This window comes from Chiloscyllium plagiosum, unplaced genomic scaffold, assembly GCF_037043375.1.
Source record: "Chiloscyllium plagiosum isolate Xiang-an unplaced genomic scaffold, Cpla_swu_hap1 HiC_scaffold_49, whole genome shotgun sequence".
Taxonomy (NCBI): Eukaryota; Metazoa; Chordata; class Chondrichthyes; order Orectolobiformes; family Hemiscylliidae; genus Chiloscyllium; species Chiloscyllium plagiosum.
Genome location: NW_028270187.1, coordinates 1,669,575 through 1,741,663, shown reverse-complemented (window position 1 = coordinate 1,741,663; position 72,089 = coordinate 1,669,575). Strand labels below are relative to the sequence as shown.

At 40.7% G+C, this 72,089-nt stretch overlaps 2 protein-coding genes across 2 annotated transcripts; both read left to right on the top strand.

Moving 5' to 3' along the window:
* Window positions 1-47,411: 47,411 nt before the first annotated feature.
* Window positions 47,412-52,704, top strand: LOC148135370 (putative G protein-coupled receptor 139). The gene is made up of 2 exons (XM_087984593.1): window positions 47,412-47,481; window positions 51,800-52,704. Exons 1-2 carry the CDS (start codon window positions 47,412-47,414, stop codon window positions 52,702-52,704), a joined length of 975 nt encoding a protein of 324 aa, XP_087840719.1.
* A 13,468-nt stretch (window positions 52,705-66,172) lies between these two features.
* On the top strand, window positions 66,173-70,190 carry LOC148135369 (putative G protein-coupled receptor 139). The gene is made up of 2 exons (XM_087984592.1): window positions 66,173-66,249; window positions 69,248-70,190. Exons 1-2 carry the CDS (start codon window positions 66,173-66,175, stop codon window positions 70,188-70,190), a joined length of 1,020 nt encoding a protein of 339 aa, XP_087840718.1.
* Window positions 70,191-72,089: the final 1,899 nt, after the last annotated feature.

Genomic DNA, 72,089 nt, shown 5'->3' with positions numbered 1-72,089 from the left:
AATTACCAGTGTTCTATACTCTTTGTTTTGTATTGTAGGATTGCCCCTTCTCCCAATTTCTGTTCCTCAAAGGATAAAATTCTTGCCTTAATTTCAACTTTGTCTCATGCACCGTTGCAAATTCGTCTGCCATCTCTGCCACTCGGCTCTCTTCTTGAATTTTCTGTGCATCCTCATGAATTCTTATCATCTCTGGAAGTGAGCTTTTAAAAGCCCAGGACAATATTTTTTGAGCGCCTCATATGCCTTATCTACGTTTAAGGCCCGCACTCATCTCTCAAAATTAATTTGTTGAGTTCTTTCGAACATATTATCAGTCTGACCTGGTTCCTTCTTTATGTTTCTGAACCGCTATCTATACGCTTCTGGTACCAATCCATAACCACACAAAATAGCCTGTTTGACATCTGCATAATCTCTTCAACCCTTATCTAACAGTGGTGGAAGTAATTCACTCTCTGTGACTACCAGCGTAGACTGAACTATCATTCCCCCCAACTTGCCTGGCCACTCCATCTGCCGAGACAATTTGCAAATGAAATAAAGAAGACTTCGACACCTTTCTCATTAAAATGGGCAATGTTTTAACATATTTGCATATCTCACTGACTTCTGTCTTCATTTTCATTGTGCTAACCTGATTTTCCTGACTAATTTCTAACTTCTGAAATTCAACTACTCTCTCCCTCTCTCTTTCTATTTCTTCTCTCTCTCTTTAATTAGCTAAGAACCTCCTCTCTCTTTCGTTTCCCCCTCTTTCTCTTCCTTCTCTCTCTTCTTCTCTTCTCTCTCTCTGTCATTTTCTTCTCTCAAGGCACTTCTTTCTTTACTTTATAACTCCATTTTCTTCAATTGTAATTTCAGGTTTTCTAACTCTACTGTCCTAGTCTCTTTCTCTGATACGCCGAGTGCCAGACTAATTGCCTCACAATTTCAGCGTTACTTTAGTCCCTGGTTAGATCCAATTCTAACCTATTTACTAATTAAAGAAATGTGGTCTTCTTCAGGTTTTATTAACTTTCTTGGCAAATTTGGGAATCATCTTCAAACCCCCGACCTCCTTCACAATCTTAAAGAGCCATTTCCTCCAATTTGAATTTCATGAACCACAAGTAACCGAAATTAAACAAATTGTCACACTTCCATTTTATTTGAAGATCCAAGACACTAATTGGCAAGTGGCTAAATCTGCTCGGAATTATTTGCACCCCAAATCTGTTCAAATCTGTCCAAACCTCAGACGGGATCTGTGTCAACTTGCCCAGAACACGGCCCCTTCTGCCACTTTAATCAAACACCCAGAAAAAACTCATCTCGCCTCGTAATCTGTTGAAGTATGAGTACCAGAGAACACCCAAATTCCACTATTTCAACAAAAATTATATTAATAACTTCATTAACTCTAAAAGTGAGAATTAAAAATAATAATTCACAACTCTAAATCACCCTTTTTCTTAACTACTTGTTATCTGCTTCCAATTATATAACAATCTACTGTTTCAATTTCAAAAAAAACTATATTGAAATTCCCTCAAGTTAATTTCAAAAGCACACAGAAGATGTTATCTCCGGTGTTCTGCTTTCAGCTGAAAATCTTTCTGAGTCTTTTTCTGTCTTTTACTGTAAGTATGTTTAATATGAAAAAAAAGTATCGTTGACAGAAAGTGTTTTCTGAACTGCAGTCTTTCTCAATGGCAGTTACACTATGTCAATGACAGCTGCAGATTGACTAGCTTTCAAAATGTCTCTTTTACTAATACCGCAAACATTAGTTCGTCTCATTGGTTCGAGGTTGGCAAAAATAATAAATTGAAACCTCTATTGGATTTTGTAATTCTTGGATATGGTTTAAGTTGATTGGCTAAACTCGAAATATTCTCAAAACAGAAACCATCTCAGGTATCTATTTCACAGCCAGATGTTAGATATTTTCAATGTTCCAGCACACTCTGAGATTGCTATCTAGTCATACGCAGGTGCCTGTGAGTCTTCAATGCAAAACAGCAATCCGTCTCTCTTAATGGCAGACTACACGCTTTCAAATTCATAACGAATCAAATTCATTGAATTAATCAAACACCAACAATCGGTGTGTAATAGAACACCCCGTCCCTATTTTGCATGAAAGTATAAGATATAAGTGTTTGTGTTACTATTCCAGCTCATGCATTAAATGCTTTGATTGAGTAACAAGTACGTCTTGTTCATTATGTTATTTGGCTGGAAGAAAGCCAAATAACACAGCCTGTTTTGCCGCTTCGAGAACTGGAAAGCGCTTAACTCTTCCAGTGGACGTCACAGCTAATCCCGATGCTGAGCAATGAGGTCGACAAAGGTGAAAATACCACTATTCACTCTGGGCGTCCTGGTGGTGACGCAATCTATATCTGCTGAACGTCAATTAATTTTTTCAATTGACAGGAAAGCATGTCGCGAAATTAATGTTACTTTTAACTAATTCCTTCTCTATTTGGTCCTGACATTGTTTGAAGAAGATGATATATTAACAGTAATAAGATTTATTCCTTTAAATTGTTTAACCAGATATTGCTAATGTGTGGGATTTATCACCGTTGAAAGTGTGGTTTGTTCGGCAACTGCATGAAGTGGATTCGAGTCATCCATATTGCTTTGTGTATTAACTGACAAGTAAGGTCGTGGATTTCCTTCACTGACGGATATTAGACAATCAGTGATCTGACGACAGTCAATGTAAATTGTTGGGGCCACCATTACTGAGATCGCATTTGAATTGCTGATTTATCAATCGAATGCGATTTTAATGAATTGTTGTGATCTGTATTTAAACCGTGCACCGAGACTGTTAGGTTGGACTATAGATCCAGATATGACTTCCTACCTAATTCCCTGTTTACAACTCATGATTGTTTTCATGGTGTCTGGAAGCTTTTTGTGATTTGTTGTCAAACTACGGCAAGACAATGCAACAAAAACAAATGATAACTTTGCTATTCAGCGCAGGATTCAAGAATCTCAAGTAGTCTTACTGATCCAGACAATTTCATTGACTGCTGACGAAGATACTGAGTTTGATTATTCTGCGTATTTAAATTTGTTTTTGTAGATAGAGAGCATGCAGGGGATGCGTGTGAAAAGAGAATAGAACGGTCGAAGTGCATTTCTTGAAATCTCACAGATGAAGAATCATATGCTGACATGATTATTTACAATGGCAGAAGGATGTGGGATGCGGGCAGATTCGGGAAAAATGCAAAAGTAACAGGGTTTTTGTTATGGGTGATTTCAACTTTCCCAATATCGACTGGAACCTCCTAAGTGCAGATGATTTGGTTGGAGCCATTTTTGTCAGGTGTGTTCAGGAGAGTTTCCTTACTCAGCATGTAGACAGACCGACGAGGGGAGAGACCACTTTGGATTTGGTGATCGGCAACGACCCAGTACAGGTGTCAGATCTCGCGCTGGGAAAGCACTTTGGTTAAAGTGATCACAACTGCCTCACATTTAGCACAGCCTTGGAGAGTGAAACGTGCAGTTACCGAGGGAAGATATTTAACGGCGGATAAAGGAAATTATGACGCTATCAGACAGGAGTTGGGAAGTACAGACTGGGAGCAATTGATCCACAGAAAGGACACAGCAGACATGTGGAGACTATTTAAGGAGCAGTTGTTGCGAGTGATGCACAAATTTGTTCCTATGAGACAGGTTAAAACGGGTAAGATTAAGGAACCTTGAATGACGAGGACATAGGAGCTTCTCGCCAAAAGGGAAAAGCCAGCTTACATAAGGTGCAGGAAGGAAGGATTACACAGCTTTGGAGGATTACAGGCTTTCCAGAAAGAAGTTCAGAAATGGACTGAGGAGAACCCGGAGGGGGCACGAAAAAGGTTTGGCAAGAAGGATTAAGGAGAAACCAAGGGCGTTTTACTCATACGTAATGAATAAGAGAATGATCAGGAAGAAGGTAAGGCCGATCAGGGATAGCGGAGGGACCTTGTGCGTGGATTCTGAGCAGATACGGGAAGCCCTAAATGAGTTTTTTGCTTCAGTTTTCACCAAGGAAAGGGAACTTGTTGTAAATGAAAACTTAGAGGAGCTGGGATTGAGTCATGAGAAGATCAAGATTGATGAAGTTAATATGCTAGAAATTTTGGAAAACATTAAGATTGATAAGTCTCCAGGGGCAGACCAGATTTACCCTAGGCTGCTCCGAGAAGGGAGAAAGGAGGTTACTAAGCTGCTGGCAAGAATATTTGCCTCCTCACTCTCCATGGGAGTCGTACCGGAGGATTGGAAGGAGGCGAATGTTGTTCCATTTTTCAAGAAGGGTAATAGGTAAATCGCTGGCAATTACAGACCAGTCAGTCAAACGTCTGTGGTCAACAAAGTTGTGGAAAGAATTCTGAGGGATTGGATTTATGACTATTTGGCAAAGCATAGTTTGCTTAAAGGCAGTCAGCATGGATTTGTGAGGGGTAGGTCATGCCTCACAAATCTTGTTGAGTTCTTTGAAGAGGTGTCAAGGCAGGTCGAAGACGGTTGAGCAGAGGATGTGGTGTATATGGATTTCAGCAAGGATTTGATAGGGTTCACCATGGTAAGCGCATTCATAAAGTCAGGAAGTATGGGAAACAGGGAGATTTGGCTATCTAATTCAGAATTGGCTGGCTGACAAAGGGCAGAGATGGAAACTATTTTTCCTGGAGGTGAGTGGAGTCCCACACGGCTCTGTTCTTAGGCCTCTACTCTTTGTAGTTTTTATAAATGATTTGGATGAGAAGGTTGAGGGTGGGTTAGTAAATTTGCAAATGACACACAGGTTGGAGGTGTCGTCGATAGTATAAAGGGCTACTGCAGGCTGCAGCGTGACATAGACAGGATGCAGAGTTGGGCTGAGAAATGGCAGATGGAGTTCAACCCATAAATGCGAAGTGATGCATTTTGGAAGGTCGAACTCGAATGCTGAATACAGGATTAAATACAGGATTCTTGACAGTGTGGAGGAACAGAGGGTTCTAGTTATGCAAGTACATTGAGCCTTCAAAGTTGCCACCCAAGTGGATGGGATTGCTAAGAAAGCATATGGTGTTTTGGCATTCATTAACAGGGGTATCGAGTTTAAGAGCCACGCGGTTTTGCTGCAGCTCTACAAGTCCCTGGTGAGACCATACTTGGAATATTGTGTCCAATCTGGCCGCCCTACTAGAGGAAAGATAAGGAGGCTTTGGAGAGGGTGAATAGAAGATTTACCAAGATGCTGCCTGGACTGGAGGGCTTGCTTTATGAAAAAAGTTTGAATAAGCTTGGACTTTTCTCTCTGGCGAGAAGGAGGAAGAAAAGAGACCTGATGAAGGTGTGCAAAATTGTGAGAGGAATAGATAGAGTCAATAGCCAGAGAGTTTTCCCCAGGGCAGGATTGGCAGGTACGAGAAGTCATAGTTTGAAGATATTAGGAGGAATGGCTAAAGGAGACAACAGAGGTAAGTTCTTTATGCAGAAAGTTGTGAATTTTATGAATGTGGTGCCAGCTGAGGTGATGGAAGCAAAGTCATTGGTGCATTTAAGTGACTGCTGGACATGACATGGATGTCAGTGAGTTGAGGGGTGCGTAGGTTAAGTTTCTATCGTTTACATTAGGATAAAGTCTCGGCACAACATCGTGGGCCTAAGGGCCTGTTCTGTGCTCTACTCTTCTATGTTCTATGTTCTTAAAATCCTGATGGGAAATCAATTCATGAGGGTTATACACAGAGTCTAAAAGATGGTTTATAGATGTTAAAACGTGGGAAAAATGAACATTGGCACAAGGAATGCAATGCAGTGAAAGCACTTTGGCAAGAAGATTAAGGATGATGAATCCGATTTTCAAGGAGAAACGCTGTGCAAAGAAGAAAAATTATAGATTTGGAGCACTTTATGGATATTTCAAAAGAAATGAGGTGTAAAACTTTAGCAAGTAATCAGGAAGGAAAATGCATTGCTGGTGCTGATTTCAAGGAGAATAGAGGGTACAAACAGAAAATACTAGTTATCTTATAGATGGCATTCTATAGGACAGATATGGACTACGTTGAGCATTACTGGTCCTCCTATTATTTGAGCTGTCCCGAGAATGAATATTAAGAGCAACCTTGGAGACATTGAATAGGCTAAAGCCTGTATGCACCGTGCTTTGAAGGCGAGAATATAACATACTGAAACGTACATGTGCTGTATGGGATTTGTCACGACATATGCAGAGGCGAATTTACTTGCATAGGAGGGTCTCGGCCGAGAATATCCTTACAGTTATCTAGAAGGCAAAGAAGGTCGTCTCGTTCGAACAGAGTTGAGAAAGAATATTTTCTGTCAGAATGCACGCATTTCGTGGAATCCTTTACCACAAAGGACTGTGGAGATTGTGTCATTAAATATGTTCAGTTAAATAGACAGTTTTGAAATCAGTAAGGTAATCAAGGTATAAGGAAAATGACAGATAGTAGACGTGATGATTATTGGATCAGTAGCAATATCATTGAATAGAACAGCTGATTTTATGAGATGACTTGTTAACTTCTTGTCCGACTTGTCTGATGGTGTAGTCAGCTAAATTACTCATCAGACATTTTAAAAAGTATCGAAAACAACTGTGGTTTGTTTCCCCCATTCACCGGTTTCAGCACGGACCAGCTTGAAGGTGCAAATGGACAATTGGGTCAATTTTCAGCTGACAATAAAAGACATGTTCTTTTCGGATTTCAAATAGAAGATTGGAGGTTGGTTTGCTATTTAGAGTCATAAAGATTTAGAGGGCAGAACAATAAGCCCATCGTGACAGTGTTTCCCACAAGTCAATATCTATATATTCAAAAACGAAATCAGGTATTGCTGGTGCAATTCAACAGGTCTGACAGCATCTCTGAAGAGAAAAAAACAAACTTAATGATTGAGTCTGGTCAAACCGCTTCATCGTTTTATCTCAAGTAATTGCAATCTTATTTTACAGAATCCTGAACATGCTTCAGATTAAAAATACCTTCTCTAAACCTCCCACCCCTTAGCTTAACTCTACGTCCCCGGTCATTGGATATTTCACCAATAGGAAAAGTTCCTTGTTGGCTATACTATTTATGCCGTTCGTGACTTCATACTTTCGACTTCTGCGGATGCAATCTCATACTGACGCAGGGCTGAAATATGCTGGTTTTGCTTGTTTCTTGGACCGATTTGCCTTGTTGTTTTCCAACATGCGGTATCAATATTTGAAATTAAAGTAAAACTATACTCATCAATTCTGCTCACAGGGAATCTTCTTTGAAGTCAAAGATTTCTTTGATTTATCTCTGGTATGAGAAAAACAACCTTGGCTGTACTTCAGGACAAGAAAAGCATATATACATGTTGGGTGAGTGGAGCCTTTTGAGACGACGCTCAATGCACTGGACAATGATGAATGTTTATTGGCTGGATCGCAGTAATCCTGTTAAATTCAAATTCCGACATGTGACTTACTTTATATCTTTTCATTCGATTTCTGATTTCAGAAATTTTCGGTTGGTGCAGCTGGTCCACAACAACCTGTCGTTCAAAAACTTGTCACAGCGATGAGTCAATTATTTCCCTCAGATGCCCTCGGGTATTGTTCTGCTGCAGAACGGTTGAGTGGAAGGTTCTACGTTGAGTATTGATGGAATTCTGTGAATAATTCCCAGTTGCTCAAAAACTTCAAATCTGGTAGATTTATGTCCTGACAAGCAGTGTCAGTTTTCGTCAGAAAGTGCAACAAGCGACTATTTAGATTCATGCATTGTGATTCTCGTTTTATTTTCTGAAACAAACATAAAGCTGCAAACTTCTTACAAATGTCTTTTGTTGTTTGTATGTAATGTGGATATCTGGAGAGGAGCTGTTTTTGTCTGGGATTTTACTGTGAATAGAGATGGGAAATGAATCCATGCTTTTAGAAAATCGTCATTTCCAAAATTAAATTGATTTCTGCAAATATCTCAAGGAATAATTGATTGGTGTCTCACATTTCTCATCAATTTTTGCTCTGGTATTTTACTATTTAGCAAACATTGTGTCAAATATGTTCAAACACAGCGCAGAAACATCCATTGCATGCATACAGTCGCCAACACATCCACAAATCCCTCTCTTTTAAGGTAGTACAGTGTTATTTCCAACACCCCTGAACCAGGAGGCGCAATTAGCAGAAAGTGAGGACTGCAGATGCTGGAGATCAGAGCTGAAAAATATGTTGCTGGAAAAGCGCAGCAGGTCAGGCAGCATCAAAGGAGCAGGAGAATCGACGTTTCAGGCCTAAGCCCTTCTTCAGGAATGTGTGGGGTGTGTCAAGCAGGCTAAGGTAAAAGGTAGGGAGGAGGGACTTGGGGGAGGGGCGTTGAGAATGCGATAGGTGGAAGGAGGTTAAGGTGAGGGTGATAGGCCAGAGAGGGGTTGGGGGCGGAGAGGTCGGGAAGAAGATTGCAGGTCAAGAAGGCGGTGCTGTGTCCGAGGGTTGGGACTGAGAAAAGGTGGGGGGAGGGGAAGGAGGAAGGTGGAGAAATCTGCATTCATCCCTTGTGGTTGGAGGGTTCCTAAGTGGAAGATGAGGCGCTCTTCCTCCAGTCGTCGTGTTGCCATGGTATGGCGATGGAGGAGGCCAAGAACCTGCGACTCCTTGGCGGAGTGGGAGGGGGAGTTAAAGTTTTCAGCCACGGGGTGGTTGGGTTGGCTGGTGCGGGTGTCCCAGAGGTGTTCTCTGAAACATTTCGCAAGTAGGCAGCCTGTCTCCCCAATGTATAGGAGGCCACATCGGGTGCAGCGGTTGCAGTAATTGACGTGTGTGGAGGTGCAGGTGAATTTGTGACGAAATGGAAGAATCCCTTGGAGCCTTAGAGGGAAGTGAGGGGGGAGAAGTGGGCGCAAGGTTTGCATTTCTTGCGGTTGCAGGGGAAGGTGCCATGATTGGAGGTTGGGTTGGTGGGGGGTGTGAACCTGACGAGGGGGTCATGGAGGGAGTGATCTTTCCGGAACGCTGATAGGGGAGGGGAGGGACATATATCCTTGGTGGTGGGGTCTGTTTAGAGGTGGTGGAAATGACCAAGGATAATACGATGTATCTGGTAGTTGGTGGGGTGATAGGTGAGGACCAGTGGGGTTCTGTCCTGATGGCGATTGGAGGGGCGGGGTTCAAGGGCACAGGAGCGGGAAGTGGAGGAGATCTGGTGGATAGCATCGTCAACCACGTCTGAGGGGAAATTGCGGTCTTTGAAGAAGGAGGCCATCTGGATTGTTCGGTATTGTAATTGGTCATCCTGGGAGCAGACACGGCTGAGGCGAAGGAATTGGGAATATGGGATGGCGTTTTTACAGGGGACAGGGTGGGAGGAGGTGTAATCTCGGTGGCTGTGGGAGTCGGTCGGTTTATATTAAACGTCCGTGTTGAGTCAGTTGTCCGACATAGAAATGGAGAGGTCTCGGAAGGGGAAGGAGGAGTCTGAGACGGTACAGGTAAATTTGAGGTCGGGGTGGAAGGTGTTAGTAAAGTGGATGAACTGTTCAATCTCCTCGTGAGAGCACGAGGTAGCGCCGATACAGTCATCGATGTAGCGGAGGAAAAGGTGGCACCACCCCCCATCCAGGCCTGGAGGAAGACCGCCTCATCTTCCGCTTAGGAACCTTCCAACCACAAGGGATGAATGCAGATTTCTCCACCTTCCTCATGGGTGATGGGTGTGGACAGGGATCTGCAGGGCATGAGGTGTGGGCGGTGTTGGATGGTGTTTGGGAAGCAGGCGGGGGGCGGTGTTGGTTGAGATTGAAGGTGGAATAGGGGCATTGTCGGATGCGATTGGGGCCAGTGAGGTGCAGTGTTGTGAGCGGACGGGGGCTCATGCGCGCTGTGCTGCTGCCTTGTCTCCTGAACGGGCTGCCGACTTAACAGAAAAGTTCCAAACCCCAGAGGAAAGTTATTGAATGGATTCACTGAATAATCAGTTATCCAAACGAAATAGTGCCCGCCCATCTCTTTCGGATAATCGAGGTTCCGCTGTATATACTATTATCTTCTCTAGTTCACCTTCCCGCAATTATCCCATAAACCTGCATGTTATGACGTTTCAAGTGTTCTCGCGAGTTCTTAATGTTTCCTACCTCAACTACCTTACCAAGTATTGCACCATACTCTGAATGAAAATGCTTTCCATAAAATTGCCTCCAAAGCTCCTGCCTTTCTCTTTCAAAAAAAAAAGTTCGATCGCTTTTTACTGACATTCAACGAAGGGGAATAAATAGTTTCTGTTTTTGCTGGCCATGCTTCTTGCATTATAATTGTGTTATCTCGATCAGCAACACAACTCCCCTCACACCAGCTTCTCTGCGCCACCGAAAATAACCAGACCTTATCCAATCTTTCTTCATGCTGAAAGGCTCCAGGTTAGATGGCATCGTTGTGAATTTCCTTTGCTTCCCTCCAGAATAATCACGTTCTTCAATCTTGTAGTGCACACAGTATTCCAGCTAAAGCATAAATAAAAGTCCTGTACAGCTCCACCATGACTTACCTGTTCTTATAATCTATGCCTCGACTGATGAAAGCAAACCTGCCATATTGTTTCTTAGGAAATCATTAACTTGCCCTGCACTTTCAGACATCTCTGGATAATCACACAGTCTCCCTATTCCGCTGAACTTCTTAATGTCTTACCGTACTTTGAGTTCTCCCTTGTCATTTCTTTTTTCCAAAATGCAGTATTAGGCCTTTTGTAAGTATGAATTCCACCTGTCATTATGCTGCCCACGTTCATTTTTGATTTTTGTATGGACAACTGCATAGACGATTTCTTTGAAATGAGAGAGTCATCATGGTTTTGTCTGAAGGCGGATATGTCTACCTAAATCACGCGAATGTTTCAAGAAGGCTACCTTAATTTTGGCCGATCTTTGAGTGATGAGTAATCTTTCTTATCATCCAGTCAATTTCTCATCTCCCCTTTTGTGCGCATCAGAAGCAATCAATGGTGTGTGAAATATCGAAGTCATGTCGTGTTTGTGCAAATATCAAGAATGTGAATGGCAATATCATAGATACACAGTCGACGAAAATCATTTAAATCGAATTGCCAGTTTCAGATTTTTTACTCTTTGTGTTTCATTTCAACCTTCCCCCGCCTATCCCCAACAGCATTTACTTATTCCCATATCACCTTTCAATTAATCATTTCCTATCTTGCAGTAAAGGTAGAAATGAAAAGGAGTAAGAATCCTTGTGTGAACAAGGCTTATTATGTTCTAATTGAGTTGTTTGCAGTCAGAGCAAACATAGCCACATCGTTATATCTGTTCATGAGAAAGTTCTGCGCATTCACTGGAATGTGAAACTGTTTTATAATTTATTATATTCCTCTTAATACTAAAATGAAAGGATACATATTGACAGACTTTAGTCTCACTGTTCAGCTGTACGTTTTGTTGAATAATGTAGTCAATAAATTAAAATCCTAAGCAAGGCCAAACACACTAGAAGCAAAACCCTGGATAAAATTAGATAATCTGCTCAGTTCAAGAAAAATCTAAGAACGAGAGAATCTAAATAGTTAATTCGATTAATGCACAGCAAAGGTAAGGAGAACTCTCTCCATCTTGTGCCCCCGGATTCCTGTCTATTTCTATTACCGCTAATATCCACAGCAAAATATGAGCTTTTGTCTCCTCCCTGTGTTTGCAAACTCGTCCACAGCAAGAGGGTGGGGATTACTGGACGTGGATGGATTCAGAGAGGAGAATGAACATTCTAAGGTTTTGGGAAACTTCCAGAAATAGGAAAAAATCAAATACCTACATTTACAGATGACAAGATCTGGCTAAGGATATCTGGTATGAAAAGGATATAAGAAGACTGCGAGGTAATGTGAACAGGTTAAGCAAAGCTAAACAATGGCAAAGATCTTTCAAATGGAGAAAAGTGAAATTATCCATTTGCGAATATACAAAAAAAATCAAAGAAATAAATATCTCATGGGTGACACCTTGGAGGACTCTGAGATGCAGTAAGATCAGAGTCCCTTCATTCCCGAATCAAAGAATGTTAATAGGCACATACAGCAAGTAACCGAGAAAGCTGATAGGAAATTGTGATTTAATTTATTGTAAAATAGATGCAAGAGTTGGGAAGCTGTGCTTTACGTGTAAGTGGTATTGGGAAGAATTAGTGTGTCATGTCCAATACTGGTCACCAAATTTCAGGAAAAGTATCATATCATTCGAAGTAGTACAGTGAAGGCTTACTAGATTAATGGCTTGAAATAATAACAAATTGCCGTACGAATATCTTCTCTGGAGGCGAGACCTGTATGATCTGGAGATTAAAAGAATCTGAAGTGACATACTGAAACGTGTAAAATCTGAATGGTATTGACCTTCGAATGTGGAAATGATGGATGGTCTTATGGAACACAGTCTTTCTGTCGCGGTGATTTGTGTTTGGAATTATATTTCTTGAAAGGTAATTGAGCCAGTGCTTTTACTTATTAAGGTAGATGTAGACAGATAATAAGGTTAACGATAGAATGAAAAGTTATTGAGGATATTCAGAAATATAAAGTTGACTTGGCAATTATGTCATCTACGATCTTACTGAAATGCAAATCAAAACGTATGAGCCAAGCGACCAAGTGCTCTTGTTGATACGTTTGTAATCACCATCATTAGTTCTTTTTCATTTTTGATGGAATATAAGAAGACTAATTTGAATAATATATTTAGGTGCAGACTAAAGGGGCGTTGGGAGGCGATGCAAAATACAAACACTTGAATGGTAGACTTTACAGTCGTGAGATGATTCTTTAGAGTTTCACAGGTGTGAAGCATCATGCAAGGATTAGAACATATCGTGCCAAACTACAAAGACTATCAAGGTATAAAATAGGACAGAAGAATTTGTCAATGGGGAAACACTAACATTTCAGGTGCTAAAGGATGCAACAACGAAAGATAAGAATGAACGGCTATGAGGGACTTGAATTATCGTTTAAGGCCTATTTTGGGGCAATGTACAGTTCTCTTTCTTCAAAGGAGCAAGTAAGCTTTAGTAACACGATTCCGGTCAATAGAGAGACATTTTAGATAATCAGTCAGACGCAAGTATGTGATGGTGTATAAATACATTTTTCTTCAGAATTGCAAATTTTAGTATGTGATGTACTGTGCTTATTAGAGAACATTCGTCATGGGCATCAGACCGTGAAACATTGCAAGGGTCAATTACAGGCAGAACATAAATGCATTAATGCGATCTCAGCAGCTGCACAACAAAACAAGGACAGAGTCGGGTAATGTTTCGTGTGTGAATAAATGAATTGGGAAGAGGGTCAGTACATGATCAGGTCAGATCTCTGCGTGAAAATGTAAGGGTGCAAAGCCTTAAACATCAGGCAGAACGCCAAAGCATTCACTGACTTGCAAATTGAGTTGGGAGGATGATTCTGGTTTTACATTTTAAAATGAAGGGATGTTTCGACAAACACAACTGAAATTTTCAAGCTACAGCAAAATGTGATGATGAAGACAGATTAGAAGTGGAGCTGTTCTGTTCGAAATGGGGGTTTTGGAGACCTCTGTATTACACGGAGTACATATGAAAATTAACTCGTATATCTCAAACGATGATACTGAGAATAAATAGTTGTCATCCATATCTCAAAGTTATCTAATTCAGGTTAATTCGGAGAAAATGATTTGAGAAGTGCCCTAACATGCTCTCCTACTCGCAGGTGAGTTTCCATGTCTAAACTCTGCTCATATCATAGCTGCATAGAGGCTAATTAAGCAGACTCCAGCAGATAGTGCAACTCAAACTGCCTGCTATTTTTGGTCGAATTAAAATTGACGAAAAGAGGACAAATTTGCAGTTAAATGAATGAGCTTCTAATTGGGAAATACTCCATTTTGGCGTGTCTTCTTTCTTTCAGGTGAGGAAATCATCCATATATGGCCTGGGCGAATTGTGACTTCAGGTGTACAGAAATGTCGTTCACACCTTTCTTGCTGTTGAGATGGCGGTGTTACGAACTCCATAGAGTTGGACGTTCACTTAAAGGTAATAAATTTTAAAAAGAAACTTCAGGAAATATAAAATGCAGCCTCAGCTGCCAGAACAGAACAGTTAAGTTACAGGCTGTATAAAAATAAATACACATAACCATTAACTGGATATCTGAACTTTGGTTGCTGATTGGAGGATAAAACAAATTGAATCAATTAATTGTAATTATACCCTGGATAATATAACCCAATTGAGTTTGAATTTCTTGTATTGACAACATCAGACCAATAAGAGTGAACGATGTTGCGGGTGTATAAAATGAGAGCATTTTGAAAATTTGTCAGAACATCTGCCACTGAGCAGCACAGCAACGACCGTCGAGCCAGAGAGCTAACTGCCCATCCAATATGAAAAGCTCTCAAAGACATCAGAAGGCATTATCTATCAAAAGTTATCTATTCCTATAAAAGGTAATCGAAGAAAAATGAAATAAGATGACTCGAGGAGAAGACAACAGAATCGAAAGACCAGAAGGAAGGCAGCATTTGAGACTGAGTAGACTTGTGATTAAGTTAATGTACTTTTTAAAAAGTAATTGCGTTATTGGAACAGCATATAGATAGAATTGTGTTAGTTAAAGGACAATGGTTATTTGGGGAAAGAGTTTTCGGTTTGTTAATAATTTTGTTTACTGTTCACAATTACAGCGAGGAAACTAATTTTTTATCTTTCTTAAATAGTGGAAATTCTGAGTTTTCTTTGTTATGGTCAAGGCCAGACCATTCAAAATATTCTTAAACAGACAGCCCCAGAACATAGCTTTGTAATTTGCTTCAGAAAGTGCACAGTCAAATTTACCCGGAGTAAGATAGTAAGGTTAACTGTTAGATTTTAAAACAGACCAAAAAAAATCACAAAATTACACTATGAAACACAACGAACAGAATAGAAATCCCTGTAGAAGTCAACCTATCCAAGTAGACTTAATTATGTTGTTCAGAAGATACACAACAGTCCCAATAAGCAAACTCCCTTTAAAACGAGTATAAACGGAACCCATGTTTGCAGGTTGAAGTTGAAGGGCAGAAAAGAGAGAGAGAGGGTTCCCACACAGCTCCTTGTTGAACTTCCCACTTCAAGGCTGAACTAAAACTGTTCAGTTCAGTTCAGCTAAAACTCTGACCACACCCCTTTCATTATACAGGTCACTTCTTAAACATGACCACTTTGGCTTGAAGTCTCATCTGTTTACATATAAACACAAGGCCTCTCAATTTTTTTTCACCCCAATACCAAACCAGACTGATCGGAGCCCGGCCTGGGTTATGGCCCCGATGAAAAATAAAACTTAAGTCCAGAGTCTCCTTGAGCCAAGGAAGAGATTTTAGAAAAACCGAAGGAACTAGCTTTGAGACATCTTCCAGTCACTCGCTCATTTAACAGATTGCGAGACGAGGTGAGCGTGCTGGGTATTTGGTTTTAATGAGCAGAGGAGTTCGATCACCGTCTCATAACCCTGTCAAACTGGTCATGTGACTTCGTTTCTTGTAAAGGAACTTATCTGAATGGAGCACCTGGCATAAACCCTGAACAACAAACAACAGAAGTGAGCACAAGTTTGTGAGCATCTCAATGTACCCCCTGAACCTGACATAAATGCACTGAGGCTGTTATCCCGTCACCAATTCATTCTTTATATTCTTATGCACAGTACATTGGTTGTGGCCAGCTAGATCGGAGTCACAGAGTCATCGAGATGTATTAAGCATAAATATTTCCTTTGGTCCAATTCGTTCATTCCGACCAGATATCCGTACCCAATCTTGTCCCGTGAGTGTGTGTTTGCGTTTATTAGTGCAAAATAAAAACAAACAGTTAACATGAACTTAATGCAAGAAACAACCATTATCAGGGGAAAGGGGCACGAAAGCCCAGATCCCAAATCTTGTTCAACCAGTTTTCTGAGAAATGAAAACTGAACTCAAATCTCACATCTAGTCATCGCAAAATTAACAGTAACAGATACTAACATGACAGTCCAATACATTGATAAACAGTGCATAGAATACAGACCACTCACACCACACAACGTCCCCCCCTCCCCCTCAGCAACCCAGCAAGCCACCAGTCCCTCCAAGCTTCTGAACACTCTAAGGCAGCCTGCCCCGAAGCCCTTCCAACTCTCGGTCCACCCCATGCCCTCTCTGGCTCTCGGCCTACGCTGGCACAGCTTCTGGCCACTTCTTATTCAGCTTGGCCTGTTTCCCCAACATACCAGGACGGCAGCGGACAGGACGACCTACCCTCCTTTCGGCTTCCCTAACTGTCCTTCCGCACCTTCCAGCCCCGTCTCAAACAACCTGCCTTTGTACATTCCCGGCCAGACAGCGCTGAGGATGGTCTACTCACCATCTGGTTCTTGTTCTGCCCCTACATAGAATTTGGTTCTCGCCCACCACGATGCACCAACCAGCCTGGGGACTGGCCTGTCTGACGTCTGGACCACCCTCGAACACCGTCCCCCTTTCCCTGGAACGATTGTGCACAGGGCAGCCCAGAAGCCTTCTGGATCTTTCCACCCCTAAGTAACTTCTGGTTCTCGGCCACTCTGAAACACCTTCCAACCACATTTACGACAGTCCATCCTGGTAATGCCTTCTCAGGGCGACAGCCTTCAGAACAACCTACCCACTTGCCGACTCTCAGGCCAGCCTACCCACCTTCCAGTTCTCAGAACGGCCGAAGGAACGCCCGGCTCACGAATGGACAGCTTTTGCGAAGACCTATGTGCCTCCCAACTCAGAGTAAGACATGCCAGAAACGGGAACACACAAGACAGTGCAGGTAATAAATCCGAAAAGCAACAAGATAGAGTCAATTACCAACAGCAGAATTCCTTCTGGTACGCAGAGTCTATTACAAAAGCACATAAATAAGCTGCAGAGCTGTGCTGAGAGGTGCCACACGTAGTTTAATGCTGAAAAGTGTGAGGTGATTCACTTTGGAAGAGGAGCAGGAATACAGGGTACTGGGCTAATGGTAAGATTCTTGGTAGTGCAGATGAGCAGATTGTGCTGTCCATGTACATAGATGCATGAAAGCTGCCAACCAATTCGATATTTTTGTTATGAAGATATACGATATTTTGGCTTTCATTGGTAGAGGGATTGTTTTGGGGAGTCACGTGGTCAAGCTGCAGTTGTACAAACCTCTGCTGCGGACACACTTGAGTATTGTGTACAGTTCTGTTCACCGCATTCTCGGAAGGATGTGTAAATTTTGGAAAGTGTGCTGAGGAGATTTACAAGAATATTGCTCGGTACGAAGGGAAGGTCTTATTAGGAATGGTTGAAGATTCGTGGCTGTTTTCGTTCGAGAGAAGAAGGTTGAAAGGTGACTTAATTGAGACATGTAACATAATCAGAATTAGGTAGGGTGGACAGTGAGAGTCTTTTTCCTCGGATAGTGAGACACCTTCTGGTGAACTCGAGGACAGCCTGTCCCCTTCACTGGGATGACAGCTTCCAGGGCTGCCCACAAGCCTTTTGGATCTCAACCTTCCCAGCACACATTCTGGCCCTCGGCCGCTTCAATGCATCTTCCTGCTACCTCTAGGATAGACCATTCTGATTGTCCCTTCTCAGGACGACAGTGCTCAGAACGGCCTACCCACCTTCCAGCTCCCGGAGTGACTGACATTGGGGCGGCCCACATATTTTCCGGCCATCGGCGTGGCCTACCAACTGTCCAGTTCTCAAGATAACAGCTTTCGGGACGATCTATGAACGCCCTGGCTCACAGTGAGACCTGCCAGACCCAGGAACACACAACACAGTTCAGGTGATAAACCCAACAAGTAACACGACAGAGTCAATTATCGACAAGACAGAGTCGCTTCTGGTACGCAGAGTCCACTGCAATGAACAGTTGTCTTCAGATTGCAGAATGCATTCCCAGGAACAGAGTCCACCCCAGTATGCAGAATGCATTATCACGGATAGACTCCACAACCACAGGCAGAATCCACTCCGGTATGCGGAGTCTACTCCTGAAGGCAGCAAAAGCAAACACAACAGCACACACACAGATGTTCAATCTCCATAGAGGCCTTATCTATCCACAGAAAACCAGGTGCACTCACAGGAATATGGTTCATTGTAAAAGGTCCAGTTAACTTATAGGGGATGGTCAACTGCAACAGGCAGGGTCCACTCCAGATGCAACAAACACTCAATTCCCATCACACACAAATATACCTGTTCAGTTTTTACAGAGACCTGGCTTACCCACAAAGGGCTAGACCTACCCATAGAGGAACAGTTCAGCTAGGAAGAGCCATCGTCTCACAGGGCCTCAGTTCAAGCACCAGAAAAGTGAAAACACAAGCAAGAGAAAAGCCAAAGTGCAAGGGCTAGGCCCTGGTGCAAAAACAGCATCGTCCTTTTCCCAAAATAAGAGAAACGAGTTGTATACAGGCTGTAACCAGCCAGCGAAAAAAAATCAGTTTCCTAATGTGACTGAAATACACCTGTAACACATTGAGTATGTAACTCAGCCAGTTTAGAAATCTGTCCGCAACAAAAAATAGAATACCGATTAACAAACTATTTGCGTCGACCAGCCAGCTCAGGAATCAGGTTTTCACCAAAAAATCACAGGAAACAAAAGCAGCAGGACACATTGACTGTGGGCAGTCAGCTCAGAGTAATTTTCCTGAATTGAGGAATTCCCTATACACACATTTTTTTTCAACCAAACAGTACAGTTTACAAACAATTAACATTAACATGTGTATACAGAGAAACAGCAATTGATAAGAGAGATGAGCAGCAAAGCCAGGCCTCAAATCAACCGTTTCATGAAAATGAGGACAGGCCTCAAATCACACTTTCAATTATCATAGACGTAGTAGTATCAAATACATACAAGATAGGCCAATTCGATAGGAAACATTGCACAGAACACAGAAACAGCCAGCAACCCACCAAGCCACCCTTCCTTCCCAATCTTCTGCCCATTCAAAGGTTCTGACATCTTCCAGCCCCTGCTAGGACAGCGCATCCTATTTCCCAAAAACCCCGCCCAGGGCGATAGTGATCACGACTGCTTACCCACCTTCTAGCTTCCCAAGCTACCCTCTCGCACCTTCCTGCCAAATCTAGGACAGTCCGCCTAGGTACCTACCCGAGGTGACAATGCTGAGGATAGCCTGCCCGTTTCCACCTCCCAGTCTGCCCCTACATACCGTCTGGCTCCTGCTCACATTGACGCGCCATTCGGTCTGTGGGACTGCCTTGATACACCTTTCAGCCACCTCTAGGAGAGCCCGTCCCTCTTCCTGGGACGACGGTGCACAGGGCAGCCACCAGCCTGCTGGATCTCAGCCGGCCTCTATGGAAAATCTGGTGCTCGGCCTGTCTGGCACATCTCTGGTCACTTCTAGGACAACCCGTCCAGATTACCTCTTCTCACAATGACAGCACTCAGCACAGCCTAACCACCTTCTGCAAATCCGGGCGATCGGCATTGGGGTGGCCTACCAACCTTCTAGCCTTCAGAGAGGGCTATCCAACTTAACGTTTTCAGTGTGGCCTACCACCGTCCGGCTCTTTGGGTGAAACCTTTTGGGAAGAACTATGAACCTCCCAGCTCACAGTGAGCCTTGCCACACCCAGGGACATATAAGACACTGTAGGTGATAAACCTAACAAGCAATAGGACAGTGTCAAATAGGAATGAACAGACTTCTTTCAGGTGCACATAATCTATTACAGTAAACAGTCCTCGTAAAAAAGAAGAACCCATTATTAGGAATAGAGTTCACACCAGTACGCAGAATGGCAGAGTCCACCCCTGAAGGCAGCGAATACACATTCCACAAACACACACCAGTGTTCAGTCTCCATTGAGGCCCGGTTTATCCACAAAAAACTAGGCCCACTCAAGGAACATAGTACATTGTGAAGGTGGAGTTAACTCATAAGGGTTTGGTCGACGCACAAAGACAGAGTCCACTCCCGAAGGCTGAGTCCACTCCCGAACTGCAGGACACAGCAAATGCTTACCTCCCCGAACACACGGAGGTGTTCAGTTTTTACGGAGGCTGAGTCCACTGACAAAGGACAAGGCCTACCTACAGGAACAGCTCATCTGGAAAGGTGCATCTTCTCACAGGGGCAGAGCACAATCAGCAAAACGAAGTGAAAACACGTACAAAAACAGGAAGCAAAACGGAGTGCAAGGGCTAAGCCCGGTCCCAAAATCAGCACAGCCCTTTTCTCAATTAGGTTACCGCCCCACCCCCATTCGCCCCCAACCCCACCTCCAACAAATAGAAACCAACAGCAGCAGTACACACTCGCTGTGTGGCTAGCCAGCTCGGAGCCAGTCGCCTGCAGTGAGGAGACTGTGACTCCCCTGTTTTTATTTGTTGTTTTTTCTTTGTACTTTTATTTCTCCTGAACACAGCTCAATCTAATGGGAAAAACAAGGACAAGAAAACAATGAAGAAAATCAAAATCCCCTCTTCCCCGGAAAAGGGGAAAGAGAAAAAACTCCTGTCCTCAAAACCAACAGAAGAAGGAACACACTGATTGTGGCTCAGCCAGCGCAGAGGCATTAAGCTAAACTGAGGAGACGCTATATCTTCTGCTATTTTTCCCTCTCCCACACTACTGCCGAACAACGGAAGTGCTGATAATTTCCCCAGCATCCATGATGTGTGTGTGCAGGTGTAAGACGCAGTAACAGACAGCAGGTGTACAAATCATTATTCAATTTCCACCACAAGAAAGAAAGAAAATACCAAAGTGGCCAATGACAAGCAGCACCCTTCTCATCAAAGGGCAATGCTACATGATCAAAAAAGTGAAGGGGAAGGCCCGAATTTAAATTAAAATACAGTAGGAGGGAGAAATAAAACATTCCTTTCCCAGCGGTGCCAACCTCTGCCTCAAAATCTCAGGGTGTTGGTAGGCACCACTAGGTCCTTCTCCAGGGACACCCTGGGCTCGAACGTAACCATGAAAGTGGGGCAGGAAATCAGCCGTAAGGAATCCCTCTACGGCCCGCTGCCTGGACCTGTTTATGGCCATTTTGGCCAGGCCCAGGAGCAGACCCACAAGGAGATCCTCTGACCCACCTTCCACCCTTCCAACCGGCTGCTGAAAGATCAGAAGTGTGGAGCTGAAGTGTAACCAAAAGCAAACGCTCACACCCAATATATACATGGTCCATGGTTCCGCGGCACCGCAGAACAAGCAAATGAGCTGGGAGTCCTTAAACCACTGAAATCTGCGGTTGCACTGGACTACTGTGTGCAGCACTCGCCACTACAGATCCCCAAGAGAAAGTGGGGGGACTCCTATGTAAAGAGACCTCCAGTGGGGATCCTCACCGCACAGTGGCGATTGGGCAGGCCAAGGCATGTCCCAGTGGTGGATGAGGGGAAGGAAGTGGATGGTGGGCATCAAAGGTCGATAAAGGGTCGATGAAGGGGTCAGATCTAAAACTCCAGAGGCAGTTCAGGTTGTTGGGCACAGGCTCCCAGGGGAATTACAGGACCTTGGGGTCAATGTGAATTTCTGTCCGGGTGGGAATGTACGCAGACGTGATTCCACCATGCACCTGAGCATCCTCCAACTGGTGCACTATGTTGGATCCGAGCCCTTCCATTTTTAAGGCATCGAATAGCGGTGGCCAAGAAACAGATGTCTACTGCCCTGACATCTGCTTATATATTTTTTTCATTCTCTTTGCCCCACACTACTGCCCAACAACTGCAGTGCTTATATTTTCCCCTGCACGCACGTTGTGTGTGTGCAGGTATGAGACACAGTGTAAGGTGCAGACTTACTTATTCAATGCCCACCACCAAGAAGAAAGGAAATACTACGGTGGCCAGTGACAAGCAGTATCCTTCCCATCCAAGGGAAATACTGTGTGATCCAAAAAGTGAAGTGAAGGGCAGGGATTGAACCAAAATAGAGTTGGAGGGAGAAATAAAACATTCCACTCCCTGCAGTGCCCACCTCTCCCTGAACAGCTGAAGGGTGTTGGTCAACACTGCGTGCTCCTTCTCCAGAGGCAATCAAGCTCGGACACCGCAGTGTAAGAGGGGCAGGCAATTGGCCATGACGACCCCCTCCACGGCCCGCTGTCTGGAACTGTTTATGGTCAGTATGGCCAGGCCCAAGAACAGACCCACGTGTAGATCTTCAGACCTACCTTAACCCCGCCCCTCCGCACTAGGTGCACAAAGATCAGCAGCATTGGACTGAAGCGCAGCTAAAGACAGAGGAGAAGGTTCTCTAGAAAACTAGAAAGGAAGTGCAAACGCCAAAACCCCATGTATGCATGGTCCACGGACTCCACACCACCACAGAACCAGCAGTTCAGCTGGGCATCCGTGAACCACGACAATCTGCAGTTACAGGGGATGCTGCGTGCAGAACCCTTCACCTCAGATCCTCGAGACAAAGTGTAGAACGTCTGCGTAGAGAGCCCTCCACTGGGCTCTGTTTCATCCTGTTGAAAATGGGCACGTTAAGGCATATCCAGGCGGTGAAAAAGGGAAAGGGCGTGGATGGTGTGCAGCATCAGTTTGTACAGGGCCCGCCATGATACATCCCTGAAGGGGACAAAACCAAAATTCCGGAGGTGGTTCAGGTTGTGGGACAAAGGTTTCCGCGGGAAATATGGGACCTTGGGATAATGTGAAATTCCATCTGGGCAGGTGTAAGTTCAGATGAGATTGCACTGCACCTTGAGCAGCCTCCAACTGGTGCACGATGTTGGATCCGAATCCTGCCATTTTAAGGCGTTGAAAGGCACTGGCCACGAACCAGACATCTACTGCTGCCATGCTTGCTATATCCTGCGGCAGCATCCAGGACAATTCCCCGCCACCCAGCACATCACCGACCTTGGACAACTTCCCCTCCAACAGCTATTCAAACCCGTGAGTGTTGGGGTGCAGTTTTCCTGCCAGATGGTATGCGTGACACGATTCTACCATGTTCCAGAAAGAGTTTCAGGTCCTGGTAAAAGACCAGCAGCGGCTTGAGAGCTACGTCCAGACCATCACGGTCAATCTGCAGGTGCTGCATGTCGTAGTTGAGGTTATGCAACTGGCAGAACAAAAATATCTCACCAGGGCGCACTACCTAGGAGGAGGTTCAAACTGAAAACATCATTGCAAGGTCTGAAGATGGAAAGTCACAACCTGTGTTCGCATCCACACCAACGAGTGACCATGCTCCTCAATGGGGAGACTCAGAACGTATGCTGCGACCCGTTTTATCCCAGAAGAAGTAAACCAACGATCTCTGGATGTCAGCGACAAACCCAGGACGAGGGATCAAAGGGACCAGTTGGTACCACAGTCTAGTGGCCACCAGCTGGTTTATGACCAGCACTCGACTGCTGTACGAAGGCACTCAGAGCAGTCCAGTCCAGCGGCGTGGGGTGAGCCGAGACCTTGGCCTCCAGCTCCTACTAATTTGCCGGTCAGAATTCCTCAGCCAGTCTGATGTAGAGCCCCAGATAGAGGAGATGGGTGATACATAACTGAACCCCTATAACTCCATTAGCAGAGACTTAACCGCTGTGACCGACCAGCAGTCTGGAACATTTGGCCCAGTTGATCCTGGCGGAAGATGCGACCGAGTACACCGCCTGGCACTTGCATATTCTCTCCAGGTCAGCTGGGTCGTTGAACGTGAGGGCACATCGTCGGCGTAAGCTGGGCCTTCCTGATTGGCCGAGGTCAACAACCCCAATCGCGGATCTCTTAACCAACGAGATCCACCTCGTTCCAAACACGACAAGAGCATCAGGGGTTCGTTCAAAAACTTGTGAGCGTTCTCACAGGAGCATCGAACGGCAGCTTGACACCGTCATGTACACAGAGTGAGAAAATTCACCGTCGTGGTGATGATGAAGTGGTATACCTGTGGGTTCTTTGTGATTCGTAAAATGTTAACGCTGAACACTACGTAATGTGACGCCATTAAGTAAACAATGAACAAATAAACCACCAGTTAATATACTGCATCGCCTGCTATCAACTGACAAATCTGTTCTTGACCATAGAGAACATAACTTGAAGGAAGGACTGAGAATTGCATGTGTGCAGTGTATGTTTTGCGTAGGAACATCAACGGTTACCACCAGGAGTGGCTCAGCACCTCCATGAATCGTCGAGGTGGTCGAGGTTTCAAAGAGGGCGCTCCCAGGCTCTGCCTTCAGCAGCTAATTATCAGGAAGAAGGATATATTGACGTCATCCACTCCAGCTTCACTGCTACAGACACATTTGCCAATCACATTATCTGCAATGTTCTTAGTTGAGAGTAGCTTACATTATGTTGTGCGGCATTATCATAATGTTAAAAGGGATTATTCTCTGAAATACCTTCCAACTCACGACTGGGTATCCATCAGGTGCAGTGGACGGTCAGGTGCATACAGCAACGTACATCTTCCAGTGGATCACACAACAGGACAGATGACAGCCTCCAGCCAATTCAATGCATTCTGTGTGGTATCAAGAAGCGTTTGAGACATTGGAAACTCTAATCGAGCAGATTTTCTGTCATTAGCTGCAGTACTCACCAAACTATTTCAGGACAGCTAAAACACTTAAATGACCCAGCAATATGAAAAAGTGACCAGGTAAGCCATTTAATCTAATTGGCAGGGAATGTCCATCCCAATCAATCACATTATCACCCCCCACCCAACTCCGCGCCCCCCCCCCCACCCCCAGTCTACGTCGATCATCAATACAGTGATGGAAAATATGAGAAATAGAGTTGTGAGTGTTCACCTGGTCCAAAATTAACCCGTTCGCCGCCTCCCAAGTTTGGTTCAGCAAGGTCCACTCCGCGTTTAACTATATCACAGCCTTGATTCTAGTATGGACGGCAGAACTGAATGTTAGAGGTGTGTTAACAGTAACTTCAACTCAAATCAAAGTTTCATTTTATTGAAGGCCGCAGTGTGCAGCCCTTCAAAGCAGTATTGAATGGGAATAGCAGGGTGAATTCTACGCTGGCTGGAGCCATATTTAACACAAAGCGATATGCCTGTGACTGCTACATGTCAAGTTTTGCAGCTGATGAAAATCATTCCAGGTGTTCCTTAGGGTAATATCCTGTGTCCAAATATCGATAGCTGCTTCATAAACGCCCATATTCCATCATCATGTTAGAGCTTAGGATGGTTGTAAAGGCTTCACGGTGTTAAGCTGAATTCGTGATACACCAGATACTGAGGTTCTCCATCCCCAAATGTAGAAAAATCTGGATAACAAACAAGTTTCAAGTGAAAAGTGGCAAGTTAAAGTTTTGTCCAACACAACTACCAGGTAATATCCACCTTTGAAAAGAGTAAATCACAACATTGGTCATTGAAATTTGAATGTGATACTAAGGCTGAAAGCGAGTTTATCAGCATCCTGGGAAGTACTATTTTCCAAAAATAAAATTACCTGGATTAGCGATATAAATTGTAGCTTACAACAGCAGGTGAGGCTAGGAATCCTGAAGCAACTAAATCATTTGCTGACTCCCGAAAGCATGTCCACCACCCTCAAGGCACAAGTGAGAAGTTGTTTGAATTATCTCCACTTTCCGAGTGAGAGCAACTGGAACAAAGCTCAAGAGGCTTGACAACATCGATGGCAAAAAGTTGCTCTCTCCGATACCGGATGTAGGATTCAGCGCTCTATATCATGCTAAAGTTGTATCTGCTGCAGTTTATCCTTCTTGACAGTTTGGCTGTGAGTTTGTAAGGTGGTCTCCAACGATACTTGGTGACTTCCTGTGTTGTATCTCTGTAAGATTAGCGAAGACGCATGAAAGTATATGATTGCTTGTTGTACCTTACATTACTCTACAATGCTTGGAAATACTGCATGAAATATTATGATATTTTAAAACACGTATGATGCATCCTAAATTTTCTAAGCGATTGTAGTTCAATGCTACTATCCCTTAACGAATGAAACAATGAATTAGTCGTGGATTCTTTACATTATTAATGATACAAAAGCTGAACTGAACTATTATCAAGCATTTTGAAATCAATTAAACTGTGTGTACTGCAATAATTTCGAATTCCTTTCAATACATTATAACATTGATAATCCTTCAAGATCCATTATTAACAATTAACAATTTAAAATTTAAGTAATTTCTAAAGAAAATGCTAAAAGTAATTGTTATGAAGAAATGAGTGTAGTATGCCATTAGAAGATTATACGCTGGCAGTATCAGCACCAAGAGTTTTCAATAAGGCACAATGTAAGATGTACTCCGCCTAATGGAGTAGCTAGTTGTCTTGAAATGACAAAATGGATTCGAATTGGCGAATCAGTTTAAATTATACTCCTAAAAATGCAGAATTCGAATCAAGTTTGTAGTGAGCTTATCGACAATCTTAAAAACAAATGTGTCAATCTGATGCTTTGCGGTATAAAGCTTTTTTTTTTACATTACATTACAGTGTGGAAACAGGCCCTTCGGCCCAACAAGTCCACACCGACCCGCCGAAGCGCAACCCACCCATACATTTACCCCTTACCTAACACTACGGGCAATTTAGCATGGCCAATTCACCTGACCTGCACATCTTTGGACTGTGGGAGGAAACCGGAGCACCCGGAGGAAACCCACGCAGACACTGGGAGAACGTGCAAACTCCACACAGTTAGTCGCCTGAGGCGGGAATTGAACCCGGGTCTCCGGCGCTGTGAGGCAGCAATGCTAACCACTGTGCCACCGTGCCACCCCAAAAGCTGGGGAACATTGAACAATTGTGAGGAGAACTGCCACCAGATCATTCGATGTAGACTACTAGTCAGAACTCTCTGACAGGTATCTGGCAAGAAAAGGAGTTTGCACAGAGAAAACTCTCAACGCAGACTTGAAGAGCCAATCTACCAACGAAGATTAAGAGAAGATTCGACTGCTGGCGGGTTTTAAAATTTGAAATTTACTGTAAATTTTAATTGGAAATTTCATCGGAGTAGTATTGTAAAAAGGGAAGGCAAAAGATAGGTTAAAGAAAGGACATGTAGATATATATTAGTTAATTATTCTCGAATATACTTTAAGAAATAAAATTTAATTTTGCTTTAAATATTTCTTGCCTACTCCAACTTTTAAAGATTACTGCATGGGATAAATACTTTCTGTGCTGCAGGAACTTTACCCCGTGTTGTAACAGGTTTTGGGTCTCCTCCGGGACTTGAACTGCTTTCGAAAGATTTGAATAAACTTAGGGGTACACAAAATCCCAGCCGATTTAAAAACTTGAAGGTTAATGTCTAAGATCTTCAAATAAAACGCAGGTGAGACAATTCGTTTAATTTCGCTGACTTGTGATGCATTAAATTAAAAGTGAGAGAAATGGCTCCTAAAATTGAAAAAGAGGTTCTGGAATTTGAGGACGATTCTCAAATTTGCTAAGAAAGTTTAGAAGGAAAGGAAAAGGCCATACTTTTAGAATGAGCAAATAAATTAGCTTTGCTTTTAACCAAGGAAAAAAAAACAAAGCTGAAATTTTAAGCAAGTTACTCAAACACTTAGGTATGCCAGAGAAAAAGACAAGTACAATAGAGGTTGAAAAACGTAAACTCTAATTGAGAAAAATGGACATAGAATATAAAGAAAGCGAGAGAGAGAGAGGAAAGAGAGGAGAGAGAAAAGAGGGGAGAGAGAAAAAGAGAAAGAGGGAGAAAAGAAAGAGAATGAGATAGAAGAGAGGATGAGAGACCAAGAGAAAGAGAGAGAGAAAGTACTTGGTTGAACAAAGATAGAAAGAAGAAAACGACAGAGAAAGAGAAAGAGAAGAGAGAGAGGGGTAAAAGAGAAATTTCTTAGCTGAGCAAAAAGAGAGAATCGAATTTGAGAAGTTGTGACTTAGTCAACAAAGTCAATTTAGTAGGAAGGAGATTAAAAGAGAAGGTAGCAATATATATAAAAATATCAAAATTCTGCCACATGTTAAAAAAAATGTTGAAGCCTTCTTTATTTCATTTTCTTAAATTAGCTAGGCAGATTGAGTGGCCCGAGGATTAATAGTTAATGCTAGTTCAAATTAAACTGGCAGCAGAGCTACTGAGGTATTTCCCGTTTTGTCAGATGAGACGTCAAGAGATTATGAAGAGACTAAGCAGGCCATTTTATGGGTTTATGAATTGATACCAGAAGCATAGACAGTAGTTCAGAAATTCAAACAAGGAACCAGGTCAGACTAATGTTGAATTCGAAAGACTGAATCATAGTCATTTTGTTCGATGAGTACGTGCTTTGAAAATACACAGGACAATTAAGGTTCTCAGAAAGATTATTCTGCTGGAGGAGCTTAAAAGCTCACTCCCAGAAATCATTAGAATTCACGTGGAGGATCAGAACGTTCAGTAAGTGAGAAGGGCAGCAGAATTTTCAGATAAGTACGTGTTGGTACAGAAGACAAGCTTCCAGCCAGAATTCCATCCTGCGAGGGATAAAAGTTGGGAGAAGAGGAGATCCTACACGACAAAACCAAGAGTAGAGAACACTGGTAAATGTACCACATCATAGAAAAGAAGCCCAAGAGGGTAGCAAGGAGATGAAAGGCGTTTCCAATGTGGTAAAGTGGGGCGCATAAAGTCCAGTGCTGGTCATTAAAGAAAGGCACTGTGGGAAAAGATGGGGTAAAAGAAGCTAAGCCAGTGGCATTAGTGAAGGTAGTAGAAAGAACGAATCAGGCTAAGGTACTAAAATGCTTTTTTTTATTGGCCTGGAATGCACAAAGATGTGGTTAACTTTTGCCATACAAGTCATACATGACAAATGGTGGGCAAGCCGCAGTTCGTAATAAACCAAGCACCTTTGTGGCCAATTCCCGCATTTGAAGAACCTTTCTCGTGAGTCATATTTCATTGTGTAGGTCGACTCCCGAGATTTCAAAGTGGAAACTAATGCTTGCTAACCATAATGTATGTGTCTACCAAATTTCCAGAGGCAATTCTTTAACGGACCATAAAGACAAAAAGTTGGTCGAGTAGTTATTAGTTTTCTCCACAGGGTATGGGCTACCCAAAGAGATTCAGTTGGGCAAAGGGTCAACTTGCACTGCTACGCTGTTTAAGGAGGTTAAGGATAGCTTAGGTATAGAGCACTTTAAATCCAGTGGGCATCACGCTGAATCCCAGGGAGCTTCAGAAAGGTGACATCAGACATTGAAGACTATGGTGAGAGCACACGGTCAGGACTACCCGAATGGTTGGGATAAAGTTATCCCATTCTTAATGTTTATCATTAGAAATGCCACAAACTCTCTTTCAGTTAGTAGTCGGGCATGAAGTGAGACGCCCTTAGAAATTAATTAAAGAAAAATGGACGGCACCAAAGTCGGCGATCTCACGCTTAGATTACGTCTTGGAGGTGAGGGAGATACGAAATCGAGCAGGTGGGTTAGCTAAACCACACCTGAGGAGGTCAAAGTACAAAATCAGGCAGGTGATACTTGCATATTTACCCGAAAGGATAATGTGTTAGTATTATTACCAGTGGCAGGATATCCCTCTAAAGCCAGGTTTACTGGTCCCGATCAAATTGAGAAAAGTTTGAATCAAGTGAACTATTTAGTAAACAGGCCAGACAGAAAAAAAGTGTGGAGTATGTCACGTCAACATGTTGAAACTGTATTAAAGTAAAGCGAAAGAACTGGAGAAACAGGTGTTAGTTACTTCCCTGCAGAGTGAGGAATCAAATCCAGATGATGTGAAGTTTGATGTACCTCAATATAGAATAAGAAATGAAGAAGTCCTTCAGGAGTGGCATAGGTTAGTAAGCAGTCTGTCTCAGGATCATAGAACGCAGTAGAAAGATGTTTTTTACTGCAGTACAAGGGTATATGTAAGAATCAAAATGTGGAGGACGTAGACGTGGGAAATACTGCTCTGATAAAGCAACACTGCTATCGGCTTAATCCTTTTAAAGACAGGCAGGTCTAGAAGGAGGAGGAGGCCATGCTCGATGAGAACATTATCGAACCAAGCCAGAGCAAGTGGAGTTCGCCGATTGTCTTAGTTCCCAAGCCGGAAGGGGTTCAACGATTCTACGTGGATTATCCAAACATCGGCACCCTCACAAAATCTGATTCAAATCCAAGTCTTAGATTGGAGGACTGTAACGAGGAAGTCGGACAAGTCAATTACATCACCAAGTTAGACTTAATGATTGGTTACTGGCAGGTACATTTATCAGAGTCAGTAAAAGACATTTCCGCGTTTGTGACCCCAGTTTGGTGATATCAGTTTAAAGTGATGTACTTTGGAATGAAGAACTCATCTCCTCATTCCATGGATTCGTGAAAACAATTGTGGCTGGGTTAACAAACTGTGCAGACTATTTGGACTATGAAGTGATCTTTAGCAAATCCTGAAAAGGTCCCATGATACAGTTGGCAGAGCTCTCTGAATGACAACGAAAAGCATAACTGGTGACAAGCTGAATTTGCGAAAGCAGTGCTGACGTTCTTGGGACATAACATCGGTCATGGAAGGTCGACCCCATGGAACGCACAGATGAATGCTTTCGAAGAATGTCCAAGACCAACCTCGAAGGAAGAGGTGCTTCCATTCTTAGGACTCAGCCGCATCTGTCAGAAGCGAATTCTAAACTTCAGTGGTGTAGTGGCACCAATGACTGATTTGTAGAAAAAGAACACAAAATTTCGGTGGCTGCAACCATTCCAGGAGGTATTTGATCATGTGAAATCAATATTGAGAACCAAACCAGTTTCAGCTAAAACAAACTTATTGAAACATTTTAAAGTCGCCATTGATGTTAGTGACATTGTAGTTGCATTGTGGTTAGTGACATTGTAGCTGTAGTCCTCCAGGAAAATGAGGATGGGATTCAACTGCCAGTTGGTTACGTTTTGAAGAAGATTAACATCCACCAAAGGAAATCCTCCATGATCGAATAAGAACTATTGCATTTGGCACTGGACTGACAACATTTTAATGTGTTTATCATGAACACATGTTGCAGACGGGTGTGTACACTGAACACACTCTGCTTACATGGATAGAACGCTTTAAAGACAAGAATTTGAGAATATATTGTTGGAGTCGTATGATGCAGTCTTTTAATTTAAAAATCGTTCATGTTGGACTTTGGAAGAATGCAACTGCAGATGTATTATCGTGGATTTAACTGATAGAGTTCAGACGAGACTTTTCATTATTTAATATTATTTATGCAGGTCTCTGGGAAGAGGTTAAGATGTACTTATCTTCAAGTTATCTGTATGTTAGGGTAATATGTTTAAAACGTAGAGAAAAAATGAAGCCATATTTTCCTTATGATGGTTCATTTTTCTTTTGTTAATGGGGGAGATGTTATGAAGCTTTGGGTTTACTATAACTTTAACATAGTAAAAGCTAGCAGTGACAGCACCAATTATTCTCAATAAGACACAATATAACATGTGCTCTGGCTGCTGGGATAGCCAGTAATTGGAAATGACAAAACAGATTCGAATTAGGCCAATCAGTTTAAATTATACCCCGAAAAACACCAGATTCTAGTCAAGGCTAAATTGAGTAGAATGACAATCTTAAAAAACAATGGCACAATCCGATGCTTTGGCGTATAAGACTGGGGAAAATTGAACAGTTGGGACGAGAACTGCCACCAGACCAACAGCTGTTGGCCGCTAGTCAGAACTCTCTGAGAGGAAACTATCGGGAGAAGGAGTTCGTACAGAGAAAATTTTCAACAGTGACCTGGACACCGATGATAAAGAGACAATTCAACCGTTGGCTGGTTTTGAACTTTGTCTGTTCCTGTAAATCTCAATTGGGAGTTTTATTGGACGAGTATTATAGAAGGGAAAGTCAAAGAGAAGATACAGGAAAGAATGGTAAACCATTGTTAGTTAATTATTCTATGTTATACTATAAGAAATTAAGCTGTTAATTTTTACTTTAAATAGACCTTGGTCACGCGATTTTTTACAGATTACTGCACGGCATAAATCTTTTCCGTGTTGCTGGTTATAAATTAAGCAGGAGGGTTTATCCGATGTCATAACATAATTCAAACAGCGATTAAGTCCCTTACCTCCCTTCTCCAATCACATTGAAATGATTTAACATTTCTGGGATATTCTGCATGACGTGACAAGCAAACAGATACACCATACTGTGTCACACAGTATCATTAGTTACTTGTTCACTCGCACAGAATCTGATTATTTTTGCTTCACCAAATATTTTGTCAAAGCTTTTCATCTTGCCCTAATAGGATATTTATGATCCAACAAATAGAGGGATAAATGTGAATATGGAGGGCCGTTTCTCCAATTCAGTACGTTTATTACGCTCAGTGTTCCAGGCTTCCTTACTTTATACAACAATACATCAAAACCTGAGTCAGAAAGAGAGAAGGTAGGCAGAAATGTGAAAAACGAGAAAAACAATAGGCAAATCGTCTTCCCACTAAACTGCATCAAGACACGTCCCTCCATATTAAACTTCAAATGCCACTTACCTGAACTCTCCTTCAAACTGAAAAGTTACAACTGTCACTGTTTACAATGCTTCCACACTTTGATAATTAGCATAAAAGTCGAGAAAAACAACACTGCATATACCAATGCCTTGATAACAACACTACTCTCTGTGCTCGAGGACCATCCATTCGTCTGTCATTTACTTATCCATGTCCTCCCCCTTCCAATTATGCCATGAGCTTGAATTTGCATCATAGGTCTGTTGCGTGACATTGTATTGAACGTCTTTTGGAAGTCATTTTACATCACAGCAACAGCATATCCCTGGTGAAACCTCTCTTTGCTTCATCAAGACAGTTCCAGTAAAACAATTAAACACTATTTTATTTTAGGACAACAATGCTGACGTTCATTTATAAAGGGTATTTGTGTCTTCGTCTTGTAATTTTGTGCACAAATATCCTTCCAATTAGTTCCTCCAAAACAGAAGTTAAACTGAACTATATTTTTCTATCTGCTCCTTCTATGCAAGGACAGGTGATCCGCCTCACTCAGGTTTGGTTAAAATCAGCATTGTATTTGTTCACTCAGACGATTTTAATTCTTTACAATTTTCAATGCCAGGGAGCATTATATATATATTCGCTGCTATTCAAAAATTCCAAAGCTTAACTATCTTCTGAATTAACAAACCATCGTTCTTCGCCATCATCAGTTTAGGCCCTGCTATCTTGAGATACTACAGTATCTTTTATTCAGTCGTGGAAAGTTGGAATCTCTACTGACTCGCATCTAATTCCCAATGCTAGTTGTCTTTGAACTAACTGTCATTAGCTGCCTACTTGATTCAATAAATTCCATATGTCCTCGCTGGGTACTGAAACAATCGGCAAAACAGATTTCAGTTTATGACCTAATCACAAAGTATTTTCTGCATCTGTTTGGCATCTTTCCGAAAAGAAAAGCTGTAAAGACAGAACAGTTATAACCACACAGGAACATGCATGTCAACTGTGAACAACTTCACTCAACACTAAAAGATGCCCTAGAACACCTCTTATCTTCCTCAACATGTTATCCTACTTCTGCAATCCTTCATCACTCTCTGACCCAAAAGTCCTTCAGAATCACAATCTCACTCGCCTCCAACAACAAATTCCACATGACAGGTCATTCCTGAAGAAGGGCCTGTGCCCGAAACGTCGAATCTCCTGTTCCCTGGATGCTGCCTGACCTGCTGTGCTGTTCCAGCAATAAAGTTTCAACTTTGATCTCCAGCATCTGCAGACCTCACTTTCTCCTCGAAGATTTCCTTCCACGCATTGCAAATGAGAAGAGTTCTGATGTTTTGAAGTCCTGTCATACCTCATTGATCTCAGACTGGTGAGAGCATTATAATGCAGTGTCTTGGCCATGTACTAATTGACATGTTTATGATGCTGCAATGTCATGACACAGTATATACAGAACAAGATATTGCCCCTGACATGTTGATCAAGACGTCTCATTTGTATTTATGAATGGGGCATATTTAAAATTGGCATTACGAGGATTTTGCTTCTTCTCAAAGAGTTAAGCTTGAACACTAATCGCTTCATGAAAAGTTGATGAAAGCTTATTGTCACGGATATCCTGATGGAAAACCGATCAGTTACTTCGTTATGGTGGAAAAGCAGGGTGCAATGAAATGCAAATTTAAAATTGAGCATATATCACTTTGTGCGAATGTCAGATGGCATTTCTCTACACTAAGAAAATCTGTACTAGATACGTAGGAGTTGCACTTTAGCTGCACCACCACCGTTACCAAAGGAAGATTACGGCTGAAAGGAGCAGAACTGTATTTTTCGACCTGCTCCTCTTACGCAATGACAGGTGATCTGCCTCAGTCAGGTTTAATGGAACTCAGCATTGTATTTCATCACTCAGAGGATTGTTATTCCTTAGAATTTTCAATAGTAGGGAGCATTAAATATATTTGCTGCTGTTCAAACTTACCAAAGCTTAACAATCATCCAAATGATCAAACTATCGTTCTTCGCCACCATCACTTTGGGCACTGTTATCTTGCGTTAGTGCAGTACGTTTTATTCACTCGTGGAACGTGAGAGTCTCTACTGGTCAGCATCTATTCACAATACCAGTTGTCCTTGAGCAAACTGTTTTTAGCTGCCTACTTGATCCACTGAATTCCATATGTCCCGGATGGGTACTGAAATGTTCGGCAAAACAGGTTTCAGTTTATGACCTAATCACAAAGTATTAGTTGCCACTGTTCGCCATTGCTCATAGAAAATAAACTTGTAAAGAAAGATCAGTGATAACCAAGAAAAAAAATCTGAACAATCTGGAACGTAATGGAAAAGCAATCCAAATCTTTGTATACAAATTCTCTGTTGACAGATATGCAAGACATATCCCGAGTTCTGGTTTCAATCAATGAAGGCCCCCTTGTTTCCCAGGGAGTTAAAGACAATTAGTATTGAATGAACGGGAATAGTTCATCGATGATATAATGATTATACACTGTCTCTGAATTCCTGTCATTTCAACTTTTTGCTCCCCACTTATCCATTGCCCTGCTCGGCACAAAATGAGTAAACATTTCACTTTAGGTTTTGGACTTCAGGGTCTCTAAGTTGGTGCAACATGGGCTATAGGAACATGAGATCAGAATCACTGTGAATCTAACGAGTTGATCGCTATCCTGCAGCGTCCAATTACAGTGGCATGATGGAGACAGGTGTTATCATCTGTGCCCCAGCAAGCAAACCGAATTATCTCAGTTCACACTAAATGAAACCTTGGATGGTGTGAAGTAAAGACCGCTTCACCAATCCAGCGTCACAACTCCTTCGTCGTGTGTTACTGCTGACTGAAGAGATTTTCTCTCGATCGAAAATGTATGTGTTAATCATTGTGCTGTTTCTCTTAAAGAAATAGGCGCCTGAATGCCAGATGTTTGGGACAGCGTTAAATCCATTGGTTGATTTGATGGGATCTTGGGGGAAGAAGAAGAGTGTACCACTGCTCTAACTCACTCAAAATTCCCTATAAGCTTTTCAGAAAAGATTTTTAGGACGCGGGTCGTCTGGAAAAGATGTGCTGAATGGATGAATATTCGTGCTGCTGTTCAGAATGATTGGTTCATTTTGCTGCTGAATTTAAATTTGGAGTTTATATTTTTGATGTTCTCAGAAATCACTGCACTTGACCTGTTCTTTGAACACAGAGATACCATGGCAGTTACCCCCCCCCCCCCCCCCCCCCCACCCCCCCCCCCCCCCCCCGGCCGCCGTGGTTAAATGTGACATTCCATCAGACTACAAGTTGTGTTCTCTTGCCTCTTGATTTACATTTTTTTTGTCAGACCTCCAGGTGGATCTCAGTTCCCAGCGCTTACCATTGTCCCACATCAACTGTTAGCTCTTTCATGGCTTGACCTCCCATTCAGTGTTTTTTTGGACTTTCTATAAAGAAACATAGATACTTCGAAACTGAAGGGGAACTCAAAATCCCTCCGGAATAGAATGAGGTAATTAAAGATAAAATAATAGAAGATGTATTTGCACAAAGATGTGCAAGCATAGCCTGTACTCTTAAAAGTTGCCTCTTGCTTCGAGATCGTTCAAAGGAATCAACAGAATGCGGTCTATACAAAGCAAGGGTCATTAGTATTTTAAATTAAGGCACCTTGACGCAATTCTGTCCAACAACACAGAGGTCAAAGCTCTTGTGTTCCCTGGTGAAGTTGCACAATTACATTCGAAACTTATACATTATTAATATGTTTTTTTTTAAGAGACAGTACAGCCTTAATTACAGGAAGGGACCATTGACATATTATAAGGTAGGACTATTTTCAACAGTTTAATCCAATGATATTTCCTGGGAAAGAGGTCTTAATTACAAGAAAAGTCCAATCAGCTGCAATATGGTGACATGATTGACAACAGGCTACTTCAATGATATTCCCCGAGAAATTAAGTCTTAATTTCGTAAAACATCATGCCGTGGTAGCAGTTCAAGGTTAGTTCGAATGGTCAATTAATAGGTCAGTATTCATTTTATGAATACTCCATTATACTCTTATCTTTGGTTTTTAGCGTAATTCTGCAAAACAGCAGTACAAGTTCACATGGTTCAATCACTATTCTTAGGCATTTTGTGATTATTAAAAATCTACATATACTTGTTGTTTCTGACAATAATCTAAATTCAAATTTTAGAGCCTCACTCTCATCTACTCCAACAGAATGAGAAAGGATATTTCCACCCTTGGAAGTTTTTGGAAAGCGCAGCCACCAATGATCCATGTACTTCTGACAAACCTGAAATTACAAGTCCAACTGAATTCAAGCGTGTGTGTTACGCAATTTTACAAAATGTGTTATTTTGTTTTCATAGGATATATTGAGGCGCAATATGTAATTGCTCGACTTTGTCATCTATGGTTCATCTGTACATGCTCGGAAGTTGCTTATTAACGGAGGTCATATCAAACTCAGCACAACATGAGAAATTACATGCACGTGGACAGTTTTTCCATGATCAAATCCACGCTAATTTGAACCTGAACATCAAACATGCATAATTTGGACTTCTCTACCTCTGCGGGGTGCACTTGCAATCATAAAATCTCCTGTGCAAATGCACGCACATACCAATAAGTGGTTTTACACACACGCGCGCACACACACACACACACACACACACACACACACACACACACACACACACACACACACACACACACACACACACACACACACACACACACACACACACACACACACACACACACACACACACAACTTCCTCTCTTTCTCTGCAAGAAAACAATGTACCTTTTAATAACATTTGAGACATGTGCAAAATGTTTCCCAACGTTTGGCTTGCATTCACTGAAATCACATAATACTAACACACTGTCATCTTTTTCATTATTTGGATGCCTTCTAACAGACTTAATATGCAAGTTTGCGAATGCATCAATGATCTGTGTTGATTTTAAACTTCAGTTTGGTTATAAATGATAACATTATTATCGCACCGATGGCAAATAAAGAAAATGGGCATCAACACTTTTGAAAACTCTCATAACTCAGTTTCAGAGAGATTATGTTTGGATAGAAACTGCCGTATTTGCACCTAATCAATCCCCTGTTTTTCTACTTGCACTGCAGTCATCAGTGCACAGTTCAGACTTTGCAATGACATCTGTGAATGCTGAACTCTCCCAAACATTGCACAGAGCAAACAATTATCCCCAACTCAAAAATTGAACAAGGAAGGTACTGTATCATTACTTCATAACTTGTGATTTTTCTTACTCTATTAAATTGTAATATGAACATAATATTTCTGGAATCTTCTCTTCTGAACATGCATATTTTAATCTTTATAACATCAGACTACTATGGTCTTTTTGTTCTTCTCCTCTACTACCTTACCTCATGGATCCACCGTTACAAAGCTTGTTTCATAAAATATGACGCCACAATCAGGATTGAGAATCGATTGCCAAATATAGCTTATTCCACGATTTTCCAAATGTAAACAAAATATGGAATAAACATTTGACAGTGTTCCTTACGTCATCTCTGAATTTTGTCTGAGTCATAGCCTAAATATCCATGTCGGTCCAGCCTGGGGTTTAACAGTGACAAAAAAAACTGAACTCGCCTATAAATCTATAGTCACAATAGCAGGTCAGGGGCACAGCATACTGGAGTGACTAACTTACCTCTTCACACCAACAGCCTGGCAAGGCACAAGTTAAGAGGGTATTCGAATTCTCTCCATGTGCCTGGAGAGTGCTACTCCAACAACGCTCAAAAGGTTTGACTACATCTAGGACAAAGTAACCTATGCATCCACAAGCACCTGTCGCCTTCATCATTGACGCTTAGTAGCAATAGTGTGTATGATCTGCAACAATTCCACCAAAGTGTCTACGATATAATATTTCAAGCCTAAGACTATTCAGTCTGGAAGGACAAAGACAGAAGGTACATCAGAATGCTAGCAAACGCAAGACCCTCCTCAAGCTACTTAATGAACAGTCTTCTGGGAAATTTTCAAATGGTAGTGTCCATATGTATCTGCTGCTCTTCTCCTTGCAGATGATACTGTATTTAGCATTAAATGCTGCTGTCTCAAGATTTTGGCGATTTTTGCCCAGAACCTTGAGGGCGGTAAACATTGATGTTATAGGCATTTATCTAGAGAGGCAGTGAATGTTGGTGGATATGATAGCAATGATGTGAACTGTTTTATTCAGGATGGCACCAACTTTCCTGAATGTGTTTTGAAGATTAGATTGCCCACAGTACGGAAACAGGCCCTTTGGCCCAACAAGTGCATGCCGGCCCATATGAGGACTAACCCAACCAGACCCATTCCCCTACCTACATTAATTCTGTGTAATGCACCTAACCTGCGCGTTTTTGGACTGTGGGAGGAGACGCACGCAGACATGGGGCATTGTGTAAACTCCATACAGACAGTTGCCCGAGGCAGGGATCGAACCCAGGTGAGATAGCAGTACTAACCACTGAGATATCGTGCAGTCCCCTATGAGCTGCACTGCTCCAGGCAATTTAAAAATACTGCATTGCTCGACTCATTCGAGGCATGTAAACTGAGGGCATGATTCTGGAAATCAGAAGGTAAGTTACTCGCAACAGTATTCCTGGTCTCCAACCTGCTCTTGCATCCATTCCCTTCATATGATATAGATTGGATTCCCTACAGTGTGGAAACAGGCCCTTCGGCCAAACAAGTTCACACAGACCCTCCGAAGAGTAACCCACCCAGACGCATTCCGTCAACAAGTCTTCAGTGTCTGGTCCTTGCAACCACATAAAGGAAGATAGTTGTTGATTCTGTGTTGGTGACGACATTGACTGTCGCATGGGGTTCGTTCGAATTTCCTTTATGAATGCAGGAACGTACTAGAAATCAAACCTGCCGTCGTTTTCACAGAATCAGCAGGCACTTATGTAGCCAATGCTTTTATCCATTTCTTTCTCTCACTTGGAGTGACTCAAATTGTTGAAAGACTGGCAAATTTACCTGCCAATATCCCCTGAGGAGATCCAAATTAGCAATATCAGTTGCTTGCCCCCACCTTCTCAATGCAGTTTTCCAAACGCGCAATCAGATATGCATCAGTCTTTGCAACTGCATTGACTTTGCAAAAGTCCATATATAACTGTTGAGTACCAAATGATTTTGGGAGCAGAACTGTGGGTGTGCTCAAATTACTCCACTTCTCTTCCAATACATAATATTGGAGTGTGCGTTCAATCTAATTTTAGGCTATGTCAAATTTAGAGTGTTATGCCTTTCAGGATGTTGCTCATTCAGAACAGCATCTCCTATACCTATATCATGCATAATTACTTTAGTGCTTCCCAACGTGTTTTTACTTATCTACCCGTGTGATTGTGAGAACTCTTCTAGGTGATTTCGATATTCCTTTGGAAGGTAACTCAATAATTTATACCAATTTTTCGAAACTTGCACATTGTCCAATTTAATTTGACGCATGTTCAATTCTGAATCCTCTGAACTTGATAGTTCCCTCTGTGTTGTCACCAATAACACAGTCTCCTTTGGCTTTCCTTCCCTGTCTAAATACCTTTTGAGCATATTTACATGACATGCTCAGTGGGATTTCACTCTGTCTGGAGTCCTTATCAAGTAGTTGGCCTCACTCAATTTGTTTTCCATTTGATGAAGTCCACTAAACGTTGCTTTTAAAGTTTTACCTATCGATGGAAGTAATATCCCGATAGCAAATTTGCGAGTTTTTTTATATTTTTTGTTTGCTTCCTGTTTCATTGTATGCTGTGAAACTATTAAATGCTGTCCAGCCAACTCCCAGCTCTATTTATTGGTTCCCGCAAATTTGACACATAATACAAATACATGGAATGTGAATTCGGACTTAGCAATTCGTCCTTAATCGGTTTTAGCGGTCCTCTCACTTCAAAGCCAAAAACTAATTGAAATGGACTGAATTTCTTCGATTCATTTGGTGCATTTCTGGGCGGCACGGTGGCACAGTGGTTAGCACTGCTGCCTCACAGCGCCAGAGACCCGGGTTCAATTCCCGCCTCAGGCGACTGACTGTGTGGAGTTTGCACGTTCTCCCCATGTCTGCGTGGGTTTCCTCCGGGTGCTCCGGTTTCCTCCCACAGTCCAAAGATGTGCAGGTCAAGTGAATTGGCCATGCTAAATTGCCTGTAGTGTTAGATAAGGGGTAAATGTAGGGGTATAGGTGGGTTGCACTTCGGTGGGTCGGTGTGGACTTGTTGGGCTGAAGGGCCTGTTTCCGCACTGTAAGTAATGTAATCTAATCTCTGATTGCAACAATACACACAAACAGAATTTACTTATCCCAATCACGTGAATCGTCCTGAATATCAGGCCACAAATGGTCTTTAATGACTGATACCACCGTTTTGGCACACTCTCCGACTGCGGATGGGACACAGTAGATTTGAATTGTTTTATTCCTATAACTTCCTTGAATAATTTTGATGTGAAATTTAACTCTTGACCTGATTGAGTTTCTGTGCGTACTCTGTACTTAGACACACATTTTATTAACTCCTCTACAATCAGTTTCACTGTGATATTGCTTAATGGAATGGCCTCTGGAAATCTCTTGGACAACTATTGTCGTTAGCAAATACTGATGACCACTTTTTGTTTTAGGTAGTGGTCCTACACTACCTAAAACAAAAAGAGGTTCCTCAAATGAAGGAATAGGTATTAAAGGTGCGGATTTTATCACTGCCTGTGGCTTTCCAATTACCTGACATGTATGACACGTCTGGCACAATTTAACAACACCGTTGTGCAGTCCAAGTCAGGAAAAGTATTTTTTGTGTTGTAGCGTGTGTTTTTCCCCATCCTAAATGAGAACGTAGAGTAAACTTATGCGCCATTCGCAATATTGACTTTCTATAACCCACTGGCAATAAGATTTGATTAACTTCTGCCTATTTCTCATCGTCTGAATATATGATGGTCTCCATTTCTTCATTAAAACATCGCATTTAAGGTATTAACATTAAGGGGTACCTTCAGATTCTTTTCCTGTGTCTGCCTTTTTATACCATTGCATTGAATTTTCATTCATCTTCTGTACTTCGTTGAACCTTTCTGAGCTAATTATGGTGCATTGCCATGTATCTGCTCCTGGTTTGTCTCAAGCAACCTGATTAAACCGTATCTCTACAAATTGCACTCAATTTTCTAATCTGCATTCTTTGATCACTTGATTGTTTGCTGAAAAATGTGTTGCTGCAAAAGCACAGCAGGTCAGGCAGCATCCAAGGAGCAGGAGAATCGACGTTTCTGGCATAAACGTATGCCCAAAACGTCGATTCTCCTGCTCCTTGGATGCTGCCTGACCTGCTGTGCTTTTCCAGCAGCACATTTTTCAGCTCTGATTTCCGGCATCTGCAGTCCTCACTTCCTCACTTGATTGTTTCAACTGGTGACTTCGTGACCTCGTGACCATACAGTTTCGAAAAATCTTATGATGTGTGTTCTGCAACAGTTTAGTTGCCTGACTTTCCACTGTTTTTTTCAAACACAGTCGGCAGCACGCCTATCTGTGAACCTGCTATATCGTTAGGAAGGACAATTTGCATTACTGGAGCTGAGAGTGTGCCCTGTACACCTACCAGGACATCTCCACTCTTCACTGGACACTCTAAACTCACGTTATTGTCTCACTGTGAATTCTCTTTAATTGCACCTTTTATGGCAAAAGTCCTTTAGATGCATGTCCCCGCATCACAGATTGAGAGGATTCTGTGTCTTAAAAGTGTTGCCTCTTTAACTGCTGCTCCTGACCTATGCGAGTAAACTTTACCTTGACAGATATATCGTTTAAGAAGATACGTTAATTTCTCCTTACACGACCTCAGACCAGGTTTCTAGCCCCCACTGTGCTTTCCATTATCGCTCCAACAAAATTCACTGTTTCTTATCTTGTTTTCCTACATCTGGCTTCCCAGTGCTTTTCCGAACCCACTATTACTGTGATGACATGTGACCTATGTTATTGCAGTGAAAACACCGGTGTTTTTTAACTTTTCTTTCCTCTTCATAGGTTTCCTTTTTACGCCGTGGTAAGTTATCCTAATGATCTTCGCTGAGATCAACCTTTCCTGTTCCATGTGAGGATTTCCCTTTTCCCCAATGTCTGTTCCTCATGCATGAAAAAATAAAGATTATGGAAGCCAAACATGGATTTATGGACCAATTCATAATCACCAGCCATTTCAGCTGCTGCTCTTAACGTTTTAACGCTTTGTTCTTCCACATGAGTTCTCAGTGCTTCAGGGCGAAAACGTTAGATCTCCTGTTGAAGGGCAAATTGCTGAAATTCAAACTCTCTCTCTTTCTTCTTTCCCCCTTTCTCTTTCGCTCTCTTTTTCTTTCTGTTCTGCTAAAGCAATTCGTTGTTTTTCTCTTTCCTCTGTGTTTAATCGCAATTCAACCTGTTTCATTTCGGTTGCTCTTTCCTTGTCTTTTGACTCTAACTTCACCTATTTTTCTTTCAATTGAACTTTAGCCCTCTCCAGCAAATCTAAACGCTGAACTGTTGCTGTAATCATCACTGTTTTCATCATGGAAGGAGGCAGCTTCAAATGCAAGTTGCCTGCAACTTCCAGCATCCTGGCTTTAACCAAATTTTGTAAAACCCTCAAGTTCACTTCTTCCAACCCCAGAAAACTCATTATGACTGAAACAGCCATTGCCATCCCAATCACTGTTTAAGGTAACTGAACTGAACACGCAGAGTAAAAGACACTAACAGCTACCACGCCCTACCTTTGAACCCAATAAACGTAATCCCATTTTGAAACTAGAGAAAGAAATCCCGCAAAGAGCCCCCGATCTGTTATTGACCAGGTCAGACGCCACCCCCCTTTCAAAACACTTTAAGAAGCTAGCCTAGACCCTAACTTCCACTAGTTGTTTTAGATGCGTGTAACACAGGTGTTCCAGGAGGGAGACAGCACGTCAAACCACTTAGTTTTAAACAAAACAGAATTTAGTTACAATATTACCGAATGAAACACAAAAAAAGACAACAGTACACCAAATAACTTAAACTATCCTAAAACCCAACAGATTCTACCAACTCATTGACGCTATTCCAATACTTACCGCATTTCCCATAAACAACCCTTGGCACAAAAGTTGTAATAAAATACAGGGTCTGAGAGAAGAGAGGTCGGAGAGAGCTACCAGCCTGGACCTGCTTCTTTGGATCCAGCTGCTTCTTCAACTTTATTCTTAACATACAAAGAAAACCAGAGAACAGCGAATTGGGAGAAGCGACTAAACCCATTTCATTGTATGATTGTTTTTTTTAACTTGAAAGCCTTCTGACTGAGGCAGTATCGGTTAGCTATAAACTAAATGGCTAATAAACCCTTCAAACACAAACTTATCGGAGTCTGTGTCTTTTACGACCTCTCTGAAAAACCCCCCACCAAGATCAGCATAATCTTGATGAAGGGACAGCTTTGTCACAGAATTGAAAGTCGTCTGTGTGCAATTGAAGTTGACATTTAACAGCTAATCACATTGCTGTTGCTTTGGTGTCACGTGGAGCCCAAAGTACTACAAAGTACGTATTTCATTCACTCAAAGTCATTCGTTGGCCAGATGAAGACTTAAAAAATTGATAATTGTTCATAATGATTCTGGAATCATTTTTCATATTCCATGTTTTTAAAAGGCCAAAACATGCATCAGTTCCCATGTTGAAAATTGCCCCAGTGTCCCCAAACTATCATATTTTGAAACTGAAATTCTATTCAATGGGCATTCGTACTGATTTGAGCAATGTCAAAGACTTGTCGTAACTTATAAATGGCAATAATTGGTTAATTGAAATGGTCCGATTTTATTCTTTTTTCTCACAGTGGGCAGTTTGCCTGCTTTAAAGCCGTATGTTGTGCAATATAAATTCAGTATTTCAGTAGACTGATTAAACATTATTTAATAAGTCTCCCACATGAATAAATTGCTTCTTGCTTTACTTTCTCATCTTAGCTGTCAACCTATCACGGGAAGAGAAAGAAAATGTAGGGAAAGCATCGACATAGAATAAGGGCCTATTGTAAGGAGTTTAGATGAATGAGGGCATCCCATAAACAGCTATTAAATTCGAACAGGACGAATGAATGCAATTTCATGACTGATAATTCAAAAGCAAACGTTCACATGTCGACGTTATAGGATGGGAGATTTAGGACGAATGGATGGAGAAATTCAGGAGAGTGGTGCATCTGTCATTGAATGCTGTTGAATTCAAAACTTTGAGAGTCTTAAAGAAGCAGTTAAATACAGTTCTTGTGGCTAAAGATTCATGTAGTATGGGGAGAACATGGGAACAGAATATTTTATACACAGATCACCCACTACAATGTTGATTGGCAGAACAGGCGAGATCGACTAACTGACTCCTCCTCTTATATCTTATGAGTACAGCCAGCACTAATTGTATGCAATATTCTCTGCCCCTAATCTGAATTAGTAGGGAATCAAGTATAACCTACACACCATATTACCGACAGGTTTTCTGCATGTTGTAAAGTTTACAAAGGCGAGCTCTATTCAGAGGAAAATAACATCTCGACTTTGATAACTTATTATGCATGAAGAGCTGCTGCACGGGTATGGAGGATGAATGGGAGCAGTTATAGGAAATTTAGCGCACTTTCATATATTGGAGTAACACGCTTTTAATCACAGCTACATATCTCGTTTAACTTCTGGACATGACATCACAGAAAATTGGTATAATCTGTTGGGATGTCGGATTGGGCAAGTTATTCATTATTCAGTAAAATTAAGTGGTTTGACTAGTGGTATGTCTCCTAGAATATCCACGTTATACCTGCTTAAAATAACTTGCAAAGTTAAGATCTGAGCTACCTTCTTGAAGCATTTTGAGGTGTCTCACGTAGTCCTGAGCAATTGCCGTTAAGAACAAACAGTGCTGAGGATTTTAAGCTCGGTGTAGTTGTTATTATTGTACAGAAGACGATTGAAGTTTGAAGGAGAGGATGTAGACAATGTGAAGACTCACGCAATGTCAACATTGTTTTGTGAGGTAATGTAGAATCCAGCATCTCTCAATTGTCTCTATTCATCAAATTTATATTATCAAATAAAGCAAGTCAACACAGAATTGTGTGTTACGTCGCTTCCTATTTTAAATTGCAAATGTTTGACCAATCTGCAAAATATGTCAGAATTCATTATGTTAGAATTGTCCATCTAGCTCAACGTCAGTTGGTAGATCCGAAACATTTCCTTGTGCTTCCCTCGTACACGTTGTCATGACGAACTAATACTCATTAAGTTATTAAGCTTGAATATAAATCTCAGTTGTCATCTCAGATGGACGTTTCTGATAGAGAGACAACGACCAGAAAGCACAGCTGGAAGTTGGCAAATCATAAAAGGGAACTTATTTGAAATGTCAAGGGATTTGGCTTTTTTTTTTGTTTAAAGAAACTGTATGCTTTTAAATCGGTTGTTTGATTCTTTTTAATATAATGTAAATAAGGTTCCAATACATACCACAATCGATTTACTCTTTTATCGAATCTGCTCACGATGACAACGTCGGAACACTGTTGCATATTTGTCATCTAGAATACCCGTATAATGGCGCAAAGGCATCATGTGACAGTTAACAATCAAACTGACATTTTAACAATGATATATGCATTCAAAGTAGATGCTCATTCTGGTTGATGGCAGGGTGTCTCTGACTTTAAACACATTTACAACGGACACGAAGTTGACAAATGTCCACGCCGTTTTGCAGAATACATTCGATCTCAATCCTATGGTGGCAGAGAAAAAGCTGTTTGAAATAAGAGTTGAAATAGTATTCTTCTATTTAGGATATTAATTTCAAATATCTGGCTGAAGCTTTCTACCAAGCACCAATTTCATTCATGTCTACACAAATGTCATGTGCAAAATTGCATCTGTATTTTGCTCAACTGACTTGAGCTTCAGTTCTTTCCTCCAGTACCCCAAGCTATCGACATTCAAAAACATTATCTATTTAAATGATGTTAATTTCGAGGGATTTATATGTTTTATTCACATTGGAAGACGTCTTAATTTTATCATTGTTGAGATTTTGTTCAGTGACTTTCCATAAAAAGGGACTATATTTTAATATTGGACGATCTTTACAAGCTATGAAAGAAAATTATCATTTTATCTGAAAGAAGTTTGTATCTCTCCAGTAGTATTTAAAATGGATGTTCTAATCTAGAACTCTCACTGAACCATTTCGGTTTACAGTGCATTCTCTTGTAAATCTTTGAAAATCTTAACTCCGAAGTTGAGCCAAAATAGATTCTAAATGGTCACTCGGTTCCTCTCTCTGAGCCCTGCCGATCCAGGAGAATTTTACCCTTACTGTCTTTCTCACTCTTTTTTTTTCGCTAATGTTGAATACGCTATTAAATTTGCAACTTGTTTAACAGGAGCAAAGACATTATGGAAAATGATAGTAAAGCTCCTGACAACTTCTCAATCAATAAATTATAACTTCACCTCGTTATTGTTTGTCTAGATAAGTTTTGTCGTCAAAACGGCGAGGGCGTGCTGGGCGCCATCTATTTTTCATTTCAGATAAGAATGTGCTGACGTAATTTATTTGTTCACGCCTCTGTAACTAATAGCAGGCAGTCTTTGGTGAAATTGTGTCAGTGGAGATTTATCCTTCTTTATAAAATCTGGTCCCTTTGGAAGTTTCAGCTCGGTGTGTCTGCTGGATATGTTATTATCTGCTCTCCAACAAAAGACTACTTCTGATTGCAATGCAGTACCCAGCAATTATTCAAATTGAACGCATTTACTATCCTGTACTTGCAGTATTTGGAGTCTTTGGTGAGCTGTCTTCAAGACTATTATTTGTCCAGATAAGATTCTAATTGTATTGACGAGAAAAGGCATATGCTATTTTTAAAAATAGTGACATCCGCTTCCTGAACTAAACTCTGATATGCCAAGTTTCTCAGCTATTTAGAAATCTGCTTTCGTTAATGGAGATTCAAGCAGATCAGATTTCTGATTGACAAAGAGACATTGCAATGTCTTTTTTTTTGAAAATTGTTATTTCTTTTCGTGCAGCATATTGTTCCTTCTTTTCTTCCTTAAAATGCAGTTTAATTCTATCAGACTCAGACTCACTTATGAGGATAACAAAGAGCAAAGAAAATTTCAGGACAGGAACAGCCCTTCGGCTCTCCAAACCTGTCGCCTGTGTGGTAAGGATTTGTTTCCCTCTGCTCCCTACCCATTCATGTATCTGTCTAGATACAACTTAAATGATATTATCGTGCCACCCTTTACCACTTCTGCTGGCAACGCGTTCCAGGTACCCACAACCCTCTTGAGAAGAAAGTTCCACGCACATCTCCCCTGACCTTTTCCCCTCCTGAACACGTGAACCCTAGTAATTGAGTTCCCAACTCAAGGAAAATCATCTTGCTATCCACCCTGTCTGTGCATTTCGTCATTTTGTGGACCTCAATGTGGTTCCCCCCTCAACCTCCTTCTTTCTAATATCAATAATTATGATCTACTGACTTTTGTGCTTCACTATTGAAGTATTCCCACATCTAACATTGGCCTTTGAATCTGTATTTCATTTGTCTCTTCACGGGACTCAGAGAGGCAATGCACACCCTTAACGCTCATTGAGTAACTAGATTTTCCCTATTCAGGTCACCAGATGCTGGAATGGAGTTTAAAACTCCGCTTCTAACAGATGCCCTCCACATTTATGTAACCAGCCCTCACACTCTACTTTCTTCAGAATTGTTGTATCCAGGTGAATATTATTTGCTTATGTCTCACATTGAATATGGATGCTGATATCTATGGAAGTCAACAAACACGGTGTATTCTTTTCCTGCAGTGTTAACTGTAAAATGAGAATTCTGTGCGCCAAAAATGAGGAATATAAATATCATTCTTCTGAAATGAACTTGAATCGATATTGCTGGAAATAGCAAATGAACAATAGCAAAGCCAGTATGGTGCCACAGTGGTTAATGCTGATGTCTCATGCAAGGGACCCAGTTCTATTCCAAACTCGGGCGTCTCATGATGATAGAGTTGAGGTGAATATTTAAAAATGTCCTGAAACTTGTTCAGTTGTTGACGATTTTACATATTCGATGCAGCAAGATTGATTGTTTTCGTTCTGGGTTCTCGAAAGAACAGACAAATGATTAGAACGAAGGGCAAGCTATGTTAGACAAAGGAGATGGTGTGAATGATTGCAATCCTGTGCCACAGTGAAGTGTAGAAGTATAGTGATTAGGTAATGTCAGGTAATGTTGGATTCATTGTCATACATGCCCAGAGTAGTGTGAACGTGTTCTGTGGAGGTCAATAATCAGTGATGATCTGGCATGGTGGAGGACAATCAGGGGATGAATGACCTACCCTACCTTTGTCTTACTTTCACTCAATGAGGGTGAATAACTGCAGCATGATGTGACTCGGCTTCATTGAGCGCAGTATTGAATATATTGTGATAATATTCACTCGTTTTATGTGATATGACTGGGCTGAAGAAAGCAATACGTGGTTCATGACAACTGGAATGTGCCTGTGGAGAATGATATGGACAATCGTTTTGACTCAAAATTTTGCAAATCGGTTAGCATTAAATTCGTTGCACTGACATCTACTTTCTCACATGATTGACAACTGGGGGTTCTTTGCCAAACCTCCTTCAGAGTGCTGTTAATGGTCCAGAAATAATCAGGTGTTTCCAAATGAGGACCAAAGAGACTTAATCGGAATTACGGACATTTGAGAAGGTATTGCAGCCTTTTTTGTGGAACCTGCTGAACATACATGGTTAGTGCTAGTTTTACAATTCTGCGCTATCCTCCTCTTTGAAGAAAAGTGACTTGATAATATTCGCAAAGCTGAGTAATATAAAGAAAATATATCTTTTTGACACACTTGTGTTACCTTTGACAGTTGATCGGTTCTTCTACAAGCCTGACATTAGCATTATTACACTTTTCATCTGTAAGCCCGTAAGACATAGCAGCAGAAATTCGGCTTTTGGACCCATTGAGTCTGCTCTGTCATTCAATCATGGCTGATACCTTTCTCAAACTCTTTATCCCCATATCCCTTAATCCCCTTGACAAACAAGAACTTATCTATCTCAATCGTAAATATATTCAATGGCCTGGCCTCCACCGCTTTCTCTCGCATTAGATCCCATAGATTCACTACTCTCTGGCTGAAGAGGTTTCTCCTTATCTCAGTTCTAAAAGACGCCCCTTTACTCTAACTGTGTGCCCTCGGGTTTTCGTCCCTTCTAACAATGGAAACATCTTTCCAACATTCACTCGGACAATTCCATTCAATATTCTGTATGTTTAAATTAGGTCCTTGTAAATTCCATTCAGTATAGATCCAGAGTCCTCAGACGTTCATGATAAGTTCAGCTTTTGATTCCTTGGGCCATTCTCAGGAACCTCCTCTGAACATGCTCCAAGGTTAGTACATCCATGCTGAGATTTGGGGGCTAAAACTGCGGACAATACTCCAAGCGTGGTCTAACCAGAGCCTTATAGAGACTCAGAATTATATTACTACTGTTATATTCATGCCCTCTCAAAATAAATGCCAACATTGTATTTCGCTTCCAAACTACTGATGCAACCTGCAAGTTTACCTTGAGAAAATCCTGGAATAGAACTCACAAATCTCTTAGTACTTAAGACTTTTGAAATTTCTCTCAATTAAGAAAATAGTTCATGCTTCAATTCTTGGTATAGTATGCATGACCTTATACTTTCCTACTTTGTACCCCACCTGACATTCCTTTGCACACCCTCCAAACCTGTCAAGATCCTTCTGCAGCATCCCTGCCTCCACAATGCTGTCAGTCCTGTCTTTGTATTGTCTGCAAACATAGCCAGAATGCCTTCAGCTTCTTCATCGAGATCATTAATGTACAAAGTGAAAAATTGTGGTCCCAAAACTGATCCATGCAGAACATCACTTGTCACAGGCTGTCATCCTGAGAAAGACCATTTCATCCCTATAGTTTGCTCTCCCCCAGATAGCCAATCATCTATCCATTTTAGCCCCTTGGCTCGAACACCGTTGGTCCCTATCTGGCTCAGCAGCCTCATTTATGGCAACATGTCGAAGGCCTTCTTTAAGTACAGATTGAAAACATTCATTGGCTGTCCTTATTCGACGTGTTTGTTACTTCCTCAAAGAATTCTAGTAGATTTGTTAGGCATAACGTCGCCTTTATCAAACCAGACTGACTTTGCCCTATTTTAACCTGAAATTCCAAATGTTTAGAAATTTCATTCTTCACAATGGACATAAAAATTACAGACGACCGAGGTTAGGTTAATTAGCCTGTACTTTTCCGCTTTTTGCCTTATTACTATTTTTGAAACAGGGCTGTCATGTTCGCGATTTTCCATTCCTCTGGGACCGTCCAGAAAGATAAAGTCTACCGCCTCCACAGTATGTTCAGCTCGTTCCTTTAGAACTGCAGTCCATCATTTCCAGATTATCTATCAATTTTTATGCCATCCAGCTTTTCTATCTGGATAACCTCCATGAACACATATACACAAAGCTGCTGAAAAACAGAGTGTGTTTCGTTACATTTTTAGGCAGAAAGTCGGATTGTACTCGTCTTGCTGAATGGCTTCCATCTATGTTTATTCCCATGAATTTGAGTTTGTTGTAGGACCGAAGAAATGGATCCTGATTTTGTTGCCAAGATACTCTCACCACTCCATTACACATGCCGTCTTTCCAACGTTGCCATGGAGATATGCAAAGATAACAAGGAGGTTATTGCTGAATTGCTTGAATTAGTTCCCTCATCACACTTTGTTGTAGTCACAATTTATGAAGTATTGTTGCATCGACTCTGCTTGTCAGGACACATGAGGTGATGCTATCCATTATTGCGAAAAGACATTGGTACTACATAAATTGTAAATATTGTACATGGAACATATTTCTTTGAGTGATGCTGCTATAAGACACAATGGATCATTTGCTGGAAGGATGCAGAAGGCAATGATCAGCACGATGTCCTTGGCTCTTGTTTCACCTGATACCATGTGCTGGGGAATCTGCAGTTGGAACGCTCATCAGAACAATAATTATTTTGTCTGTGTTTCTCTCTCTCTTACAGTTAACCTGTTGGCAATTGTGATTTTGCCCCGAGGAAAGTGTGGTCTCTCTAAGTGCATTACTCGCTATCTGGTGGGAATGGCAGCGGCCGATTTTCTGGTGGTTATTTCAGAACCGATATTATACAGGATTGTTCAGAATTATCTCCCTGTTTCTTTTTTCTTCATTACTCCTGTGTGTAGCCTTATTTATTGTTTAGTCTTCACATCAACAGTCATATCTGTCTGGCTCACAGTCGCTTTCACATTTGATCGATTTATTGCCATTTGCTGTGAGAAAGTGAAAACAAAATATTGCACTGATAGTGTGGCTACCCTGGTGATAGGAATAGTGTGTCTAATTAGTTGCTCAGTATCTGTACCTTGGTATTTCAGACACGAACCTGAGTATATTGTAGATAATGTTCCCTGGTATTGCATCACCAAACCGACCTTCTTCTCATCAAAAGCATGGGCAGCATTTGTCATCTTTTACGTCATTTTAACCCCTTGTGTGCCATTCCTTCTGATATTGCTATTCAATCTTTTCACTGTCAGACGTATTGTCATAGCCAGTAAAGTCCGCCAAGGCCTCCGCAGCCAAAACAATGGACAACATGACAGAGATGTCGAGATGGATAACCGAAGAAAGTCCATTGTCCTACTATTTAGCATATCTGGTAGTTTTGTATTGTTATGGATGACACAAGTTGTGTTCTACATTTATCGGCGAATAGTGCAGATTTATTCATATCCGGTTACAGACTCACTCTACATCACAGATTCTGCAGCAAATATGCTACAGCTTCTCAGTTCCTGCACCAACACATGTATTTATACCGTGACCCAGAGTAAATTTAGAGAGGAGGTGAAGGAATTGGTAAAATATCCATTCAATCTTCTTCTTAAATTAGTTAAGTCGAAATAAAAATACATTTCATTCATGATCTAGAATTAAGAACTATTTCATATGATATGTTCAACAATTTAATCAAACCCCATTTAATAGACATCACTTTACTTATTGGATGCTCAGAATTCTGAAAACAAAATACATCTCATTCAAATCTGAAACGTCAATGTCACAACAACAGTTCACCGAAAGCAAGTCGGACATATCCACAATTCTGATCCAGCTGCTTATCTTCGAATCAAAATCAACGGAATACTGGCAAATAGAAACACAGACACACACACACACACACACACACAAACACAAGCACCCACACACGCACACACACAAACACGCACACACACACACACACTTGCAAAGGGAGGTCAGCATTGATTTAAGTGCAAAGATAACGAGATAGAGAAAGATCGAGAATGAAATTTAACAGGGTGCAAATGCAAAGAGAAAATGATGAAATAGACAACTTACCGATGCAATAGGTGGCGAAACAATAGACCGAAAGAGATTTATAGGTGGAAAACAGAAAGCAGTAGAATTACATATCATGGTTATGCAATGGCAAACGTGATTGTTAGGAATTTGATATTCCGGGGATTAATGCCAGCTTGTCGTCCTGTTGATCAACGTAGAATTCCTTGTGCGATCAAACAGACTTTCGAAATCAAAAACACAGACAATAAGAAACTTATTGTGAGTGATGAGCTAGCCAATCAAAAGAAAACACAGATGATAAGCGTTCCAAAGATACTAAAATACGGAAAAACTCATAAAATTAATGTTGGCCAGCATTGGAATGAATTGAGAGTGGAAAGGGAGGACATCATGAACATTTTTTAACAGTTAATCTCTCTGCCTCCCTGTATCCATCGGTCTATTTGTACGGTCCGTGTCACTCTGTCTGTGTCCGACCATCACTCTAACTTGCCCCCTTTTTGATATAGACATATTTCCATATATCTGTCTCCTTCCTCTCTCTATCTCTTTTTTCTGTCTCTCTCCCAGCATGTGTATATGTATGTATGTATACCTTCTCCTCCCTGCACCTTCTCTCTTTCCATCTCTGCCTATTTTCTGACTGCCATTTTGTCTCCCTGTGTCTCTTTCCAAACAAACGTTACTACGTTCCTTCTGCAATCTCACAATATTCCCTCCTTCTCTCAATCTATATTTGTCGGTCATAGACAGACCATAAATTAGTAAATGGTTGATGTGTCATGGAGAGCAATAAAGAAGGAAAGAAAGGTGAGGCCATGATGTGCTCATGCATTATCATAACAAATGGTGGGGTACACTCGAGAGAATGATTTGAGCGTGTTTGTTCCGAGGTTTCAAGCTCTTATATTGTTCCTCACGTATCTATTTATTCACCATTTGTCTCTTTCAGTCAATGTCATTCTCTCTCTCTCTTACTCTGTCTCACCGCCCCTCCACCCCATTCCTATAATCACAGGTTTCAAATATTCCAGTGTCAAACGTGTATCCGACAATAATTGGAATATTCGTGATGGTGGTCCACAATTTCATTCTGATAACTGGAGGATGGCTAATGTGATACTATTGTTTAAAAAGGTGAAACTTGGCAACTTTAGACCTGTCAGTCTGAATTCAGTTGTGAGCAAGTTGTTGGAGGTGATTGTAAAAAAAGGATTTATTTACATTGAGAGAGACAAAAAATGATTAGGGATAATCAACATGCTTTTATGTGAGGTAAATCATTATTCTTCAAAAAATAAGTTTTTTCGTGAAAGTTATCAAAATTGACAGTGTCAAAACAGTAGATATTGTTTATTTGGATTTAGTAAAGCCTTCGACAGTAGATGAATTAGAAACATTAGGTCATGTAAGGTTGAGAGTGACCTTGCCAATTGGCTGAACAGAAGGAAACACAGCCTGGTGGTGGAGGGTTGCTTTTCGGACAGGAAGCCTGTCCACAACAGGTTTCTACAGCAATTGGTTCTGGGTATTCTTTTGTTTGTCATTTATATACATGATTTGTGTGGGAATATGAACAGCATGGTTCGTAAGTTTGTAGATTACACCAAAACGTTTTCTCAGCAGAAAAAGGGGACTAGATCAAATGGGTCAATGAGCTAAAAATATCAGGTGGCTTTCATTCTCGACAATTGAGAGGTACTTCGCTTTGGTACAAAAAGCAATGGTAGGGATGATAAACTTAGAGGTGAGACATTGGATGGTATTGTAGAAAAGTGGGACCACGGGCAACAGTTACAAAAGTCTTCAAAGTTTTCATCACATGTAAACAGGTTGTTTGTTTTGCGAGGGCCTAGAACACATTTACCAGGGTGTTGCTGTATATGGAACGTTCCAGTTTTCAAGAAAGGCTCGATTGACTGTGACTGGATAGTAGGAGGCTAAGTGGCCAACTGGTCGAAATTTGTAAAATAATGAAAGGCATATTATGGGAATTGTCATAATTAGAAGGTACAAATGACATTTGGATAACTACATGAAAAGAAATGTTTGGAGAGATATGGTCTAGGAGCAGGCAACAGGGATTAGTTTAGTTTGAAGTACTGTTCGGCATGGGCTGGTTGAACTGGAGGGTTTGCTTACATGCTGAATGACTCTACGACTCTATGAAGCTTCCTTCTCCGTATCCTCACGTACGTTCAATTTAATTCTGTTATTTTATCAGCTGCAGCCTGTCTACCTAATGTCTTTTAATATGAAATGTAAGTGCTTGCATTCCATGTTATGTGTCACCTTCCTTTTTTGATTTTGCTTTAGGGAAAACATTAGTTCCTCTGCCATCACCCATTGAATCTCTTTAACAACAAAGATGCAAAATTCACGTCAACAGGATTAGGGAGTGGGGTTGATGGAATTTCAATAGATGAGTGTTTCAGGCATGTGATTACACTTGCAGACCAATACTTCAAAGCAGCTGACGGTATTGATATCCAACCTGGGAAATATGAAAAATAGGATTCCCTAATGTTCTTAAATTTCAGAAATCTGTTATCTTTTTAGAGTGTGGTCTACAATATGACTGTGCAATTCACGGGAACGTGTTTGATTCTGAATAATGTCGCAAACGTTTAAATAAAATGACAATTACGCATGGACACCACATATTGGACGTATCAGAGATGGCCACGTTCAATCGTGGGAAGTATATAAATAAAGATGGAAATAAATAAATGGATGGATACATAAACACACAAATGAATTGCTGGATGAATAAATACTTAACCAACAGACAATAAAATAAATAAACAATGTCATACACTAAAATAATACATAAATTAACAGATAGGTAGATACATAGACAGACAGAGAGAAAGGCAGACAGATAGATAGATAGATAGATAGATAGATAGATAGATAGATAGATAGATAGATAGATAGATAGATAGATAGATAGATAGATAGATAGATAGATAGATAGATAGATAGATAGATAGATAGATAGATAGATAGATAGATAGATAGATAGATAGATAGATAGATAGATAGATAGATAGATAGATAGATAGATAGATAGATAGATAGATAGACAGATAGACAGACAGACAGACAGACAGACAGACAGACAGACAGACAGACAGACAAAGAGACAGGCAAATAGATAGATAACGTGGACGCATGTCATGGCTGAAAGGAAACACCAAGTCATGTTCTTTGCATCCACATCAATTTCGAGTGTAGAAGAAACTGGATAATGGTTTCAATTAATTAACGAAATTGCAACTGGAATATCGTTAGTCATAATGTAATGATCAAGTGTAATTTACCCTTAATGTAAGGTGAATGGTACGTGAGCACATCGAGAAAGAGAGAGAGAGACTTACGTGTGGGTGGAATAAGTCAAAGATCCTGATAATTGGTTGAGATGAGACAAAACGTTGGAGGATTGTCTAGATTTATATAATATTTGCAAAACCTAATCAGCCCTTTTTGCTTTCCCAAGACTAATGCTCAGCATCTTATTGTTTTATATGGGAAGTTACTTGCTACAGCATGTAGAGGAAAATTTGCCGCATGTGAGAAGTCATAAAATGCATCAAAATAACATTCCCCCGGAGCTTAAAATGTTTACGAAATTAAAGAAATGAAAGTTACCATAATTTATATGCTAATATTTTGTTTCAAACCAGATATTGTACTACTTCTAAAGATCAAGTATTATATCCTAACGGTTGTGACCAGTATGTGGGAGTGGTCACCTAATGATGAAGTCACTTGACAAATGATCCAAAGGTGCATGCTGATACTCTGGGGACATTTCTTCAAATCACATGATGCTGTTTCGGAACTAGAAAACCGGGAAGAAATCTAGGCTCAGGAATTTTAAATATGACATCAGTTCTGAATTATTCGTACACTATTCCTGTTTCCCGTTAATTTAAGGTTAAAAGTTTTGACAACGTTATTCGGATCAGAGAGACAGCACAGCACAGAAACAGATACGTCAGTTGAAGTATCCATGCCTAACATAGTCCCCAACTAAAGCACTACCGCTTGCTTTGTCCGAGACTATATCCCTCCAAACATTGCTATTCATGTACTCTTTTAAATGTTGTAATTGCATGAACACCCACCACTTCCTCAGGAAGTTATTTTTCACATGTGAACCATGCGCTGTGTGAAAAGGTTGCTGCTTATGCATCTTTAAAATCTCTCTCCTCCCGTCTTAAGAATATGTGCCCCCTAGGTTTGAAATCCCCATCATAAGGAAAAGGCATCTACTATTGAGGCTATCTATACCTTTCATCACGTTATTATCTTCCATCACATTACCTGCCAACTTCCTACGCTTCAGTGAAAAATGTCCCAGCCTATTGAACCTTTCTATCAGTCTCAAAACTTCCATACTGGGCAACATTCTGGTTAATGACTTCTGAGTGCTCTCAGTTTAATAAAATGTTCTGTAAAACTAGGCGACCAGACATGAACACAGTATTCCAGAAAAGGCCCCACTAACGTCTTGTATAAACGCCACACGATTTCCCAAATCCCATACACAAAGGACTGAACAATGAAACCAAGTGTGCCAAGTGCATTTTAACCACCCTGTGTATGCATGATGCAAAATTCAAATAATTATGTATCTGCTAGTTCCTGCTGTTCTACAACACTACCCAATGCTCTTAAATTTATTGTATCAGCCCAATTCTTGCTTGTTGAACCAAAATGCAAAAACTTGCATTTAACCAGTTTGTACTTCATCTGGCATTTTATTCAGCCTTTGGATCCAATTGAGGAAGACACCTTTTTACACTATGTCAACCATGTGATTAAGTTTGGTGTCGTCCACAAACTTACTAACTGTGCCTTCTATATTCTCATCCAAACTAGTTTTTTTTTTAAAATGTCCAGCAGAAAAAATCCCAGAAACAATACCAGCAGAGAACCGCTGATGACTGGTTTCCAGTCTGAAAAGCAATTGTCCACCACCACTCTTTGTCTCCGACCGTCAGACCAATAAGGTATCCAATTAGGAGGCGCACTCTGAATACCATGTGGCCTAACTTTGCTAATTCGTCGAAGGCTTCATTAAAATCCAAACAAACATCCTCTACTGATCTGCCATCAACAATCGTTTTGCTAAATTTCTCAGAAAGCTCAATCAAGTTTGCCAAACACGATCTTCCTCGCACAAAAACATACTGACAATCCCGAATCAATACTTACCTGGTTAAAAGTCCACAAATCCATTTTTTAATAATTACATCCAACAATTCACCCATAACTGAAGTCAGACTCATAGACTTGCAGTTCTCTGGGTTCTCCTGGCAACCTTTTTTTTCAGCAAGGGTTTAATATTAGCCATCGTCCAGTCGTCGGACCCCTCACCCTTAGTGATAAATGGCACAAATACTTCTGCAAGTTGTCTCGAAAATTTCTCTCTGACTTATGTGATGCACGAGATGAAGTCTGAGACATTTACCCATATTTATACTCTTTAAGACCGCCTGAACTGCCTCTTCTGTAATGTTGAACTGTTTTTAAACATCAAAGTCGTTTGCTCTACCTTCTGTAGACTTCCTTTCGTTGTTCACAGTAAACTCTGACATGCAGTATTCGTTTTGTATCTCTCCTATCCCCTCGGGGTCAAAACAAGGACGGCCTCCTTGATCTTTAATAGATCCGATCTACTCTCTCCATAGTTACCATCTAATTCTTTATGTACTTACAGAATCTCTTTGTCTTAAACTTAACGTTATCTGCCAATGCTAAATCATATCCCTTCTTTGCCTTCCTGATTTCTTTGTTAAGATTAGCCCACACTCTTAACACTGATTAAGAGCCTCAATTGAACCAAGTTGTTTTTATCTAAACTAAGATTCGCTTTTATTCTTAACTAGAATATCTTTATTCAATATCTCAATTTCTTTATTCGTTCACTATTCCTTAATTTCACGAGGCTTTTCCTTCGCTCTAACGGAAACGTCACACTTCTGAACGCTTGGCCTCAGTCTTTAAAGCCTCCCACTTGTCAGATGTCCTATTTACATTCGAATACTCTCCTCATCTCAAATTATAAAAGTGTTTGACACAAAACTTTAAAATTTGCTTACTCCAACCAAACAAAGCATTCTTTGGAACGCTGCAACCGTTTCCATAATCATTTTGAAACTCACGGAATTGTGACTGCAAGACCCAAAATATTCCCCTACTTTTACTTCAGTCACGTGCCCTACTTTATTACCCAAAATGGGCAGCACCATGGCTCAGGGGTTAGAACTGCCGCCTCACAGTGCCAGAGACCCGGGTTAGATTCCCACTTTGGGCAACTATCTGTGTGGAGTTTGCACATTCCTCCTGTGTCTGCGTGGGTTTCCTCCTACAAACCAAAGATGAGCAGATCAGGTGAATTGACCTTGCTAAATTGCCCATAGTGTTATGTGCATTAATCAAGGGTAAATATCCTACTGGGGACTGGTCTTCGAATGGACAGTGTGGACTTATTGGGCCAAAGGGCCTGTTTCCATACTGTGGGGAAACTAATCTAATATGAGGTCTCCTCTTGTTCCTTCTTTGGTTGAAGCATCCACATATTGAAATGAATAGTTTTTGAACTCTTTTGACAATTTCTTGAACATCCACACTTTTAATACGACGTAGCCATAGTCAAAGTTTGGAGAAAGAAAATGCCCTCCTATTATAACCATTTTACGTTTACATATATAAGACTATAAGACTGTAAGACACAGGCGCAGACATTAGGACGTTTAACCCATCGATTTTGCTCTGCCATTCAATCGTATCTGGTCAGTTTCACAAACTCGTTCTCCTGAATTCTCCCTGTAACCCTTTATCCTTTGATAATCAAGCTATCACAGCTCCTCCTGCAAATTTATTTTTCAACATCCACGTACTGTAGGGGGGCCTAAAACATATTCAAATCAACGTGATTTTTCCATTTTCAGTTCTGATTTCTACCCGTATATTTTCACTGAGCATTTGTTTTGAGAAATGTATTTTCTAGTTCCAGCATCCTTAATCAAAAACTGCTATCTCCCCATTTCCTGCCTCGTTTTCAATCCTTCCCATAGCATTTAAAACCCAAACATTGAGCTGCCAGTCCTGCCTATCTCTCAGCCAAGTTCCTGCAATAGCTATTACGTCCCAGTCCCATGTTATTTAAAAATGCCATGATTTAATCAGACTTACCTCCAAACCCCTTTGTATCATAATAAATGCAATTTAGTTCTTCAGAGTTATCAGATACTCTGACTCCCTCTTCTATTTATTCTCTAATTGACGCGCTCTCTTCACTTTCAAGGCTTTCCCCATCAACCTTTCTATTTACATCACACCTGGAATTCCTCCATTCCTGCTCGCTATCTGTACAAAGTGTCCCTTAACGAAGCAAACAAATTTCCCTGCTAAGAACTCGGTCCTTTACATTTCAGGTTTGATCAAACAATTTCAAAGATCTTTTTCTAGACCAAAACACATTCAAATTGTCCAAAAACCAGAATCCTTGCACAATACAACAGTTTTTCAGCCATTCATTTATTTCCTTTATCCATTTGGTTCTTTCCCTTGTTTGAGTTCAGTACTGTGAGTAAAATAGAGATCATTTCTTTTCAGATTTGATTTTTAATCTGCTACCTAATCTCTTAAATTCATTCTGCACTGCTTTTGTGTGTTCCCTAAAAATGTCATTCCTAACAATGTGTACAGTAATTTCTGGTTCCTCAATGCCACGTTTAAACATTTGCATGAAATGTAGTAGAGACGTCCTTCATCCCAGCACAAGGAAAGCAACAAATCATCCTAAATTTATATTCACTGCCACAGAATCTACTGTCTTTCCCCCGACAAAACTATACCCATAACAATAATTGTATTAAATCTTGTCAAACGCTGCCTAACATAGGAATGACTCCAAATAAACAATAACTGACTATCCCGTCTATTTTTCACAGTAAAAATCTATTCATTTAACATTCAACAAAGACTAAATACATGTTACATAAAGCAATAGCCATCGGAGGACTCTGAAGTATTTCTTAGCTTTTCAGAAAATCACCTATCTATCTAACTGATGCTTTGTAAAAACTTTTTTAAAATCAACTATCCACGTCACTCCATGACTTATATGTGCCCTTAATAATATTAAGTCAGAAAAAAACATTCAATAACTCCTGATAGATTAAATAAACTACATTTTGATATCTACAGAAAATAATGCTAAAACGAAAAAAATATATATACAATATACAACATTTAAAGTAAAGTCAGAAACATAGCTGACTAACTAAAATACAAAAGACACCTCTTCAATTAATTCCCTGAAAGAAATTTCTCTACATCGTCAACCGTGACTGTTCGAAATGTGAACACAACTCCTTATTTTTAAAAGAGGGCTTTTCAAAAAAAAAAATTTTGCAATGCAAAAACTCCCTTTAAAATCGACGTAGACTTTTTCCAACTTGTAAACGGAATTGTTAAAAAAATACTTAGTCGTTCACTGTAGACCCTGATCTTTTAAAGAACAAGTCCGATTGGAAAAAAAAGACATTCACGCAATTTCGTTCTTTTTAATGTTAAACAAACGAATTGTTTAAAAATGTTCCATTAATGACGTATGATAACTGCAATAACTGCAATGAAACAATAATAAATCTTTAACTGAACCTGTAGTCCCAGGAATAGATGCAAACTTCACGCTGCTTCTTGAATAACGTGGAGACACGGGTGATAACGGTGGAATGGGATGCAAATAAGAATTTTTAGCTTCGTTGACTTTGTGATATTCCATACATAGTTTTTGGATACTATCTGTTTTTGGCACGATTTCTATGGGTGAACTTCAGTCGCTCAATACACTTTACTCACATTTCCCATGGGCATGCATTTCTGAAACTGTTGCCAAATTTAGAGGGTCAATTCTACACAGATTTTAAATAAATGGTGCAGCATTTCCTGCATCGATATCATGCATATTTAGATTAGCACTTCATAGTTTCTCCATACGCATCTCTCCACATGTGATTGTAATAAGTCTTTGAGTTCATTTCTATTTGTTTCTGGAATGTTTTAACGAATTTACCCAAAGTTTTGAGAACATCCTTATTGTCCAATTTAAATTGATGAATTTCCAGTTCAGAATCATCTGCATTTGGTTAATCACTGTTTGATTTAATCAATAAGCGAATCTTCTTTGCTTTCCTTTCCTATCAAAATACTTTTTGAGCACATTCACATGACACTCTCTGTGAGACTTATTTCCATCTGGCGCTCATGTCAAATAATTCTTTACTTTCGATTTAATAAGGCCTCCTGATTTGCATTTGAAGGTTCATGTGCCATTCGAAGCAAAAGTAGCACATTACCTCCACAAAGAAAATTGCGAGCTTTTTGTTTGCTTTTTGTTCCTTTTTTGACAAGATGTGCGCTACTTTTAAATGTTGTCTAGCCAAACAATCAAATCTATTTAATGTTTCCCTAAGGTCTGACACATCATCCAAATGTTTGGTCTCTGATCTCTGACTCATCAATTTCGCCTTAGTTCATTTCGGTGGTCCTCTCACATCGTGCTCCCAAAAAAAAACTAATTCAAATGGACTGAATTTCGTTGATACATTAGGTGCTTCCCTAATCGCAAAAGTACAAATGAAATTCCTTTACCAAATCATCTGCGTAGTCTTGAATATATGTCCTCAACATAATTTTTAAAGTTTGATGCCACCATTCTAATGTTCCCTGCATTTCTGGATGGAATGCTGTGGATTCGAATTGTTTTATACCTCAGCTAACCATAACTTCATTGAATAAATTTGATCTGAAGTTTGACCCTTGATATGATTGCATCCCTGCAGGTAGTCTGTATGCAGTTTAAAACAAAAACAACTCCTCCACAATCATTTTGAACGTGATACTGCGTAATGGAATGGCCTCTGGAAATCGAGTAGACACATCCATGATGGTCAACTCATTCTGAATCACTCTTTTTATTTTGAGTAGGTGTACTATGGAATCAATCAAGACTCTTCGTCAAATCGTGAAACGGATATTAAGGGTGCTGATTTTATCACTGACTGCAGGTTTCAAGTTAACTGACACGTATATGTCCCGTGAAATTCAATCACATTCTTAAGCAGTCCAGGCCAATAAAAATCTTCTTTTTTTTTTTTACTTGAGTTTTCCATAATCTCAAATGACGTCTTACTGATAATTTATGTGTTAACCACAGCAACTCATTTCCGTAACCCAGTGATAAAACAACTTGATGGACTTCTGCTCATTTCTCTTCCACCTGAATATGTGAGAGTCTCCATTTCCTCATCAAGATTTTAGTTTGAGGAAAGCAATATTCTGGAAACATTCAGATGCTTATTCTGTGTATAATGTTTGATACTGCCGTGTAGTTTTTAACCTTTGCATTGCCATTCAGCTAATTTCTCTGTACCTGAAGCATTCACTTTGTCCCCCACTTGTTCTTACGTTGTACCAATCATTTGATCAAATGTATTCTCTGATAATTGATCTTCAACATTCTGATCTTTATTCATTGATTTCTCCTCCTCCTTCAACCTGTGGCTTTGTGACATTGTTACACAGAAAAGGTAAAATCCCAGGGCATATTTCCTATGACACTGCAGTTGCCCGATTTTCCACTGGTCTTTCAACCACAAGAGGCATCACTCCTTCCGGTGATCCAGTTATATCATTTCTAAGAGAAACTGCATGCGTGAAATAGAGAATTTTTCTGCCAACACTTCACCCCTTTTCATACGACATCCTAATCAACGTTATATAAAGGAGGACTTCTCGTCACACCCTGAATTCCACATACTACCATTTTTCCTGCACATTCACCTTCTGAATTTCATTTCATCAAATCTCGCACCATCAAAGAGTGCCATGATCACGTGTCTCTCAAATATATTAATAGTTTTCCCTGCTTCTCCTGGCATACATGTGTAAGCATTAGCATCGCAAATAAGTTTGTAAAGGAGAGTCTTCTCGAAGAACTTTCAATCAGGCTGAATATTCCCCTGAAAATGTTTAGCTTCCACTGCTTTCTTTTACCACTTCAACAAATTTCACTTGCTTGCCCTCTTCTCCCATATGCGTCTTCCCACGCTGTTGCTAAACCACTAGCACTGTGATTTCATGTGACCCACATTGTTCTAGTGAAAATACCTAAGCTTTGTTTACTCCTCTTTCACCCGCATGCGATTCCTTCTTACCCTGTGGTTAACTATCTTTATAAAATTCAACAAGATCTACTTTTCCCTCGCCACATGAAGATTTTTCTTTTCCTCAATTTTTATCCCTCACAGATTGAAATTGTTGTCTTAAGCCAGAACTTAATTCATGAGCCAGCTCATATTCATCCGTTATTTCCGCTGCTGCAATGTCCATCCACGCTCACCCAAATTGCTTCGTCTATATCTTTCTACATCTTTCCAGAGATATTTGTTCAAATGACTTTTGAATGTTCCTAATGTAGCTGTCTCAACCACGCCCATGGGCAGCAAATTCCCTATGCATACTACCCTCTTTTGCCACTCGTGTTACTTTTGTAATTTTCCCATTAGCCTTAAAACAATGCCTCTAGACTGCGATTCTCCAAACTTGGCGAAAAGACTGAGTGCATTCATTCTATTCATGCCTCTCATGTTTTAATGCTCCTCTATAAGATCACACTAGTCTCCTATGCTCCAAAGAAAAACGTCAGATTTTGTCCAACCTCATCCTATAACTCAGACCATTAAATACTGGTAACATCCTTGTACATTTCTTCTGCTCTTTCCGGTTTAGATTAGATTAGATTTCCTAACGTATGGAAACAGGCCCTTCGGAGCAACAAGTCCACACTGACCCTTCGAAAAGCAACCCACCCAGACCCATTCCCCAACATTTACCCCTGACTAATGTACCTAACATTATGGGCATTTTAGCATGGGCAATTCACTTAACCCGTACATCTTTGGATTGTGGGAGGATACCGGACCACCCAGAGGAAACCCATACAGATACGGGGAGAATGTGCAAACTCCACACAGACAGTCTCCCGAGGTGGGAGTTGAACCCGGGTCGATGGTGCTGTGAGTAAAACCCCAATAACGTCACCGTCCCCTTCTTATTTTTTAGCTCCACTGACAAAACGTCACTAGATGAACCTTCAGGAACTTCATCCCTGATGACTGCTGTGGTGCTCACCTTTATCCGATTTCAACTTACGCCTCCCCTCATTTTTCCACCTCTGTCACACCTAAAGCACCTGTAACCAGGCATATTGAGTTGTCAATCCTGTCCCTCCCTTAGCAATGTTTCTGCAATGGCTATAGTAAGCTGGTACCACGTACATATTCACTCACTACGTTCATCAACATTGCCTTTCTTGGTCTGCACCAACATGACGGTTCAATATTAACGAAATAACGAGTTTGGAGTTTGGAAAGAAATTTTCTGTGGAAGTATTGTCACCCCAGAGATGTTGTTGTTGTTTGGGGAGATGTCAGACAGAGCGGGTTGGTAGCAAAATATCACAGTCTTGTTTGAGTTGTCAGAACAAATGGTTTATTTTGGGAGATGCCCTCTGATTTGGATCGATTGGAGGCGTGGCCTTCGGCCCGAAACTACTCATTCGATGCCGCCTGATCGGCTGTGCTTTTCTAGCACCACACATATTCTGTTGAAATTGAAGCTTTATCAGTGGGAGAAAACAAAGTCACGAGGACGATTTGAAAAGGGCAATTCTGAATCTATGCAATATGGCTTCAGCTGTCAGATATATTTCTCTGGAGCGATTTCATTGGAGCTTTCGTTCTAGACACCCAGATGTTTGCTTGTTTGGTACCACGCTATTTTCATCAGGTTAAAATATTCAGCTCCAATTTGATTGTTCAAGTTACTGTAACTAATATCTGCAAACTATGACTATGTCACTAGAGAATAAGCCGTTGCTTTAAATCAGTATCCTTTGTAAACGTTCAGCTCACATCGACTGCTGGATACGTGATTGCCACATAGATAACTGTAATTGGTTCTCACAACGATGGAACACCCAGCAATTGTCCAAATCGAACGAATTTACTATCCTGTGCTGGCAGTGTTTGGGATAATTGGTGAGCTGTGATCTCAATTGTCACTCTTCCAAACGTGTTGTAATTGTGTGGCTGAAAGGGAAAAAATGTCCTTCTTGATCCGATTGCTTCTTAACTTTGGTTAATGATGGAACGTTATACGTTCTTTCATCAAAAAATATTATTCTTGCTTTTCTGGGCAAAGATGTGCTGAGTGTAATATATGTGATATTATTATGTCCTTGGTAACATTGTGATTGTAGTCCTTAAATTGATCCATGTAACGAAACATCTAGTATATTTTTTTTCTGTGCAATGATTCGGTTTTAGAGCTTTAATTCTCAAAAATCTATTTTGATGCAGTGATAGTTCTGACTGACATGAAGCACCGACGTCAATCCTCACCAATGACTCATTCATTTTGTTCATTGTGTCATTCCTTTTATACGTTTCTACTGATGAAAATTATACGTTTCGTTTCATATCTAAATGAATCTAATCGATCTGGCGTCTGGCTATTGAACCTTTCACGTCTCTTTGTTTCTTCAATGAGGAATCATTCACTGACATTGGCCTTTACACCAAATCGAATGAGATATTGAGAGAGTTTAAAATGTATCAGTTCGAGCAGGTTGCTTTCCATCTATTTGCATCTGTGCAAGTAGTTGTGATAAAGATGGTGTTTTACTAATTTAGAGATCCCACGAACTATCCTTTAGACTTCACAGTTGCTCTTCTTTTCTCACCTCACCGGACTGAGAGAGGTAAACTCCGAATTTACAACACATTAAGCAGATCAATAACCTTAAAGCAGAAAGTGAAGCTTGAGTTCAAAAGTCTGCATTTAGGATCCTGCCTCCACAGTAACTAACTCCCAATTTTTCGAATTCTGTAGCACAATGGAGTGCAAAAGTTCAGTCATCAAAAAGTACGGATATTGTTGCTTTCTATGTACAAATGATGATGTGATATCGTAGGAACATGACAATGTATGACCATCGATTATCTACAATGGGGGGAAAAGTTTGATGCGTTGACTGACTTATTCTTGCTTCCATGCTGCGTGCACTTACTCAGGTAAACGACTGGAGTCCTGATGTCTTCAGCCCAGGTTGTATGTATAATAGTTAAAGTTGAGTTTAGCCCTTCCTAAACGTAATTGAATAGAGAATTATTTTACCATAAGGAAGGAATCTGTGCTACCAGATTACGCAAATGTTGCAGGAACGGATCACCAACATGTTTGTTTCGAATCATGAGTTTTGAAAAATACTTTATCCTGATCTTATTCGGAAGAGTGTTCGAATCTCCATTATCTCTGACATTGGAAGATTTCTTTTTATGCAACTGTCCGCTTCAATTTGTGGCTTATTTGCCCAGCAACATTAAGGACTGGTCACAGGAAAAGAAATGCTGATCTTTGTTTTATAATGACGTAAATATGACCAGGGCAGGCAGCTTCGGTCCTTGCACAAACATGAAGTAAAATAATGTAGGTTAACATGCCGTTATCAAACATGTTTGATTATGGCGATGACAATCTGATCTGTGCTCCTCCCTGACATACATTTAACATCTGGTTTAGCATAAGTGATGATGTCAGCAATACGGAGAACAAGCAGTAGTCAAATTGTTGGATTACACGCCGGTGCATCATTTGGGGACCAATCGTATCTTCTGGATGCTGGCAATTGAAATTCGACATTTCCTTGATCCATTATATTTTGTCAGGAAATATGGAGCATTATATGAATATAACGAATGCAAATACGAAGTGTGCTTAGTTGATTTGCTTGGGGGACAGCCAGATTGATGAATGCATTACTACATATTTTTGTTCAAATAATTTTAGTTTTTAATTACATAGTCTAAGAACCGTGTTCAGAAATCGTTGACTGGACACCATGCTGTCATAGGGCGCTGCTGAATTTCTTCATATTGTTCCCCTCACCGTGCTGTTGGGGCATATTTTTCATTAGAATTCTCAGTCTCCACTCGAGCAGTCAGGGCAATTGTGCCGATTAAATGCAGAATTCCATCCTGATAATGAATTTAATCGGAGTCAATGTGTGGTGATGCACTGGCGGGGTTAACTAATGCACAAGAATACATGTTTAACGGAAGGACCATGAGAAGCACCGACGACGGTAGGATCAGGACACCTGGATGAAGTGGTTAAGAGCCCCTGTGCATTTGTTGCCTTTATGACTGAAAACATGGAGTTTAAATGTAGATCACGCTGCCATTGGATAAAGCGCTGGTTCCGACGCAACTGATGCATGAAGTGAAGGTCTTCAATCCTAAATATAAGAGAGAAGTGACAGTAGAGGACGTAGGGGAGAGGAGGAAGTAAAGATTGCCCAAGATGCTGCCTGAGGTGGAAAGTTCCAATTACCAAAAGAAATTGGACAGACTGTCAGTGTTTTGTTAAACCAGAATAAATTGAGACAAGATATGATTAGGATGTCTAATCTTATGAGGGTCATAAATAGGGCAGACTGGAAGAAACTAACCCCCTTGAGAGATGGCACATTGCCGATAGAACATAGATTGAGCGCAAGATAAAGCAAGATGCGAGATGAAACGTTTTTACTCAAAGGATGGTGGGAATCCAGAACGCACTGCTTGTTAAGGTGGTAGAAGTAGAACCATTCAAAACATTTATGATATATAGAGATAGGCTTTTGTAATTTCACACCATGAAAGGTGATGAGACAAATTCTGAAAAGTCGGGTTAGAATAATGAGGTAGCTGTTTCTTCACAGGCACGCATATGAAAAGGAAGAAGGATTTCTTTTTTCTGTACGTAGGACTGCATGACTCCATGAATATTAATTGTTGACCATATCCATTGGCACATTGCAAAGAGGAAACATTGTGTAACTTCCATAACTGGCATCTCTGCCAGTAATGCTGCTGATCATGAGGAGATGTTGATGTTTTGCATATGGGGGGTAGTCAATTATCAGCTAGTAATAACAAAGAACTTCTTTGTCCAGATAACAAGTTTCTTTTAAAAACTTCTGGTGTTCCAACGATACTATCAGACAGAAATGTATAACTTCTCTCTTTTCCACCTATTTTACAGTTAATGTGCTGGCGATTGTTGTTCTCTCCCGAGGAAAGTGTGGTCTCTCTGAGTGCATCAGGCATTACCTAATAGGAATGGCGGTGGCCGATCTCTTAGTTGTTATTTCTGAACCACTATTTTACAGAATTCCTCAGTATTACCTTCACGATACATTTCTCTTCATTACTCCTGCCTGCAGCTTTATTTATTATCTAATGTTCACATCAACAGTGATTTCCGTTTGGCTCACAGTTGGTTTCACATTTGATCGATTTATAGCCATTTGTTATGAGAAGGTAAAACTAAAATACTGCACTGAAACAGTCGCTACTCTGGTGATCGGAACAGTGAGTTTGTTGAGCTGTTTGGTGTCTATCCCCTGGTACTTCAAACATGAACCTGCATATATTATTGATAATGTTCCATGGCAATGCATGACCAAACCTACCTTCTTCTCCTCCAAATCATGGGCCGTATTTGTCATTTTTTACGTCTTCTTAACTCCCTGTGTGCCATTCCTTCTCATTTTGCCACTCAATCTTCTGACTGTGAGGCGCATCTTCTTGGTCAGTAAGCTTCGCCAAGCACTCCACGGTCACAACAAAGATCAGAATTACAAGGATACCGAGATGGACAAACGACGAAAATCCATTGTCCTGCTATTCAGCATATCTGGCAGTTTTGTGCTGTTATGGATGACACAAGTTGTTTTCTACATTTATCGGCAAGTAACGCAGAATAATTCGTATCCGCTAACAGACCCTCTTTATGTCACTGAATCCACAGCAAATATGCTGCAGCTCCTCAGTCCCTGCACAAATTCTTGCATTTACACGGTGACACAGCGTAAATTCAGACAGGAGTTGAAGAACGTGGGAAAATACCCATTTTATCTACTCCTTAAATTAATTCAGTTGTAGAAAGTGTTGAATTCTTGTACGTTTTAGAATATAAAATATTTTCATTTTAAGAAAAGAAACGCCTACAAATCCCCATGAAATGGACATTGCATTGTGTATCAATTGCACCGAATTATCTTCAGAAATAATTGCATATCCATTTGAATCCTGATGTAAATAAAGTAAGAATACAGCACACAAAGGAAATTCGAAACCTCTTTAATTCCCACCAAACTGATGTTTATCTGATCAAAACTGAAAGTGTATTTTGCAGTAGAAAGGCAGAACAGGGGAGTACATTGGCTAGACAGTAACACGCGGAGTGAAAGAGATGCATAGAGAAATATAAGAAGAAACATAAGAGACACACACGTAGACACAAACACAAAGGAAGCGAGATAGAGAGAAACGTTGATTAAAAAGCAAGATACATGGTGAGACGAAATGAGAGCAGACGGCAAGTAAATGAATAGCTTAATAAGTGGCAGACGAAAATAAAAAATCAGTTTGCCCAATGAAAATGTACAATTGGACACAACAAGTAGGTACTCGCAAATGTGATTCATTGACATTTGATGTTCGTTATGAAAGTGTAAGTACCCTTAATTTCAGATCTGTAGTTCAAGTGATGCGTAGAGCCTGATAGATGACAGAAATAATACCGACGACGCATTGCTGAGAGATGAAATTTTGGCGAGATCAAAGTTGAATTAAAGTAGATCTCAAGCCAATGTAAACAACAAGACAGTCGAATGAGTCAATACATGTTTAATACAATTGCTTCAAATCAAACAATATTATGAAGGCCGACTTGGTTGTTTTTAAGCAGACCGTCTGTTTAGATGTAATGCAGTGTAAAAACAGCAAACACAAATCCTTTATCCTAATCATCTAGATAGTCTTGAATATAAGCCCTCAACAAGTTATTTAATGTCTGATGCCGCCTCTCTAGCGGTTTCTGCAATTCGGGATGGTCTACAGAATCTTTGGATTGCTTTATTACTAAACTGACCACAAATTTCTTCAATAATTTTGCAGTGAAGTTTGACTCTTCATATGATTGTAACTCTGTTGCTAGTTCATACCTAGTGAAAAATTTGAGTAACTTGTCTACGATCGTATTAGATGTGATATTGCATAATGGAATGGCCTCTGGAAAACTAGTGTACACATCCATATTCTTAAATATCGCTGATCCCACTCTTTGTTTGAGGAAGGGGACTATGCAATCAAGTAAGACTCTTGTAAAAGCTTCCTCAAATGCAGAAATGTGTATTAAATTTGTGGGTTCATTACTGTCTGTGGTTTTCCAATTATGTTAAATGGTTAATATGTTTGGTTGAATTCAGCTCCATTTTTGTGCAATCCTGGTCAGTAAAAATATTTTGTATTTTACTTCGCGATTTTCTTATCCCAAAATAACCTTCTATTAGTAGTCCATGTGCTATAGGCAATACCGTCCTTCTGTAACCCACTGGCAATACGACTTGATGAACTTCTTCCCATTTCACCTCTGCCTGAATATGTGGTGGTCTCCATTTCGTCATTCAGACTTTTTTTAAGAATGTAGCATGCTGGGATGCATTTTGGTTCTATCTCCGTGTACGATCTTTGATACAATTGTTAGAGTTCCTCATCTCTCTATTATTACTCAGTTAAGTTCTCGGAACTAAGTGTGTCTGCTTTGTCAGCGCTCTGCTCCTCGTTTGTCTCCACCATTTGTCAAACAAGATCTCAGATAATTGCACTTCAACGTTCTTATCTGTACACGTTGATCTCTTCTGTTTCAACTGGTGACTTTGTGACTTCGTTACAACACAGTCAGAATAGAAATCCCAGGATATCTGCCTTGTAATCGTCCAGTTGCCTGAGTCCCCACTGGACTTTCAAACACAATAGGCAACACTCCTGACTCTGAAC

Excerpts from the sequence above, each read along its gene's own strand:
- LOC148135370 (XM_087984593.1), top strand. The coding sequence starts at position 47,412 with ATGCAGTACCCAGCAATTATTCAAATTGAACGCATTTACTATCCTGTA. Across the intron at positions 47,482-51,799 it reads TGCAGTATTTGGAGTCTTTG|TTAACCTGTTGGCAATTGTG; the intron begins GTGAGCTGTCTT and ends TCTCTCTTACAG.
- LOC148135369 (XM_087984592.1), top strand. The coding sequence starts at position 66,173 with ATGGAACACCCAGCAATTGTCCAAATCGAACGAATTTACTATCCTGTG. Across the intron at positions 66,250-69,247 it reads TTTGGGATAATTGGTGAGCT|ACAGAAATGTATAACTTCTC; the intron begins GTGATCTCAATT and ends CGATACTATCAG.